We start from the raw sequence: 72089 nt of genomic DNA, 5'->3' as shown, positions 1-72089 counted from the left end.
ATGGCTGTGACAAAAAAATGTCCTTTGTTGTTCACCAATGAGGAGACCATTTGAACCAAAGGACCCTGCGGTACGGTCTCTATTACCTTAGGGTCTTCTAGTTTTCCGACTTGCGGTGGGATTTAGGTTTGACAGGACATTCACGTACAAAATGCCCTGCTTTACCGCAATATAAACATAGTCGATTGACTCTCCGCCTTTGTCTTTCTGTCTCACTTAAGGGACCTTTTAGACTCCCTATCTGCATGGGTTCTGGTTCTTCTACCTTAGTATCAGTTTCAATTTTCTTTTCCTTAGGACTATATCTAGTGTATTCGTATCTTCCTCTATCTCTCCTTCTTTCGCCCAATCTGTGATCTAATTTAACCACAAGATCTATTAACTCAGGACAAGTTGAGGGAGGATCAACTACATGAGCCAATTCATCTTTGAGGTCCTCTCGTAACCCTTTATAGAAAAGAGCACTTCTCTTATTCTCAGGCCAATCCGCCTCTACCACTAATCGATTGAAGGTGGTAATATAAGTGACTAAATCTTTAGACCCTTGTTTCAGATGTAAAAGCTCCGTATCGGCAGCATGAGTAAAGGTGTGTTTGTCGAACATTTTTCTCAATGCTTGTCTGAACGCTTCATAATTTAATAACATAGGGTCATCCTTTTCTATTAACGGGATAGTCCAATTAGCGGCTGACCCCCCAAGATATGACAGCACAAAAGCCACCTTGGCTTGGTCAGTGGGAAAACAGGCAGCCTTGCATAAAAAGTGTAACTGACATTGTGTCAGAAAAGCAGCGCATTTTGAAGGTTCCCCGTAGAACCTTTCAGGTGGAGCTAAAGGAATAGACTGGGGGGTGACAACCTGTACTACTGGGGTTGCATTGCTGGTCCCGGCTCTATCCCCTTCTTGAGTGCTCAAAGCAGCCAACCTGTCTGAGATGTTTTGGGTTTCTTTCTGGAGATTACCCACCATGCTAGCAACGTCCTGCAGTGTAAGTTCCATGACACCTAGGAGACACTGTACATAAAGGCTTCGCGTTCTGTCATGCACGCACCTGTTATGTCTCGGAAGTGCCCTGGATCCACGCTGCTAATCACCCTGCTTTCCCCTCGTCACCCTCCGGGTGCCAGGAAGTAACGCTAACACCCAAAAAGTAACTAAGAGGAACACAGGGGAACAAAACAAGGGTAGGAGGGGGAGAAAAAGACAGACACTCCACAGTCTTCGTCCACACTGGGGTATATGGGGTCTTCAGTATGACACTGCAGAAATATAAGAAACAATCATGAGAAGAAACCCCACCCTGTGTAGTCCCTGTAATGATATGTGCTGAGTGTCTTAATGTACCTTAGGGAAAGTGTAAGGCCCCACGAATCCAAAGGAACACAAATAAAACGACAGGAACTCTAGTGAAAACTGGAACGGACTGTGTACTGAATGTCTGTACCTTTAAATCACAACAACACTTATTATTATCTGTTTTCCCCACATTAACCAAATCAAAACACCTTGTGGACAGTGCGCAAACACTCACCCTGCACACCTTCACGGTGCGCCTCAATATATACGAAGTACCCACAGAGGGGTTGAACAACACTCAAGGCTATGTGCCTGAAACATAAACGTGAACCTCCAATCCTCGAGGCAAAAACTCAGAAACAACTTAAAGATTCCACCGCTACCGCGGTAAACAATATTCAAACGGAATAACGCACAACAAAGTAACTCTTCCCGAAGCAAGCCGCTAAACGGAAGAACGAAAGCACCTACGAGATCTTGCACGCCAACCTTCTCCTAGCTCCTCGGACGCCGATGTGAACCCGGAACGTAATAACACACACTAACTGAACGCGAAGCACTTCCTGTAGGTCGGGGCGGGCTTATCACTCGAATACTACTCAGTAGCGCATGCGTGGTGCTAACGCATGCGCACTTGTATCTCTGACACTTCTTGCCAATAATAACCTGTCTGAACAACGAAACGTACTCTAGTCAGTCTTGCCGATCGTACTGCAGGCATGACAGTGAGAGTATTCTGTTTAATTCAGAGCCTATGTCCCTCACCACCCCTTGTTGTAAATATTTTTGTCCACCCTAAGCGTGGAAGGGTATACTCAGATGTGAGTCCCTTGCTCATTGCACCATCAGGATTCAAGCAAGCCGGGCCGAAGACGGCTGAAATGCCAGAAACCGGTACCCGGTAGCTTGTTTCCTTCCCAGTGTAAGAATTGGCTTTTGTAGTTGGGTTTGCCCTGTTCCCATCATGCACTGGGACAGGAACAGACTAATTTGCATACAGCCAGGTTCTGAAACTGGGATGGTGCAGTGAGCTAAAAAACGGTGTTGGATCTAGCCCTGATCTCTTGACTGGGTGAGAGTATTCTGTTTAATTCAGAGACTCTGTACCTCACCACCCCTTGTTGTAAATATCAATGGTTAGAGCGGCAGACCCTGATGCAGTAGTCTGTCCGGGACCAGGGTTCAATTCCTGCCTCGGCTGGTCTCGGGCTCAATATCCTCGGCCCTGATAATTCTCGCCTCGGTGCCTATTCTGATCATGAGCCCCACTCTGCACCTCTGGGCAATAGCTTGCCTAATCTCTATAACGGCCCCAACAATGCTGAGGATGCCTGACTTCACCTTGGGGGTGCCCAGGAGTGGGCTCCATACAGGGAAAGACCAGGAAGGGTTCCTCTGCGGTATTCGTACAAGCACCGAGATGCCTCCGGGTAGTCGTGCGCTATAAAAGTGCGTAATCATCCTTATTTTTCATATACTGCATGGGGCACCACGTTATTCCGCGATGACCATCTCAAAAATAGCTGCAATAAATCCTATAATATTTGGTATTAAACATGTTGGAATAATACCCCAACAGTGTAAATAGTGTGGGAGGTATGATTCCAAGCACTGGAAGAGCGGTCTGTTAGGATCTCAGGGTTCCCGGTACTACCCTTCTAGTCCCGGACCGCACAAAATGGTTGCTGCCGACCAGAGACATGATTCTGCCCTCCTGCTGCTGAACCAAGCACGAGCAGGGGAAGGCACCAAGTAGCCCAACCTCAATCACCTCCAGTGACCAGAATCTTCAGCCACACAGCATCGTGTGCATCGTGGCCTGCATCTTTTGGTGAGCTGATTGAGGTCCTCTCGTGACTCCAGTGCCTCTGGCCTGTGGGTCCACTTGAGGGTCACAGATGTTTCTTTTGGGCTCCCCTCATTGATTGGGGCCTGCCCTGACTCCCCTGCTTTTGGTGGGTACCCTGGACCTTGCTGGTCCTGACGTTGCTCCTTCTTTGATTCCTGCATTGGTTGCATTTGCCAAGGCTTGTTGATGCACCCCTCAGCACTTGACACCCTTCTTGAGACAGATCCTGCACAGCTCCTTGATCTCCTCAGCGTCGCCTGGTCCCCACAGCTTCAGAGTCAAGGTCATCGTCACCCATCCTGCAACACCCAACATCGGAGGGCATTTGTCTTCCTAGTCTCCTGGTAACTCCTGAGTGGCATAGACTCTTTCCCCTCTGCTTGCAGGTAGCTCTTATTTAGAATCCCCCTTTGGATTTCACCAGACACTTTTTCCTTCTTCAGCAGTGGCACTTTCCTGAAGTCCTCCATTGGGTTTGATGGAGGTGTCCGACACCACATTACACGCATGCACCTGGCTTCCCTGGTGTAGGTAACATGGGTACTAGGGAATCCACGAGTGGGGTGGCTCTCCAATCTTCCATTTTCCACTGATTTTCTTCAGGGTCCACAGGGAAGGGTCCTTAATCTTTAAAAATCCATCCGTGACTTACACATAGAGTTGTACGGAGCACGCGGTCGTGTTCCACACTGTATACGCTCTCTGTGTGGTCCCTATCTACTCACCTTGGGTGGTTCCTTGGGGTCCCAGAACTTCTACGTCCTCTCAACCTTGTCTTGACCCTAGTGATGGTTCTTATATCACTTTCTTAGTATATGGTTTTGTCCTTCTGGGGCTACTATGTATTTTGTACTATTTACTGTGTTCCTTTGCTAAGGTTTTGCGTGCATTGTGCATATTTCCGGGTATGCACAATGCACATTATTATTTTCATTAAATACTTTGTGTGGTTCTTTTTCACTTACTCTATACTATAAGATTGCTTTCTGGTGAAACAAGCTGCTTTACACTCCTTCTGGACTAAGCCTGAAGGCTGCTCTCCACAGCTACCACTTAAAGAGCTTTCTAAGGTTGTCTAAGACCTCTTAAATCACCATAAAGGTTGTCTGGACTAGTGCAAGGTGCCCACTTACATAAGTGGACATCATATACCAGGCTAGCTTCTCACAGTCTGTTATCATGAATTTGGTGTGACTCACGTGCCTTAATCTTATTTATTTTTCCTGGACCACGAGCAGACAACCTTAGTAGGACAAGTGAATTCTTCAAGTAGTTAGGCTTTACTTGTCCGCTTGCTGCCTTGATAGGACACGGAGGACACAACTCAAGGAGTTGAGAACCAGCAAAAATTACTAGTATTCCTTCAGATAAGAGAGAGGGCACCATGGAATTTGGTAGTGCTTTTTTAGGAGGAGTACGGTGAGGACAGTTTGTATGTTAGTATGAAGAGGTGTCCTGTGTAGAAGGGGAAGGGGACGAGGCATGAGATAATCCTAACACACTCTCCCATGGGCTATGGCGTTCTCATCTTAGCATTTGTACTATGGACCTAGTAGCAAGACACTTCCCTATAATAATGCCTCCGTCGCTGTAGATTTGCAATGGTTTGCCCCGCCCATCTCCTACGACAATGTATTTGGAATAATCAGTTCTTGTATCTGATGGACAGGCTTGTGCCTGGTAGCAAGGGGGCAGTTGCCCCAGTCTCACTGTAAAATTCATAATGTTACTTAAAGGGGGGCGGGGCTTCTAATGGTTGTTTTATGTCTCATATACAGGGACCGCGCTGGAGAACTGCCCTCTCTCTTGGGGCCGCCCGAACTATCAACAAGTAGAAGGGTCTTTCCACACTGTGGCCAGTGAGCTAGTGGATGGGACACCCAGGTTCTCACCAAGGGTCATTCGGCCCGATATGTTTTTTGCCTGTTTTTGATACAGTCCAGCTCTTTCATGCCCTCTTTGGAAAGAGTTACTGACAGTGCCCGGGCATACTCTTTCTATTTCAGAATGTGTTTCCATACTGTATTCGGGGATGGTTACGTGTTTGCAACACATTTACGCAGCAGTCACTAATAGTATTGGATATATTGGATCACTCTTCCAACTTGCATTTGGAGGTTCAGTTTTGTTCTAAAAGAAACCTTTTAGTGTTGTGATAAGAGTAGAACACCTTGACCTAGCGGCGCAGCGGGCAGCTTGGCAGGGAGGAATACTAGGCTTGGTTATCTATACGCTGCGGGCGGTAGTGCGACCATTGGTGTTGGTTCCGCTCTCACAGGTTGAGAAGAATATGATGAAACTTGGACTTGGTCGGCGTCATGCTGATTATAGACTGGGTTGGCGTGCTCAGGATGAGGTGAAGCCGGCGCACGTCATTTCCCCCCCTTCAGCGCAAGGTGTGTCTTTACGCAAGGCATAGTTTGCATTTGCCCTTCTCCTGTATTACGGTGCCAGGCAGTTCAGACTGACTGTGTAAGTTGTGTTACCCTACTCCTTCTGAGCTACGCAGTCTCATACCTTTCCTGGCACTTTGACTCCCTAAGTAGCCTATATATGTTTTGTTCCACACAGGCAATCTTCTAGCTCGGGATTATCTGACAATAGCAGCCGTCTCCCTTGGCCTTAAAGAGTTTCTTGTCGGTCAATTGGGTGTCTCTACTGTTTTGGGTCTCACTCAGCTTCGTTGTTCGATGGCTGGCAAGAAAGTGTTATTCAGGTCTTTCATGTCACTCTTAGTGCTCTGATAGGATGGACATGTCACTCTTAGAAGTTGACACCTTGGTAGCTATGGTTGGGGGTGGCTATTTCTTCGTTGGCTATGCACGAAAACTGGCTTGGTTATTTTATGCACTAAGAAGCATTGACCAAACCAACAGATGGGCTTGTTGTATGGGAGCGCTCCTTTTGTAAGTGTAGATAGGGAGGCATTGGCACAGCGGCCAATTGCCAAGCATTTCTCAGCACCTTTGCCTGAGCAAGCAATGTAGCCCTGCAGATTAGTTGTGCCTGCATTGCCACACATATACTCATTCTTTCTGGCCCACGCTGAGACACCCGCATAGTTGTACCCAGCCTCGCTAGTTTTCTATACCCCGGCTATTTGGCACCATGGTGATGCATTGTCAATTTATACAGAATTTTGGGCTTGCTTTAGCACACTTTCCCCCTCCTGCCTGATCCCACCTAGAATCCTCAGCTCCGGCTCCACTGTGGTTCAGGCTGATACTTTATAGCCTCGACTTGTTTATATCGTGGGTCACATGTTGGCCCGTACGCGGCCATGTAGACGATTGCTTTAGCTGTACTTCATGTATACACAGCGGGATAGGATGCGTGTTTTAAGCTTCTTAGGGGCCAACGTAGGACAGGCAAAGGGGGACGTTTTGTACTTTTTACAAACTTGAGGAGATTCCTTACACAGTGTTGAAGGGATGTTGCCTATGCAAACCCAATACGGCCTTTTACGCATGAGGGAGAAGCTTGCGGCCACGAAGTGAGTTGTCGAACTTACGTTATTGGGCACCAGGCACCATATGAGGCACTTTGTTTTGATGTATTTTGTATTTTGACGATCCTGTAGGGCCCAGGAGGGGCAGGTTATATCAGTATTTATTCAATCTACAGGGAAAAAAACAATGCCACCCTTTGTGCACTGTACTTATGGATTTGTCACACATAGCAATTTTTCCCGAGTGCCCTTTTAAAGGGTGGCCAGTTCGTGGTTGGCTATGCATGATAGCCTTAAGTGTGGCATCTTTATTTGTGCAACTAAGCAACATTGACTATGTCAACAGATGGGCTGATGGAAGAGCTGGCATGCACCACGAGATGTTTCATCTAGATCATCCTAGACAGTCTAAAAATCCTGCCCTTTAGACAGGTTTTGGCAAACGCGACCAACTGTCTTGCTTAGTTGGGGTGCATCATGTTGAGGGCATCATGGGGGAAGAACTTATTTTGACACATTTTGCTGGAAGTAGGCTTGTGGGGCATCTCTCTGCTCTCTTATTTGGCATGTTTTCGGTCATTGACCATCCTGCAGATTACTGCAAGTTCACTTCCCCAGGGCTAGGTAGTCAACTAAGGGAAGGGGGGCTGGCCTCCGACAGGCCTTGCCAGGTCAGGGGTAGCCAATCTTTAGCTAGATCCTGTGGTGGTGATAGTGTGCGAAACTCAGTCTGGGGGTTCTGGGCCAGTTTTCCCTCGCCATGCGCTGCGGGGGGCAGCGGGCGCTAGGTGCCTTTTGAGGATCAGCCATGGGTTTTCCGGACTGAGGTGCGTGTCTCTGTAATTCACATTCACAGACGTGTTCCAGCGGAGGCTCCTTGTCCACCACATAGGGAACCTTGTCGACGCACTCTTTCCAGTCTACACCTTCTTGGTGTATACATCAGGGTCTCAAGTGGTTAGCAGGGTCCAGGCATCTGCGACCAGTCCCTGGTTAAGCAAGCAGTGTAGGTTGACACTTTTTAAAATTTTTCTCAGTGTTTCATGTTCGGACCCTATACTCTTATTCCCCAATCATGAACATGATACCTGGTGTGTGCACCAAGGATCTTTTTACGATTTTTGTGCTGGTCATATGCTCTCTGATAGAATGACCACATTTATCTCACGTTGGGGTTTCTGCCACCAGTGGGGGTCAGGTAAATTTCAGTGGTCAGACATGTCTCTACCTCTGTAGGCAAGGCGCTCGTCTAGGGAGGTGCTGGAGCCAATGCGCAGGAAGTCCTGTGCTGCGTATATTTCAAAGGGCAGAGGAGACAGGATGTCATTAGACCTGGGAGACCTTACGCCATGCGCAAGGGGCTTTGGGAGGATATTTAGGCAATCCGGCCCGATTTAAACTTGGACTGGTTTCAGGCTAGTTAGGGGAGAGGCCCTAGTAATATAGAGCTAGAAATAGTAGGAGGAATGCCGGCCTTGGTTGGGGGCTCTGGCTTCGACGGTCGCCACACCCAGGGCTGTGGCAGAGTTACAGGGCGATGCAGAGGCGGAAAGGTACCCGGGAGTACCCTCTTCAGGAGCACAAAGGATGCTGAGGCCTAATATCCCCAGGAAGTCTGTGCGGTGGATCCTGGGGGTGCGACGGTGCCCCGCTATCCTACGGGCGGTTGGAAACCTGTACAACCGGGGGTTGCTTGAACGCTCCGCCCCTCGTAGGGGGAGCCTGAGCAAGAGGGTGGACCAATGGTTCACGGAAATGCGAGGGGCTATCTCCTCACCACAACCGCTAAGCAACGATTGGCTAAGGCCACGTTGCAAATTGGCCCATCAGGTGGTAGGTCGCGAGGGGCGGCTTGCCCTTGGATCGTCTGTAAGATAACCCACCTTGTTGGCATGTGTATATGCTAATAAACCTGCAGCTACTTTTCTCCAACAAAAAGTTGTCTTGTCTGCTTATTTCTGCGACATGCATGTTACTGTGAGCAGGCTGGTGAGTGGGCCGATATTGGCACTATGCAGGCCGACCGACACGTCCCGCAGGGGACACTAGTAAGAGGGCGGCCCCCATAGTGCCACAAGATGGCACACGGGGCAGCCCAGCGCTACGAGATCCTAGAGGGTCCCGCGCATCACTTCCGGTCTGGTGTGGGCAGGGGAGAGTATATATTCCTCCCCCGCCCACCTAGCGGCCTATTTGTCCACCGTCCCCTCACCCTGATGCCGTTTCCCTCTCTACCGCATACCCGGCGTTTTCAGGGTGGGGTAGGAAATTCTTCTAATGTTTTCTCATTTGTGTTGCAGGCGGAGTTACAGGGCGATCCAGAGGCGTAAAGGTACCCGGGAGTACCCTCTTCAGGAGCACAAAGGATGCTTAGGCCTAATATCCCCAGGAAGTCTGTGCGGTGGACCCTGGGGGTGCGACGGCGCCCTGCTATCCTACGGGCGGTTGGAAACCTGTACAACGGGGGTCACTTGAATGCTCCGCCCCTCGTAGGGGGGGCGTGAGCAAGAGGGTGGACCAATGGTTCACCGGAAATGGGAGGGGCTATCTCCTCACCACAACCGCTAAGCAATGATTGGCTAAGGCCACGTTGCAAATTGGCCCATCAGGTGGTAGGTCGCGAGGGGTGGCTTGGCTTTGGATCGTCTGTAAGATAACCCACCTTGTTGGCATGTGTATATGCTAATAAACCTGCAGCTACTTTTCTCCAACAAAAAGTTGTCTTGTCTGCTTATTTCTGCGACATGCATGTTACTGTGAGCAGGCTGGTGAGTGGGCCGATATTGGCACTATGGAGTCGGAGGGGCTTCCTGATGGGATTCTAGGAGTAGTGTTCCTGAAAATCTTGGCATCCTTAAAGAAATAGTAGAACCATGAAGTTCCGATCCACCCAGGCAGTACCGAGCAAAATGGCCTCATTAGAAGACTTATTCGTCATGTTGGTTGAGTTGAAAGGGGAAATGGCTGTGGCTAGAGCAAAAATCACAGCATTAGCAAACCGGGTGAATCACTTAGAAAATAGGATGGAGTCGTAGTAGAGTTGCAGGGGACACTAACCAATCCCCTCCTTCGGTAGTATCAGTGACAGTTCCCCAGTTTGTACCTTTAGCTCTACCCAAGCGTTTCTATGCAGATCCTGATAAAGCTCAAACAGTTGAATGTCAATTGCAGCAGAAGTGGGCCTGCACGCAGGAAAGGCTCAGGAGACTAGTGTAGTTCCTTAGATTCAGATGGGTGTGTGCGTTCTCCTGAAAACTGCAGGTTGCAGCAGAGACTAGGCGTGAACCAGCCCAGTCACACCCCCCAAATGCCAGGGTTAAAGACAGTTGGAGAGTTCCAGAGCATCTCTGAAAGACCTAAGGCAGTGCACCCAACAGCTATGAGGTGCTAGAGACAACATTACTGCCAGTGGTGGGGGCCTAGGTCAGATCCAACCCCGTGCCCCCATCCATAGGTCAGTGCCGCAGTATAGTCCAGAGGAGGTGCTCAGTAAGGGTGGGCGTAGTTTGCATAGTGGGGCTTTGGGAAGCTACGCGAAGTGGGCAAAAAACTACGCCCACCCACGCACTTCGCGTAGCCCCACTATGCGCCACCCGCCTCCCTCCCGCCCTCCCTAAATGCTTAAATTAGCTTAAAAATTATTGATATAAAACCACTTACCTTGTCCGCAGCATCCCCGGGGCTGCCTCTCTTCATCGCGCCGCCGCCGTCTTTGATACTAATGCGCATGCGCGGGCGCTCGCGCATGCGCATTTCTCGCGAGAAATGCGCATGCGCGGGCGGCCGCGCATGCGCATTAGTATCCAAGACGGCTGCACCGGCGACGCGATGACGAGAGGGAGCCCCGGGGACGTAGCGGACAAGGTAAGTGGTTTTATAATTCATTTTTAAGCTACTTTAAGCATTTAGTGAGGGCGGGAGGGAGGCCGGTGGCGGGCAACTTCGCTATGCCCAAGGAGTGGGCGTAGTGTTGCCTGCTTCGCCTACTTTGCAAAGGGCGAAGTAGGCAACACTACGCCACTTCGTGGGCGTAGCGAAGTTGCCCTCCCAGGGTTAGTGCTCAGTCCCTCACAATTGTGAGACCCCAACTGAGAGCGTAGGGGTGGTAAAGGAAGCCAGGTCAAGATCAAAGGCACAATATCAAAGGTACAATATGCCCAAGGAGTGGGCGTAGTGTTGCCTGCTTCGCCTACTTTGCAAAGGGCGAAGTAGGCAACACTACGCCACTTCGTGGACGTAGCGAAGTTGCCCTCCCAGGGTTAGTGCTCAGTCCCTCACAATTGTGAGACCCCAACTGAGAGCGTAGGGGTGGTAAAGGAAGCCAGGTCAAGATCAAAGGCACAATATGCTGCTGTACACCTCAAACCCCATGGTTGAGCCTACGCCCAATTTGAACTTTGACCTCAGAGCAGCCACTGCACCCAGGGTAGAAGGAAGGCAGGAGGACAGCGGCACTGCAACACCTCGGCTCACCTGGTATAGGCGAGCCCAACAAGCGGCCGCTGATCTGCCTATGTACCTCTAAGACACTGTCCTCTCGCCCACCAGAGGGAGAAGCTCCAGCACCAGGTGCAATCCTATCAGCAATCCTATTGGTGCTCCATATTAGAACCTCCGGTCCCAGCGGCCACCAATGTAGATGTCCCGCCAGGCGTGCCTCCAGGCAGGTATTCAGCAGCAAGGGATGCCATCTAGAATGCTGCTGCATCCCTGGTAACTTTAAAACAGAAGCCGCTGTCATCCCACCTTCATGCGGACCTAGGCCTTCGCTTGCCCTCGCTGTAAGACCGGCTCCAAGTGGATAAGTCCAACAGCAGCAAGAACTACCAGCAGGGGCAAAAAAAGGAAGGATACGGGGCAGGTGAAGGTGGCAGATGGCTACATTTGCTCAGAACTATTGTAGGATAACAGGGTAGGTGTGCAGAGCCTCTTTAGAGCATGTTCACCATCGTGACCCTGCTCATTGGGAGACACCCTCATAATAGGTATCCAAGGTGCTGTGACTAAAGAACTGTAAAAAGAAGTGAAGGACCTTGCTCTTCTGGACTTCTGACACACTAGGTATCCAACAGGGCAAGAATATACATTCCTTTCCCTTGTACATTGGTCTTATTCCTGACTTCACTTTTTATGGCAGTCAAAGAGGACAGTAAATGCAACGACTGCTATCTCACATGGCTCAACTGTGATCACTGAACACACAATGATGATATGTGAAGTGGGGCTATCCTTCAATAGTCTAAGAGGAGATGCTGGACGTTTGGCAAATCTCTTCTTACAGATAGGTTTTAAGACAAAAACTGAAGGATGTTATTACTCATGATTTTTAATAAAATCATACAAGGGACCCGAGACCACACTCTGGTAACACCTTCAAGTCAGTTTCCTGGAGCTATTGCATAGCAGAAAGGGCTGCCCAGTGGAATATTGGCAAACTTCATAGTTGTTCCCTTGAAAAGGTGTTAAAAACTCTAAAGGATGAATATAGATCCTCAGCCTCTTTAAAGATTTTGAAAAAGATTGCATCTCATAGGGGGCATATTGGATTGTTAGCTATGGAGAAATCCGAAAAGGCACGTTTATACCTCAAGCAACGATTTTATGAATAGGTAAATAAGACAGGGTCACTCCTGACTAGACACCTATGACAACAGATGATGTTGAGATGAATCTCTACATTATTAGACATCAATGGCACCTCTCTTGATAAGACTGAGGGCAAACTTTGTAAATTCAAATTCAAAACCATTGGATGTAGGGGAACATTTTGCACCAGACTTTACACTTAAATATGTGACACTCTATATACCCTTTCTTCAAGTAACAAATAATCACACTAAGAATGGCATTCGTAAATATCTCACTAATCCATAAGCTGGGCAAACCTGATAACAAATGTGAGTTCTGTAAACCGATAGCTTTATTGAATTTGAATGCACAAATGTTCATGGTGGTTGTTGAGTCACTAGCAGGAATGATTAGACAACACCAAGAAGTGATGGGGATGCATTTTGGGAAAGATGACTGGGGGTGAGTGCCTGAAGAGTTTCAGTGCTCCGTCCATCATCTCCTCATGTTTGCTTTATTCGCCCTAAGTTGGCAGGGTATGCCCAGATGAGGGTCCCTTGCTCACTTTGCCACTGTATTCAAGCTAGCCTGGCTGATGAAGGGTGTTACCCAGAAACCAGTCCCAGGATGCTTGTTTCCGGTTCAGGGATGACCTGGCTTGGCAGTTCGGGCTGGACTGTTCCCTTGAGGCACAGGGTCAATACTGATTTTCATATGGCTGGGTCTGAACTGAGGTGGCGTAGTGAGCTAAAGAATGATGATGGATTCAACCGAGATCTGTGAATGGGGGTGAGTGTCTGAAAAGCTTCAGCACTCCGTCCATCATCTCCTTGTATTTGTTTTGTTCACCCTAAGTTGGCAGGGTATGCCCAAACATGGGTCCCTAGCTCACTTTGCCACTGGATTCAAGCTTGCCTGGCTGATGAAGGGTGTTACCAAGAAACAGGTCCCAGGATGCTTGTTTCCTGTTCAGGGATGACCTTGCTTGGCAGTTTAGGCTCGACTGTTCCCATGAGGCACAGAGTCAAAACTGATTTGCATATGGCTGGGTCTGAACTGCAGGCGAAGTGAGCTAAAGAATGATGATGGATTAAACCCAGATCTATGACCGGGGTGAGTGTCTGAAAATGTTCAGCTCTCTGTCCATCATCTCCTTGTGTTTGCATTTTGGGAAGATTCCCATAAAATGCATCCTATTTGCAGATGACATTCAGCTGCCCTTGACTGACCCTTTGTCTTCTGTAAAGAGTTATGGAAATACTGGAATGTTACAGTATTGCATCAAGGTTCAGGGTGAACCTGGCCAAATCTGTGATGTTACGTATTGGCTTTGGAGCAGCACTCATGCAGGCTCACTGTCCCAGCCCCTTTCTGTTGGGCTACCAACAAAATAAAATCTTTTGGAATATGTATATCAATGAAGTTTGGTGCGCTAAATGTTGCTAATTATCTCAGGTCAATACAGTCAATTGTGGGGGATCTACAAAGATGGCACCATTACATATCTTGTGGATGGAAGGACAGCAGTGATTAAATTAAATGTGCTGCCCCACCTGCATCATATCTTCCAAGCCCTTTCAGTGAAGATCCCAGACAAATAACTCCCAGAGTGGCACGCCCACAGTATGGTATATTTCTGAAATATTACGGGCTCTATTTCAGATATGGGAATCCATCCAGAGCTTTTCCAACCTTACACAATTTCCATCGTCCTTTACACCACTTTCTGTAATCCTGATTTCTCTCCGGGCCTGTTCAAGCTAATTTGAGGTGTGGGGATAATAGAGGTTGTTTAATGTTGTGTGATGTGTTTCAGGGAGATTACATTAAAACGTTCCAGCAGTGCAAACTGGATTTTCAATTGAGGAAAAAAGAGTGCATGCTTGACTTACAGCTACAACACTAGCCCCTTCATCTTGAAAGCAAGGAGGCAGCATTAGAGTACGAACCCTTTGAGAAAAACGCTTTCTGACAGACACCTCCCATAAAGGTTTCATCTCCAATATTTATGCTGCATTAAGTAATGTTGACTCACAGTCTAAGTAGCCCTATATGAAACAATTGCAACAGATTTCAGGAATCTCTGTATTGCCAAAACAATGACAGATATTATGGTCAGATATCCTTCGATTATGAAAAACTGTTCAGAATAGGGAGTCCTTGTAGAAACATATGACAAATGTGTATCTTACACCACAAAAATGAAAGCAAATGTTTAAAACTGCTGATGTTGGGGAGGTTGCGGGCAAGAAGGAGGGACTATACATATTTGGTGGTTATGTCCTAAACTGCGGGTTGACTGGAAGAAAATATTTAGTCATATAAGAGGAGTGGTGAGTTATCCGTTGGAACCCATTATAGCAATGATTCTCATGTACCTTTGTCCAATTGACATACTGAATCAACCCTAGAATGATAGTAGACTGATCTTCAACATAATTTTAGCAGCCAAGCAAGTCAATGTATTGTGATGGAAGTCTGCATTGATTTCAACAATACAGGATTGGGCTAGGAAATCGTGGACCCTGCTGGCTATGGAGAAGATGACATGGGTGTTAAATGATAGGGTGGATAGATCTGAAAAGCTTTGACAGCCACTGGTGGCCTACCTAACAAATCAGGGAATGTTCCTAGCATGCCTGACATCATTAAAATCACTGGGCCCAATTCACAAAGAGCCTCTGAGGTCATGGCAGAGGATCCACACTCATGGTGGAATCTCTGCAACAAGACACTGCAGCGCAGAGATTCTGCCATTAGTGGGGAGACTCCGCCATGACTGCGGAGCTTGGGCATCATTGAAGATGCTCTTTGTGAATCAGGTCCACTGTGTTTAATACCATCCCCTCTTATCTGATCAGGTCTTTTGTACATGATGTTTATTGAGTGGCAGATGAAAGTATTAGGGAGATTCTTTATGGTGTTTCAAGTTTAGACTATGTTTCTGATTTAGATCTTGGTGACAGGTTACTCTGTCACAATGATGACGGATATGCTGTCCGCTGAAATATGAATCGCATAGGGTTAATAGGATTTATATAATTCGGTAGACGGGATATGAAGAAACCCATTCTCCAAGATCTAAATCAGGCCCAATGCTCTTTTGGTGCTTTTGGATTCCTGTGGAGGTTCAGAGGGTTGGTGGGTGGCGGTACTTCAGGGTACTAGACATATAGGAATAAGACCTGCTCACATGGTGATTCTGTACTTCTGTTGAAGGTGTTCTAGGATGGTCTTTTTTTGAAATATGCTCAATAAAATTTCACTGTTTAAATGATTTAATATTTCTACAGATCACTCCTTTATCAATCAGCTAGGCTTAAAAGTGGGAGGGTAGAATTTGGATAGCAGTTGTGCTATTCGCCTATAGTGATTGTCATTTTAGGGCAAGGTGTAGTACCTCTTTGAACATATCTGTGGCAGTCCTTCTGGAAGAACTGGTGTTAGATTCCGTCTCATTCCAATTTTTCCATATGAACAATTCTTGTGCCATGGGGTGACTGCTGAGTTTGGGAATAGAAAATGTCCTAATTATTATGATGGCCTTTGGTTAGAACAGACCATTTAAGTTGAGGTTTATAAAGCCTTCCATGAGATTGCGGTCATTTAAGGTGAGTCATATCAAACAGCCACATTGATCAGCAGCAAAAATTATCCCCAGAATCAAGCTGATGCTATGTTGTCAGTAACAATAGATATGCAGCTCCTTTTGTACCTTCTCTAATGCACTCTTTCTTCCTCAGTGAATGATCCCTTTAAGTCTGAGAAGGGTGGAACCAGCAGAAGAAAACTAAACTCCAGTTTGAATTTCTTTTCTTTGGAGAACTACCATTTCTAGTGATTCCATTTGCCTAAATAAAAAATAGAGGAGGGCAAGAAGGGTAACCTTTATGACTAAAATGCACCTGGACCACTTGTAATGTGGAGTTAAAAGCCTCAAGATCAACAACCGATATGGAGTTACATCTTTAAGTACAAGTTGTCATTTGAAATGTTGATTTGCAGGGAATGGTTTCTGTGTTACAGCAGATACTAGTTTCATTACTTGCCTATGCAAAGAAAGTAGAACTGTTTATATGTCAGGGATCTCTTTTTCTGGTGATTGATTAGACATCCATAGTGCATTGATGTATCATCATTACCATTAATTAATTTATTTATTTATTTATTAATCTTATAGAGCGCGACAGCTACCCGTAAGGGTTTCCCGGCGCTAATTGACAGTAAACAACATGATTGATCCTGAAGGAAAAAAGGTTATCGGGCAAACAGCCAGGTCTTTAGGGCTTTTCGAAAACGGAGATGGCACTGCTCCATTCGCAAGTCCAAGGGAAGAGAGTTCCACAGTTTGGGTCCCAGTACAGCAAAGGAACGGCCTCCCACTCTGGAAAGCCTGAACCTAGGTACGCAGAACAGATGTTGGAAAGAAGAGCGAAGTAAGCGTGTAGGTAAATAAGGCTTGACGAGTGCTTGAAGGTAAATGGGAGCAACATCAATTTTAATCTTATGCATAAAGCATAGTGCCTTAAATTTTACTTGATTTTCAATATTAAGCCAATGAAGTTGCTTAATGCGTTTCGTGATTGGATCATATTTCCGGCATCCACACAGGAGCCGGGCAGCAGCATTCTGAACCAATTGGAGACGACGCAGGATCGCCTTGGTAACCCCCAGATAGAGCACATTACTGTAATCCAGTCTAGAGGTCACCAGGGCCGTCACAACAGATCTTTGGGTGTCAGATGGCAGAATCCAAAAGATCTTTCTCAGCCATCTAAGAATAGTAAAACAGGTGGCTGAGACTTTATTGACCTGGTCTTTCATCGACAGATCCCTGTCAATGAGAACCCCGAGGTTCCTAGCACGTTCAGATGGAGTGGGTATCATTAATAATGAGAAGATTAAGAGAGCCCCCAGAAGTGCTTCAATCTGGCAGAGATCTCATAGTTATGACTACATTGCATAGTAAAATTATTTCTTGCTACCTCTTTACTAGAATCAGTAGAGCGAGGAATAGAAGAGGTCATCTCTATGATTCATGATCCTTTCAAGAAAGGTCAGAAAGAATAGAAGACCTTCTTGCCCTCAGCCTCACAGAAAGTTAAATGTTTGTTTATATAAATTGATCAGAATGTGCAATGATTTATTTAGTCAGTATGCCAACCTATTTCAGTTGGTCAAAGAACAATTGAGGGACCAATTCTAGGCTGAGTGTTAGACTGAGTTCCTGCCCATCATTCAGTAGAAGCCCATCTTCAATTTTTAACCACTTGGCTGCTAGGCGTTTTCCCGTCCTGCGCTGAGTTTTATTCATTTGTATTGTTTTATGACGAGCTGGCCTTGTCATCCGCGCACGGCAGGTAAGCGCCATGACGAGGCCAGCTCGTCATTAGCCTCGAAGGGGTTAAATATGCTACCATGTTCTTTTTTTTACTTTTTGCATTTTACTTTTTAGGACTACTTTCAAGGTTAGTTGAAGATGTCACATTGTTAGTCCAATAATGACCAAAAGGTATCTGTAATTAGGAATGTGGTCACACAGCGATATTTTATATTGGCCCATAAAACGGCCCTGATAAACTGGAAATGATGGTCCAGATCATGTCCTGGATCAAAGTTACTGCATTTAATCTAGATATGGTATATTTCTTTAGGATTATTCCTGAAGCAATAGCAGCAACTCTAAACTGTGTCTTCTATCTTTTAGGATCAAAGGTAGTTATTGATAAGTATCAAATGAAACCCTAATGACTCCAAGCAGGTAGCTGTCATCTGGTGCTTCTCTTCCTAATTCACATTTTCCCCAGTGTTGACACTCCTGTGGACTATGGTGAGTCGTGACACCTGTAAATTGGTCTTATCTATCCTTTGAGTCAAAGACATTAAGAAGATGTCAAGAAGAACAGAATGGTAACGCCAAATATATCCAACTATAAATAGTTCAGTAAATGGTGTAGCGACCTGTGCAAACAAAACGGCGAGGCAGAGGTGAAAAGGTATGCAATACAATAAAAACAGTCCAAAATGCTAGTGGTAGGGCAACAGTTATGTACAAAGAAATGAAAAATCATGTTGTATAATCTGTTGAATGAAAAGAGCATTGACCTTTGGGCCTCCAAAGTCCAATTATGATGAGTGCATCAGGAGAATGGACTAACAAAGTATTAGCAAAAGACATGATTGTACAAGAAACATTATCAACTGGCCAATTCGTATATGATACTTACAGCTTCAAGAATAGCATTCAGAGAAAATGTGCATGTCAGTCAATGCCAATTACAGCAAGAGACATATGAGGGCCATACTGGACAGAAGTCATCAACTGCACACATAGATACTCTTCAACACAATTTTTTTTAACATGTTCAGTACCTCTACATACCTATGATGCATTAGAAACAGATCCATTTTGTAAAAACTTACACCCATCAACTGGACACAATATGTACAAAAGTAGGTAGAAAAGTAATATAGTAGTTACCCACCACTATGTAAACTATGTAAACTATAAAACAAACTTACACAATTAGTGGATAGTGTCATCAGTGATGTCATCAATGATGTAATTTAATATGTCATCAGTGATGTCATAAATTATGTTATAAAACGTCATAAGTAATGTCATAAGTGAGATTATAAGCAGTGCATGGTGGGGCGCAAGGTACAGTTACTGCTGCTGTTTATAACTGCTGGATTTCTGTGTTTTTTTTAGTTTAAACTTTTAACATTGGCACTTAGAAATTCACCTAAATGTGATGTTATTTAAACCTTTGTTTTTTTCAGTGAATTTTCACGTTTTTTTGGAGGGAAGTCAATTAATTATTCTGTGAGTGTATGTATGGTAAACTTTATAAAATATGTTGTGTTCAAACATTATTTTGGTAAAATAATGTTTCTTTTTTATTGTAACAAATCAGGATATGGTTTACAGTATGAAACAGATACATATTCAATAGAAATTGTTTATTTTCTAAGGTATTATAACTCTGATATCAAAACATTTCACCAGCAATTTTTTTTGAGGTGCCATTACTCTTCTGTGATGTTCGCTAGATTGTATAAGGAACCCACAGCAAGCTGCACCTGGATGATGGGTGTGTGTAGTAGAGTGTTAGGAGGGATTGGCCTCTCTGTTAAGACCTCTTTCTGTAATGATATGTGTGCGTATTAGGGTGTGGAGAGTGACTGGTCTTTATTTCAGACCCCTCTCTCAGATGATGGGTGTGGCTAGTATGGCATATGGAGACACTGACCTCTCAGCTGAGACCTTTCTTTGTAATGTAATGATAGGTTTGCATAGTAGAGTGTGGGGAGGGACTGGGCTCTCCTTTCAGACCTCTCTCTCAGATGATGGGTGTGCATAGTACAATGTTCGGATGAGCCTTAATTCTACCCACAAGGGATCGTAAAACAATAAGCTTAAATAGTAGAGTCTAGTAAACACCTGCAGTAAGACTCCTTCATAAAATAACAAATGGGCTTGGCAGACTGAATTCAAACATCACCTACACCTTCCCACTGTTCGAGATCCCGCAAGAGTTTTGCAAGATTGTAAATTTAGAAAAAAAGATTTAACCTTGTAATCATCACAGCACTTACCTCTTATACACATCCTCACAAAAATAAGGAGCACATTACGCATCCCTACTAATAGAGTGCATTGAGAACTCATCTACTCCTTTATACTATTCAGAAGACTCACGGGGAAAAAAATAAATGTCTTTATCATTCTGTGAGCTTTCTCATAGCATTTGTGGGGTAGTGCCAATTCTTTGCTTTCCTGTACAGCATTAGGGTGGATGGTCTGAGGTACTTTAACTGACGACCCAATTTCTGATGGGCAATTGATCAAAGCTTTCTGCTGGCAGAGCCATTGTGGGCTTCTTCACTTCAAATTTGGCAGTTCTCGTCATTCTAAAAAGATTGGGAGTACGACAAGTTTGGCAGATGTGACACAAGCAACATTTGTGATGACGTTTCTGAATCGCCAAACTATAAATGCGGATCACAGTATGTGAAAACACTTATGTAAATAAAGGGAGTGTGATATTTAGGATAGGTCGGGAGCTCTTGGATGGGGGAAGGTATGCTTCAAAAAGTGTTGAGGGTGGGGACTACTCAGGATAAGTTTCACATCTGAGTTTTTCTGTGCCGGGGACATGCTTACATTTAGATGTTGGGTAAGATTTCCTTTCCGCAACCCAACTCTATATGGTATTTGCTCACAGGCCACTTCTTATTCAGTATCTTGTGTTCTTACAAATCACATGGCAGTCTTTTTGTCCAGCAAAACCCTAATTTTAAATCTTAGGGTATTTCTTGATTCATACAAAAGGGCTCTTTCAGATAGGTTTCTTATTGCTTTAATCCTTTCTTCCAGACTTTTGACCATACTAATTTCCTCAATTGCAACTGCTATTTCTCAGGCCCTGTTTTAGCATGGCCATTCTTTATTATTTTTATTTAGTTATTTCAGAGGTTAGATACTGGATGTTAGTCTGTTTTGTTGCAGGTGGGTCTAAGGTTAAGCTTTGAGGGAATCTACAGTGCCTTGTGGGTACTGAAATTTGGAACTCAATCATGCTTTCCTTGTATTTGGGTTCTCAAACAGCCTAGAATACTTCATATTTACTGTAGTGAAACCTCACGAATGGACCAAGGAAACTTGACAGGGCTAACCATTGCTTCAGTTATTGGAAGGAACAGCAGGGTCTTCTTGTATATGGTTTATTTGGGGATTTACAGAATTAATTTTTGTATTGAAGAACCTCAGCTAATCATAGCCATACTTCTTTTGAATCTGTGACAATAATATCATCAAAAGTGATACAGCATGTATTGCTTATATAGCCCCAAAACTCTGGATCTTACTGTCAATTAATGTAGACAGTCTGCTGTCTGTTAAGAGGCTATGAGCCAGCAGGCCAAATTACTATCCCTTTGTTTGTTGTATATTTTAAGAAGTGCTTCTGGGATTTTTGGGACTCCCCAAAAAATACAAACTCCATCTTTTATGTAAAAAATATTAGGAGTAGCTTTCTGACATTCCCGAAATGGCATTTTAAATCATTAAATCATCCCATAACTAGTACTAGCCTTCCTATGAGATTCAAAAACAAATCAAGCACCACTCTACACTTTAGGATTGCAACACACTTTTTTACCGCCAAAGGCTAGACTTTTCGGTATACAGACATAATATCAACTCAAAAATATAGAATGGCACAAATATTGAAGTAAAAATATAGAATGGACAAAATGTCGAAAGGACAGAATATAGTGGTGAAAAATATCATTTTGAAGGTAAGTAATTTAATATCGATTTTTAAAATATAGGAAGTTAAAATATCGAAGTATATAATATAGTATTTAAGATATATCAAATTTTTAATAATATCGGAAAACATTTTAAGTGTATTTCTTTATGTTATTTAATTTTTGTGTAATTTAATTCTGTAGCGGGTTGTGGGTTTATAGGGGAATAGGGTGGGAAGTAATTTAATTGTAATTAATTAAATGTGGTAATTTAATTATTGGTATTTATTTTGAATTCATTGTTCATTAATTATTAATTTGTGATTAATTAATTATTAATGGGTAATTAATTTTTAATTGGTAATTAATTTATCTTAATTGATTAATTGCTAATCATGTTAATTTTATTATTTATTTTGCTTAGCGTGTTGTGGGTTTATTGGGGAACAGGGTGGGAAGTAATTTAAATGTAATTAATTAAACATGTTAATTTTTTAATTGGTATTCTTTTAGAATTAATTGTTAATTAATTTTGAATTGGTAATTAATTAATTTTGAATTGTAATTAATTTTTAATAATTCATTTATTGATAATTATGTTAATTTTAATTAAAAAAAATCTGTAGTGGGTTGTGTGTTTATTGGGGAATAGAGTGGGGAGTAATGTAATTGTTTTTTTTTTCTTATTTTTTTATCCTCATTTGCGTGCATGGCTCCAATCTATCAAAACTAAAAACCGCCACAGAGCAATAAAGCGTAAAGTCGTGTTCTGTGCTGTCTCAGCATATAGCTGGCGGGAGATTTCATTAGGGAGGGAGGAAGACCAATTCCCAGCAGCACAATTCACACAGGCCACACATGATCTTGCTTAGGGCTGTACTTTAGTAGATAGTGCCCGAGTTACCGAGACCCCCATAACGCCATGACACTTGGTCAAGGAAACAGGGGTAGGCAATACGCGCATTAATCATAGGACCTGGGGGGAAAAAAAAAAAAAAACCCAGGCTTGTCGCTACTATCCAAGCATAGTCCAGAAAGCTCTCCTACTGGGATTTCCTACCCTGGCGAGGTCGAGTTTGGAAATTTGAAGAAGTGATGCTCGCCATTCGTGCACTGTGGGTGGTTGGGCTTCTTTCCAGTGTCTGCATATCTCCCTACGTGCCGCCAGTATGGCATAAAATAGCAGATTAGTTGCGGCATTGCGGGCTTTGCTTCTAAGGCCAAAGATGACAAGAGCGAGGTCTATAGAGATATGTTCACCCAAAGACTGTGATAACTTATTACTAATAGCTTCCCAATAAGCGGATAGATTTGGACATTCGTTAAACATGTGGATGTCTGATGCTGCGATTAACCCGCATCTTGGGCATAAGACCGGGCCCGTTAGAGAAAACTTGGTCAACCTATGTGGGGAATAGTATGCCCTATGTATAGTAAAAAGGTGGTTCCTGCGAAGCCACGCAGGTTTAACTAAGTCCCAGAGTGTTGAGCAAGAGGCCGTCCAGAGCTCCTCCACATCTATACCTGGCATTAATGCAGCCCATAATGACGTCGGTAAGTGGAAGTTAGTATCTATTTCATCAATTATTTTATTATACCAACGTGAAATTTCTTTTTTGCCACAGGGCTATCTAATAGGCAAGTCACCAAATCACTATGACCACCTATAAGTAGCTTACTAATCCGTGCTGGCTGCTCTTTATATGACTGTGACCAGCTAGAGATCTGAATAAATTTAAATCTCGACAGACTTGGTCCTACTTTGTTAATTAAATAGTCCCATGGAAGCAAAGACCCATCCATAAACAGATCTTCCCAACTATTAATACCGGCTTCTATTAGCGGATTGGTAAGTGCATCCATTGTCCATGGAGGGGGAATGGGTAAGTTCCATATAGGAGCCTTCCCAGAATAGTAGCCCACTTTGGTCGCTTGCCTCACTTTATACCAAGTAGATGCTATCCCTTGTAAGACTTTCAATTTTATTTTCTTAAAGAATTTGGGGTCACCAAATTTAAACAAAAAACTGGATTGGTCTACTCTTTCACAGTCCAATAGTGTAGAGAACAAACGGCCCATCCCTGTAACTGTAAGAGTTTTAAGCAACATACGTGTGTGCGAGAGCTGGAACACCCATGCGTAGATTTGAAGGTCTGGTCCAGCCAGCCCTCCCTTCTCCCTACGACGTCTGATTTTTTTCCACGAGATTCTAGGGCTCTTGCTATTCCAAATGAATCTGGTAATCGCGCTCTGTAGCTTTGAGATTAACTTTGAATAAAAAAAAAGTGGAATTGAATTGAACAAAAAAGAAATCTTCGGTAAAATACTCATCTTCACCAGGTTAACCTTGCCCAAAACAGTGAGCGGGAGATGTGACCAGTCTCTCATAAGTTTCCGGCACTCTGCAGCTACTTTGGTAAAGTTTAGAGAAGCAATTAAGTTAATGTCTTTGACTATGTTTATCCCCAGGTAACGTATTTGAGTTTTGGATGTCCCGTTGTTATCTGTTGTATTAATATTCCAGGACATTGACTCTGTCTTTAAGGCGTTAATCTCATACCCTGACACTTTACCAAATTTGAGAGCCAGATCGATTATCTCTGGGTATGCTTCATCATAGCTTGTAGTGAAAATCATAATATCATCCACATAGAGTGCCACCTTTTTATCCCAGCCACCGAAAATAAAAGGTTTAATGAGTGTACTGTCTCTTAAGGTTTGGGCAAAGGGTTTGATGTATACATCAAAAAGGATGGGAGACAGGGGACACCCCTGTCTAGTTCCTCTCGTAACCCTGAATGGCTCCGTTAGACCACCGTTTATCAAAAGTGAAGCAGACGGGCAACGATATAACAGATTTATCGCTCAACGAAATCTATCACCAACATTGAACTTCCTCAAGACCTCCGACAGGTATAGCCAATTCACCCTGTCGAAGGCCTTGGCAGCATCCAACGTGAGGACAGACAAAGGGGTAGCCTCTTTTATAGCTATATCTATGGAGCCTAGAGTTCATAGGTGAGCTCGCATAGCTGTCTCCCTTTTATAAATCCTTTTTGGTTAGCACCTATGATATCAGGCGCTACCCGGCCCAACCGATTGGCCAATATTGTGGCAAAGATTTTGTAGTCAGCATTTAAAATGGAAATAGGCCGATATGAACCACAATCTGAGGAGGGTTTGCCAGGCTTCAAGATAAGGGTTATAGAGGCATTATCCCATGATTCAAGTGGCAATTCGCCGTCTCTTAGGATTTGATTAAATAAGGTTACTAGGACTGGAGACACCTCTGTGATCAATTTTTTTATATATTTCGCATGGTAAACCATCAGTGCCTGCAGCCTTTCCACCCTTTGCCCCCCTTATAGCCTCCTCTACCTCTGTAATACTTATTTCCTCTTCCAAGGAGCAGCTCTGTTCTGATGTTAAAGATGGTAGAGAGATACCTTCCAACCAACTCATGACGTCATTCTGAGTAACATCAAGGTCATCTTGGTATATAGATTGAAAGAAGGTTCTAAAAACTTCTCTGATTTCTTCGTCCCTGTAAAAGGTACCCCTCACTGATGTAACAGAGGGAATGTTGTTTCGGGCCCGGTCTGATTTTGTTTTCCAGGCAAGTAATTTCCCTGCCCCTTCCCCATATTGGAAATGAGAGAGCTTACTTGCCTCCCATCTCTGCAAGATACGTTTCTCTAGAATTTCCGATAAAGCATTCTTTAGTCTATCCAACTCTGCGTGTTTTACGGAAAGGTCCTGGTTATCTATTAACCCAATTCTGTCGATGTCAGTCTGAACTGTCAAAATTTTATCCTCGATAGAGGTTACTTCCTCTATATACTGTCTTCTTCTATAGGCTACTTTGTTCTTAATGAGGCCTCTTAATGTACATTTAAATGCGTCACATACAGTTCCTGCTGAGGCTGTGCCATTGTTAGTGTTGAAGAAGTAACGTGTTTCTAACTGTAAAAATTCTATATCCTCTATTGATGAGAGTAAAGACCTGTCAAAGGACCATATTCTTGTAGGAGGTGCCATACCCAGTTTTAATTCTAGCTCCATTGCTGAATGATCAGAGAGATGTATTGGGATGTAGTGTATTGAAGTGATGTCATCAACCAAAGCTCTACTGGTAAGAATGAAATCTATTCTAGATTTATGTCTAAACTTAAAGTTCCTGAATGAGAAGTCTTGTCTTTGGGCCTCTCTAACCTGCCAGATATCAATAAATCCATACTGGTTCATTAAACCTAAAAGACAGTTTCTAGATTTAGAGATAACTTTTTGTCTGCTGTTAGGGGATTTATCCAGAAGTGGGTTCAAAGTGATATTGAAATCCCCAGCTATGATCACCGGGTCTGGGAATCTTAACAAGTGATTGAATAGGGATTCCAATGCTGAGGGATCGTCAATATTTGGGCCATAATAGCCCACTAGTGTTAACTTCATTCCTCCTAACTCTATTGCTACAATGGCCCATCTTCCTCCAGAGTCCACTTTCTGTTGTATTATCTTAAACCTTATGGATTTCTTGAAAAGAATAGAGACCCCCCGCATATTAGATCCTTGTGATGTTGAAATCGAGGATTCTATCCATCTATTCCTTCCAACCAACTCAAGTATCTCGCTATCGATTAAATGCGTCTCCTGGAGGATAATGATCCCCGCATCGGCATCTCGAAGATATTGCATGATTTTATTAGCACGAGGCCTGGTACGGAGACCATTAACATTCCAGGATAATATTTTGAGTCTACTCATTATGTTGTGAGTCTGGGTTACTTGGTGAGACTGACAGTTTGTATGACAATTTATAAGAGTTCATTTTGTTTTGCTTACGAGGAGTAAAAAACCTTATATTCAAAAATGTATTTACATAGAAAGATTGGAGCTCATTCTTTGAAGTGTGATTGTGCCCCGCCACCCCCCTGTGCCCTCCCGACCCCCCCCTCCTCCCCTGGGAAAACCCTGTACTCACCAACCGGAAGTTTTCCGGAAGTAAGTGCCCCTAGCTCTTCCCCATCTCGACCTTGTGTGCCTCTTATATTTATAGTGTAACTCGCCTTTGGATATACTACTTGTTTTATGGGCGAGTATTTTTTTTTTTTCCTCTTTATCATATATATATTTTTTTTCCTCTTTTTTTCTTCCTTTTTTTTCTTCTTTTTTTCCTCCTACTCTCTTCCCTTTTTTTCCCCTTTCCCCATGACAGTTTCACTCCTTTGTTTTCTTATTCTATATTTTATCCTCCCTACTTGGTTAATAGAGGCGTTGGTAAGTTAAGGCAGTAGAACAGATGAAAGTGCTTTTACGGCTGTATTTCAACACAGCTCAGTTCTACTCCCTCTGTTTCCTGCTGCCAAAAGACAGTAAAAGTTCATCTTCAGCCTGCACTGATCTAATATTGTACATTTTGTTATCTAGCATTATCTTGAGAGATGCGGGGAAACCCATCTGTACTGTAGCACCTAATTTGCGAAAAGCATCCATCCTCTGGCCCAGCTCCCACTGTTTGTCTAGGGTGAACCGGGATAGATCTGAGTGAATCTGAAAATTAAAGCCTTTAAATGATTGTGACTTTAGCTTAAGTGCTAGATTTAGGATATGCTCCTTCAAGGCGTAGGTATGGAAATTTACAAGGATTTTCCTGGGTTTAGTCCGCTGTGGGTTGCGTCTAAAAGGATCTCTATGTATGCGTTGAATGTCTGTAGCTAGCTCTTCAATAGAGTGCGAAAGATTTAAAGTTTCTTTTAGTAAAGTGATTATATTGCTCTTGATATCCGTGCCTTCGCTACCTTCAGGAACAAGTAATGTAATTGTTATTAAATTAATCATTTTTATTTACTTATTGGTATTTATTTTTAATTTATTTTTAATTCATTGTTAATTGGTAAATAATTTTTATTTTTACCCCTAAGCTATCCAACACTTTCCCTACTGTTGCACTCTCTGGAGTGGGAATAGTCATTTTTACCCCTACCCTATCCAACGCTTTCCCTACTGTTGCAACCTCTGGAGTGGGAATTGTAATTTTTACCCCTACGCTATCCAACGCTTTCCCTACTGTTGCACCCTCTGGAGTGGGAATAGTAATTTTTACCCCTACGCTATCCAACGCTTTCCCTACTGTTGCACCCTCTGGAATGGGAATAGTAATTTTTACCCCTACGCTATCCAACGCTTTCCCTATTGTTGCACCCTCTGGAGTGGGAAAGTTTTTTTTAACCCTATGCTATCCAACGCTTTCCCTACTGTTGCACCCTCTGGAGTGGGAATAGTAATTTTTATCCCTACGCTATCCAACGCTTTCCCTACTGTTCCACCCTCTGGAGTGGGAATAGTAATTTTTACCCCTACGCTATCCAACGCTTTCCCTACTGTTGCACCCTCTGGAGTGGGAATAGTAATTTGTACCCCTACGCTATCCAACGCTTTCCCTACTGTTGCATCCTCTGGTGTGGGAATAGTCATTTTTACCCCTACGCTATCCAAAGCTTTCCCTACTGTTGCACCCTCTGAAGTGGGAATAGTAATTTTTACCCCTAGGCTATCCAATGCTTTCCCTACTGTTGCACCCTCTGGAGTGGGAATAGTAATCTTTACCCCTACGCTATCCAACGCTTTCCCTACTGTTGCACTCTCTGGAGTTGGAATAGTAATTTTTACCCCTACGCTATCCATCGCTTTCACTACTGTTGCACTCTCTGGAGTGAAAATAGTAATTTTTACCCCTACGCTATCCAATGTTTACCCTACTGTTGCAGTTGCTGGAGTGGTAATAGTACATTTTAAACTCTTGCTATGCTACAGTAAGAATATTGTATATTTTGAATTAATATTATGTTAATATATATATGTGTTAAAAAATTAAGTTGTATTTTTATTTTTTTAACTTAAAGTAATTATTAATAATTTTCAAGTTATTTAAGTATTTTTAAGTATGTTTTTAATTCGATATTTTTACTAAGTATATATATTTTTTCGATACTTTTGATTCAATATTTTTGTACTTACCTGTTTTTAGAAAGGATTTCGATATTTTGTCTTTCTATATTTCTACTTCGATATTTTTTTCGTCTATATTTTTGTATTCTATAATTTTATAGGGATCCAGAATTTTTCAAGGGAAACAACACGAGGAACAGTGACTTCAACAAACATACTAAAATGCATTTCCACCAGCACTATACTAATAGCAGGCTTGCTGTTAAGATTTTGAATAGCAAACACAGAAGAACTTGGCACAAAGAAACAGTAAGTTCTAGCTTCTCACAGCACTGTACTGGTGGCAGGTTTGTTGGTTGGAATTTCTGTTCAGAAAGAACAGTGTCCCAGATAGGATACACCTCTGCCAGTATTTTTGCTTTCAAGATTTCCCCCCAAAAATATAAGGAGCCACACTAGGGGCCTGATTTACAAAGGTTACTTTCACTTTTGAGTAAGTTTACTACTTTTTGCTTAATCACAAAATCTGAGTGTAGTTACTGCTAATTAAACATCTTTAGTAGGTCGAGTACCCCACAAGGCTACCCACTTGGGCTTTAACACCCTCCCATAGAAAAAAATGATGGTAGGGAATTACAATAAAACCACATAGGAAACATTGTTAAATTACATTAAATAGTTACAAATAAACATACATACAATTTCTTGTTAGCAAAATATATAAAATAGTACATATTTATTATTTAGTTATAAAATAATGTATTACCCTATGCAATATATTTTGAAATTAAAAATGATGGTAATTTTTTTTAATTTAAACTGAATGTACACATTTGCAATATTTATTATTGAGTAAAAGAACTTTATTTGATTGTTTTGCTGTACTTCATCATGTAGAGATGCATTTAACTTGAAAAGACATATTGCAAATGTTTCTATATTAAATAATAATGTAACTAAATGTTAAGGGGCCTATTAGGATGTCGGCAGACTTTGTCTGCCTGTCATCCGAGCGGGGATATGGACCGCCTGCCATAAGGGCGGGGGTCCCGTGGGGGGTATTAGGATGTGCCCGCCACAGTGGCGGGCACATCCTGCATTTTTAGCATTGTAGCGGGCGGTGATCTCAGCACCGCCCGCCACAATGCTAAAAATGCATTTCAGCATTTGCATAAACAAAGCGCCAGGCTCCTCGCGGCACCTGCCGCTTTGTTTATGCAAATGAATGGGGGGTACCACAGGTGCCCCCCGTGTGCAACCCCCACCCCTCCTTCACTGTGGGGGCCCGCAGGGGGCCCCCAGAGTGAAGAACGCATGACTTTCTGTGGCGGCATTGCCACCATGGAAAGGCATGTCTGAAAGCCCATGCTAATATGGCTGGCGGTGTCTAATAGACACCGCCACCATAATAAACATTTTCCACTGCAAGGCGACTGGGGCGGAAAAGCAGTGGACGGTCTTTCCGTCCCCCGTGGTCCCCCCGCCATTCTAATATGGCAGGGAGTAATTCTGGAGAGGATGTCGGGCGGATTGCCCCCACCAGGCCGGCGGTGGCTACTGCCAGCCTGGCGGGGGCAATCCGCCCGAAATCATAATGGAGCCCTATGTGTTAATTTTAAATATGGAATAAAAGAGAAAGAAATTCTACAGAACTGTAAACCTAAATTTGCAACAATTCGTTCAGTCAGTCAAACGCTTTGTTTATTAAGGCCGTAGTCTATAGAGACCATCATAAATACATCCTAAATATATATATACACATGTGCATATACCCTGTTCATCTCTCATTTCTGTTTTTATCTTCTTATCTGCACAATACAGAATGATCCCAACCCTACATTTTAAAACTGCATCTCTGAATTTGGGGTTGGGTAAGTCTTTAATATATGGGAAGCTGTCATCAACGCTCTAACCTCTTAACAAATATTGTGTAGAGGGGTTTCCCCTCAAATAACCAGATCCTCGTCTTTAGCACAATTAATGCTAGAGTGCGTAGTTGGGGTTTGGAGATCCAAAGCCCCTGTTTCCATTAGTCCTATTACTTGAATAGCCCATTTCAATTCACTTTTCTCCACCTCAGATTTATAGTGGTAGGATATTATAATAGTGTATCCCCTTGATAATCTCTGCCAGAACCTCAGTGTGTCCACAAACCCCAAGTAACTCCAAGTGGTGAGCTGGCATTCTACCCTCATGGCTTGAATCATAGCTGAAGAAGTTAGTGCGATTAATCTTTTCTTGCATTTACACTGTTCAAGGTTCCAATCCAGTTTGCCACTTAAGGTTAAAAATTCCACAACATACTGGAATTGGGGGTGGCCCGTTGTATTATAGGCAGACAATATAGGTTAGAGGGAGGGCCCACCTTATTCTTGTCAAGGGAAGGTGAGGCCCACCCTATTTCTTGCCAAGGGAGGGCCCACCCTATTTCTTGCCAAGGGTGGATTTCTTGCCAAGGGAGGGCCCACCCTATTTTGTTTTAAAATCCCATACTGAGGTCAATGTGGTTGATTTTAATGATTCAATGTGACCTCTCCAGTTTAACTTTGTATCAAACCGCATGCCTAAGAATTTATATTTTTCAACTACTTCCACTTTGTTCCCTCCCAGATACCAATTAAACCCTCCATTTCCTTTCCCTAACACAATTATCTTAGTCTATTCTAAAATAACATGTTGCTCAGATATGAATTTACCTTAAAAAATGAAAAACAAGAGTCGTTTGGGAAAACAGGAACAAGTTGGTTTAATTACACACAGTGGTTGGAAGAATATCGACAGAGTAGTATTTGAAGAAAGTCTCTCATTGTACAGAAGTTTTGGATGACCATTTATACTGTTCGTGAGGTACAATAAACTGATCTTGTTTCTTGACCTACTCATAAACACCAAGAACAGCCATCTGATTAAAGGGATTCAGGTGGCTCTCATGTATGTCTCTAGATGTCTGTGGTGAGGAGCTTGTGATCACTAGTTCATGGTGTGTAATGACATTGTATTCACAGCTATTAACATTCCTCACTCTAGTTGAATTTTCAGCTAATTCCTCCACCTCATATGTCATGCCAGTTACATTAATCAAGACTGTGGTGTTGCTGTATTACCTGTTAACCTTTTCCTCACTATTTGCATATTACCTAATTTGAGGACTGTGTTTTCACTGTAGGGAAACCTCCATTTGTAGGAAACCACACAACTGTTGTACGCCAACAAAAACTGGAAGTAGTGACATTAATAGTTTGGACACCGATAGGTGAATCCAGGAAAAAAAACTATGCAACCAGTCCTTCTCTGCGGCACCGCCCTTCTTCTTCATGTCAGCTTGTAGACAATGCAGTGCTTAGATGGCAAGATAGGGAGTTGCGTTCTCTAGATCGTTTCCAGGTGTAAAAGTACAACAGAATGCACCAAATCTTGGCACATACTCCACTCTGCATCGTGGTCATCAAGTCCAACACGTACAGATGTTGCATCACCATAAGGCGGTTGGCTCTCAATTCTTACTAGATAGCATTTAGGTATAGCTTAGTGTTATTAATCATTTTCAACATCTTCCACCTGGTTATTTGTATCCAGCAGGCGTTTGCCTTCATTTGCATGGTGAAGAATGGTATGGACCCTACTGCGTTTACTTGAGTTTCTGAAAACAGTGTAAATTGTTCTGGAATGTTCTTGTACAGAGCCCAAACAAAATAATCAGCAGTTCTTCTTCTTCAGGCCTGAAGCAACAGAGTTATTTTCTTCTGTAGCGGATGACAACTCATTGCCAGCAGAAATGTATCAACGTGGGCGTGCCCCATTGCCGTCCTGCAACATTCAGTTCTACTTGACAGTTCTAGGTATAACCATACAGTATGGCTCCTTTGCCTCTGAAACACAAGGAATACAGTGTAAGGTCCTGTATAATTAGGCATTGCCCCTTCCCCTGTAAGCATGTGTACATATTAATCTCGGTATTTCAAATATTCTGGCACAGGATGTCTATACTGGCATTTGGCCCCCTCCCATGAGACTCATTTCCTCTAGCATGATTGAGGTGAGTTGCCTTGCATTGCAAATCTAATTCTGGGGTCCACTTGTCATTAAAAAAGTTGTCCGCAAATCCAAATATACTCTTGAAAGAAATGGCGGTAGTGTTCCCCTAACAAATAGGAAAACGTCCGCACATAAAATAATATCTTCCACAGAAATAATATTAAACGTGTAGTACCAAAAATAGCAAATATTATGTAGCACAGAATGGGTGCTCTTGTGGCCTGATGCACACCCACCACCAGGAGTGTCAACAAGGCACAAAGTGCCTCACAAGCAAGAGAAAAAAAATGAGAGCATGTCACACAGCACTCCACCTAATATAAAATTAGAGTATATATTCTAGGAAATCCTAGATCTGTATTCAGATTCTGTCAAAACCAATAAATCTCCTATATGTTAGTCCACAATCATAAGTATATAATGTCCATAGATTTTCCAAACAGATCCAAGCTCATAGGTCTGTAATGTCTATTAAATGTCAAAACTACTCCAAGTTCAAAGATCCAAGCCACATCGTATTCTTCTAAATCTTTTTATTATCAATCCATATTCATATAGCAACTTCACAGCTCACACCGCCGACACGTGTTTCGTCTCACAGAGACTTTTTCAAGGCTGGAAGCAATTTAAACAAGAAACACAATAAATATAATATATAAAAAACCTATCAAATTCATCATATCATATTTACACTTTTTCTAAAAGAAAAATCAACACATTATATACACATTTTAAGGAAAAACCACCCACCAAAAGCAACAATTCTCCATATGAACATTTATGTATATATAAAAAAGAAAGCAGACATTGTTTGAGAGTTGATAATCCTATATATGCCTCTATTATTAAAGCTGTCCCCAGTGGAACTCTCCCACCAAGACTCCTATACCACTAATATCTGAATAATGTCTATACACAATGCATACAAAATTGTAGTATAGTTCAAGAACTGATGCTGGGAGAAATACCATCTAAAGTGTATAGACATAATAATAATAATAATAATAATACTGGATTTTATACAGCGCGAACAGCTACCTCACGAGGAGGTGTCCCGGCGCTAGTAGAACACAGATGTCCTGGGGCAAAGATAGGAGAACTAGCGTGGCTGGGTGAAGAGCCAGGTCTTTAGCATCTTCTTAAAGCAGGGTTCGGATGGGGCCTGCTGGATTGCTTGTGGTAAGGAGTTCCACAGAGCGGAGACGTTTGCTGAAAAGGTACGACCGCCAAGGCGGGCCTTTTTTGCTCGCGGGACGACCAATTGGACACGGTCTTTAGACCGTAGTGCGCGGCTTTGGGAGTATCTTGGAAGGCGTTTTTTTAGGTAAAGTGGGCAGGAGCCATGCAAAGATCTGAACGCAAGCGTCAGAGCTTTGAATTTTATACGGTTGGCCACTGGGAGCCAGTGCAGGGTTCGAAGATGCGGAGAGACTGACTGCTTGAAAGGGATTCGCAGTAGCAGTCTCGCAGCCGCATTTTGAACTACCTGCAGTTTGTGGGTCAGGTATTTTGGGAGGCCCAGGTATAGACCATTGGCATAGTCCTGCCGTGAGGTGACAGTTGCATGGACTACCATTTTCCTGCAGCTCTCCGGTAGAAGTCTAAGAATTTTTCGGAGGTTTCTTAGCTTGCTCAAGCAGCAACCGGCCACTTGTTGGATATGGGAAGTAAAGGACATTTTATCATCCCATCTCACTCCAAGGTTTTTTGCCGAGTGACTGGGCGAGGGGGGGGGCCCATCTCCAAAGGCCACCAGAGATCTGGGGGGGGGTGTGGGACCCTTGCCGAAGAAGATGACTTCGGTTTTATTGGCATTTAGTTTTAATTTATTAGTATTCATCCAGTGAGCAATGTCCTGGAGACAGCCTTTAAAGTTTGAGAAAGAGTCCTGCGTCATCTCAGACTATGGAAATACCAACTGGGTGTCGTCGGCATATGAGATTGCCTTGACACCCCAGTTGGCAATTAGCGTGAAGAGGGGGGCCAGGTAGATGTTGAACAAGAGAGGGCTGAGGGCCGAGCCCTGCGGGACTCCACAGCTGAGGGTTTTGGGTGTGGAAGTAATCATCCCAAGTGCCACCTTCTGCGTTCTCTGAGATAGGTAGGAGTTTATCCACCCCAACGCTCTGTCTTGAATGCCTATCTCTGCCAGCCGGCTGAGTAATCTGGCGTGGTCCACCGTATCGAAGACGGCCGACAGATCCAGGAGTACCAGCATAGCTGAATTTCCTGCATCCATCGACCACCTCACTGATTCGGCTACCTCTATGAGCGCTGTTTCTGTGCTAAAGCCGGGCCGAAAGCCAGATTGAGTTTCATGTAGAATGTTGCTGGTTTCCACAAATTTACTCAGTTGGCGTTGTATAACTTTTTCCAGCATTTTTCCCGGGGCGGCTAGGAGGGATATTGGGCGGAGATTCGTGAGGTTATCTGGGTCCCCATTTTGGTTTTTTCTTTAGGGGAAGGAGAGTAGCATGCTTCCAGACGTCTGGGAAAATTCCTGACGTGATGGAAGAGTTCCAAATACATTGAAGTGTGGGAGCTACCGAGTCCGCTATGGCACTCCATAGTTTAGCTGGACAGGGGTCGTCAGGTGAGCCGGATTTGCAGCGGCTGAGTTCCTGCCTCACCTCATTCAGGGGGATATGCATGAACTGGGTGAGGGTTTCTCCTGGCTCGCCATTGTTCGCTGTGTCCTGCTTCACAGTATTTATTACTGGGCCAAAAGAGTCGTACACTTTCTTAATTTTGTGATCAAAGTATTCCGAAATAGTATAGGTGTGGGAACAACCTCTCTTTCAATGCATTTAGGTTTGAAGAAGGACTGTACCACTTTGAAGACTTGTTTACTGGACTGTTCTGCCTGTAGAAACGAGTCCGCGTAGAAGCGCTTTTTATTATTTCTAATGGCTTTCCGGAATTTTTTGGACGCTTCCTTATATCTAGTTTTTTCTTCTAAACCGTAGTTTACTCTCCAGAGTCTCTCCAGTTTTTTACATGCCGCTTTCTCCTCCCTAAGTTCCTGCGAGAACCAGGGAGCAGAGGGGGATTCTCTTTTTGATAAAGCCCGAGAGGCTGGGGCAATGGAGGAAACCATCCTTCCTATCCATTCATTGAGTAGTATAGCATCCGTATTGGAATTATTTGTCAAGGAGGGGGTGGTTTGCGCCAGGACCGGGACCATGGTATCAGGGGTCAGTTTTTTCCATTGTCTTTTCATAAAGTAGCATTTACTTGACGCCGGGATGTCATTCAGTATGTTCAGAGTAAATGGGACGAGTGAATGATCTGACCATATCAGAGGGAGAGGTGTTTCAGACCGCACATTCTTGATATTAGCAAAGATAAGATCAATAGTATGGCCCCCAGTGTGTGTAGGGCCCTCATTGATCAGTCTGAGGCCGGCAGCATCTAACGTTGTTCGGAGCAGCTCTGCCATGGCGCAGTCTGCTTTATCCATGTGGATATTGAAATCACCTACCACTAAAAAAAGGGGGTGGAGGAGCGAGCTCTGTACAATCGTGTCTAATAGGGTACTTAGATAGGGGTCCGCGCCGACCGGGGGGCGATATATCACTAGTCCTGCTAGTGAGAGCTGAGGGCTCACTTGGAAGCAGAAGTGAAGACCCTCAATTCCTTGGATAGCAGTGGGGGCTGAGGATGTCAGTACTAGATGCTCTTTGAAAATAATAGCTACACCACCGCCTCTTTTTGTCCCAGGCCGGTTGGCGAGGCATATTTTAAATCCCAGAGGGATAGCAAGAGCGATGGAGGTCAGGTTATCCTCCTTGATCCACGTTTCAGTTAAGAACAGGATATCCCAATCCTGCTCTTCTAGTAGAAGCCAGACCTCATCTGTATGTTTGGCGAGGGATCTACAGTTAAGTAAGCCCGCCCTGAGGCTAGTTTGAGGTGGGGATTTGGGATTGGGGGGTATCGCGGATGCAGCGCTGCCAAACGCTATCCCGCAATTGCTACAAGTTTGAAGGGGGTCGAAGGTTATAGGGTCTATAGAGTGAGGGCAGCATTTGGATGGGGGATTAAATGCCTTTAGGTCCTCACCTGACCACGCTATCTGTCCACCTTGTGTTCCGCCACCGGCAGCATGTCTGGCCCCGGCCGCGGTCTGGTCGCGGACGGGCGCAGACGGGCTTGCCCTAGGCGCACCTTCGGCACGCAAACGGCGCTCCCGCTGCGCTCGTCCGCTGCGCTTCCGGTGGCAACACATAAGTAGAGGTGGAGGAAGGGGCGTGGCCTAACGGGTGGTGGGCGTGGCCTGCGTGTCCCAGGGGAAGGCGTCCACACCAGGAGTATCACGTGGCACAGGGGCTCGAGATACAGTTGTTTTGCTTCACAAGGTATACACTCAAACAAGGTAAAACTGTATTAAAATCACATCATTTTACACAGAATAATTTTAAAAAGTCGCTAGTGTGACTCTCCCGGCTTCCGCCTCAAGAGGTCTGTGCTATTATCTAATCAGGAGTGGGATATTATGTAGTAAGGGGGTAAACAAGGCCATATACATAGATGAGACCTACCAAGGAATAAGAGTATACACGAAGAGCTGTTATCCTCGGTCCGGTTGTAGTAATCCAAAATATGTACACCTATGAGGGTCCTCAATAGTGATATGGACAAGTAATAAACGTCCTCTCTTCCTGTATGAAAACAGAAAGAAACATACCAAAACTAAGTAACCTACTATTATATAAGAGCATGAAGATGGTCAAATTAGATCCCTGTTCTTATATCCATAAGAATCTATATCACTGATCACTTATTGGCCACAATGAGGTGTATTCCGTAGAGGCATAAGGGCCCAAATCCTATAATAGGCACTACACTCACCTCTCCTCACGAGTAGAGATGTGAAGAGAATCTTCTATTATTCTTTGCAGTTCACGATTGGCAGGTCAATAATGTCTAAAGATAAGACCACAATATGTAAACATAATGAGAAAACCCCCAAGTAAACGTGCAGCTCATAAAGATTAAAAATATATACAATTATACCCATACAGAGATACGTGGGCATATAAATTTAATTAAAAAACAACAGCAAACTCTTGGTGTCAATAAATGGGAACAAACATAGTGGCGAAAGAAAGTGAACAACAGCTCTGTTAATAAAACAACATGACGGTAATCTTGTTCGTAAGTACCACACTGATGTTCATAATATACGTTCACCAATTAGATCGTAAGCCCTATTATGGCTATATCTAAGCATACTGAAATAACTGGGTAAATAATATAGGTACACTACCAGGTGAGCATTAAGAATATGAGTGCATACACCTATTCCACTTACCAAGGCTAGATAAGCTTTTATCCGAGAATAGGGACACCTATACACAGCAAACAGTAAGCAAAAATACGCCCATTCTATAAGTGAAAAGGTAAGTGTTAAGAAATGTATACAAGTAATTCATCATAACGCAAAGTCCCTCTAGGAAAAACAGTCAAATCTAAGTCAACTCACTTAATGTATAAGTATCTGCTGGGTAAGGGTCCCTCTTAGTGTTAACGTGTACGAAAAGGAGACCTTAATAAGCCTGTAGAATAATGAAAATGAAATAACAAAAGAGCATAGGTATGAACAAGTCCGGGTGTAATCCTCTCCTACTAACTGCATGTCACTCATCACCCTGACTCGTAGTTTATTTACCAATACCTAGCAAGTTAAACATACACAAAAACCGCTATTATGCTTCCTGCTCACCTCCACGGAGTAGAACGTCGATCAACCTCCGGTCTCGTTGTCAAACAACCGGTTGAATCTCCCGCGACCTATTTAAAGTAGCAACGAGTACCAAATCCAAATATGTTAGGGACCCCTCTGGGACTGCAGACGGAGGCGGGAGCAGGCGCATTTGTCCACTGGCGTGGTGATCTTGCTACCTCCAAGACCCTCTTTTCTACAAAGTCCTGGGGCCAAATAGTGTCCTCCCCTATAATGCTCCTTCTGCGCATCCTGTCTACCTCTATTCAGATGTTGCTAGGTTCAGTAAAAAGGTACAGTGCTGTGGGGTTCGTCTCGCACCAGGGGATGTTTACTATTGCTCTACAGGATTCTACTCTATTGAACTGAATCTTGGCCCTTATCCTGCATAGGTACAGGTGGATAAGCAATTTGCTCTTTTGGGGTGGCTATCTCTTGGGATAAGTAAAGCCTGTCTGTGCCTACTGCATGAGGTATAAGTAAACATATGTAACATGACCTTTTTGTGGATTGGATACCCACAGTGGTCATATGTTGATAGTGGATGATGTGTAGAAGTGTGCTGCTTTGTGCTTGTGGAATGTTAGTGTTTGGTTCGGAATAGGTGGAAGTGAGGTGAAGAAGGTCCCTGTGCATGTGTAGCAAGAAATTTGAAGTATATTTTATGAGACTAAGCACATTTCTGGCTCCGGAAGGGCTCAAAAACACCCATGCTAAATAGAAAGTGAAGGAGAACAGATGAAGAAGGAGGAGGAAGGTCCCTTGATCTCACCACTCATCACCAGTCTGCAGGCCCCACAAACTGCCATGACAAACTGCGAAACCACCTAGAACACCCCAACCAAATTTAGCTGTAAACAAAATATATTCACTAAAGTCTCCTTCATAAAAGATGCCGGTCCGGCCCTGTGCCTGAGCAACAGTAAAGTAAACAATCTCCCCTCTCCTCTCCAACCAATCCTAGTACACCAGATAGTACAACAGCAATTGAAGTCAGATTCTGGAGAGCTGACAGTAGCTGGAAAAGGCCCTGGCGCATCAAAACTAGCAGACGCAAGGGAAGAAGAGAAGCCTAGAGAAAACGAGGAAAGGGAGCAAACAAGCCAAGATCCTCAGAGGCAACTAAAGCTGATTGTGCCCCAAAACATTGCCCTAAGAGCATGTACAACAAAACATAAATGAATAAATTAAAAATCCTTTGTAGGCTGTGGATGGTCTTCAGATGAGATGTCTGTCTTATATGCTTTGGGGAAGTCTTCAGGGGAGATGTCTGTCTTCGGGGTGCCCAGGTGTGTCTTGTCTTGGTGTAGTGCAAAAAGATTTTTTTTTAAAAAAAGAATGTTATTGCAAAGTCAATTTGGAGTTTGTGTTCTTGAGCAATTGGCCCTGTTGAAGTCTTTTGATAGAAGGGTAGGCAGAACGCAACAATGTTGGTGCATGTATGGCTCGATCGCCGACCTGTAGGATAAGAGCTGCAGGTTGTAGGTTAGCTTGAAAAAAAGACACTGTTAGCAAGTGTTATGTAAAGTTCCTGCATTTACTTTTTACTGATACACTCTATGGCTACACTGTGAGCAATGTTTTCTAGTGGAGTACTGTAGGAGGTGCTAGTATTTTTTGGGGAATGGGGAGTCTAAGCTAGTTTAGTGCTTTTCCCCACTCCGTGCTACAGTGAGGAGACTGATGTTCCTCTGTGGGCTGCTTCATTCAAAGGTGTGCTGTTTAACCAGTGCTGGGTGTACTTTTGACCTGCATGGGCTACAATCAACTGCAAAGGTAAGTGGATGTTTAATTTATAGGTTGAGGTTTCAGTTGACATCTCGGGTCATGGCAGGTAATCAGATTTTCCCTAATGGGTTGGGTTGTTGGGTTGCGCCTTCCTTCTGGAAGGTTTGGGGATTTTTGCCTACTTTTGGGTTAGTTTGTTTGGGTCCTTTTGGCTGTTTGCCTTTGGTTTGGGCGATACTGCTTCTAACGCAGACTATCGGAGGTAGTCGTGGGCCGCTCTTGGTGCCTGTATGCTCCTACATGGGAATGGCTGGAATCATGTTTGTTTGCTGTGTTTTTGCTGAGAGTCTGTTGTGCCATTGGGGCGTATATGCTCTGCCAAGTGTGGGTAACGCTAATGGACTCAATAGATTTTTCCCTATAGACTGGGGCCAAGTGGTCGCTGAGAAGCTGTTCACTGGACCCCGTGATTCGGATGTGGCCATGACCGGGATCGGGTCTGTTGCTTTCTTGTATGATGTTTCATGAGGCATTGTGTATCCTATTTGACAAGTTGGGTGCAATGGTGAGCCTATCCATGCACCTTATGTGGGGGCTGCTAAGGGCATCTATGGAAATCCTTTCCCTCTTGACACTCTTCTTTCCCTTGGGTCTGGGATGCTTTTAGGTCTGCCACAATTGGCGGGAATCAGGGGATTTTTACCCAATGACATGCTACGCCCACTGTTTTGGAGGGGCATGATCCGATGAGCAGACTTTGGTTGTGTTTGGAAGCATTAGGGCAGAGGAGGACACAGAATGTCCTGCTTACGATGGGAGTCAGGTGCGCAGCTGGGACTTATGCTGTGAATAATGAACAGAGACAGCTGATTGCCCCTGTGAATTTCTCTAATGGCTTGGTGCCACATTTGTGCATGGACTACAGAGTTCTATGGGTCAGCTTCTCACCCCAAGTTCATAGATAACCTGGATTCAGCACTGTAGATTTCTCTTGTTTTGGAAGCAAGAACGGGCCTCCATGTGCTGGAGGCATGAAAAGTGTTGAAGAATGGGGACCTTTTGATCTGGGGTGCCCCCTATTGACTTGGGTGAAGGGGCCGGGGTGCCTGCTTTAATACAACTGCTGGGGCTGCCCTGTTCCATCATCAGTCTGTCTTCTCCGCAGGGGTGTGGTCAGCCAACCCTGCCCTGGGGGCTTAACAGTAGGGGGAGCTTAGACCCCTGTGGGCACAAGGATGGTAAACTATAGCGTGGATTCCCAGTCAACATAGAATGGCAGCCTTGAGATTTTCCTGAGCGCAAGTAAAGGCTTGAGTTTTACCCTAATGCTGTGTCAATAATCTTTATAGTTGTAGTGACTTTTGTGAAGTGGGTACGAAATGGGTGTCCTACTGGGGAGTAGGATTTTCTGCATGTTTTTACTCTGGGATTGCGCTAGGTCATTGCCACCCCAGACAGTCACCCCTCCTTGCTGTGGCTGTGGCCCCAGTCCCTACTGTGGTGGGGCACTGTTTGCCTGATTTTCCTGGGGTTGATTGTACAATGCAATGTTGTTGCTCTGGGCTTGATTTTGTTGATGGGAATTTTGTGGTGGCTGCCCTGATACTATTCCTTTCTGCTCATGAGATGCTCTTAGGCAACAATAGTCAGTTCTGTGGTTTTTTACTAACAATAGTTGCATTCTCTGGGAACTGGGGGTTGCAGGCCTTGTTGCCCTCTGGTGCAGAGACTCTGTTGGATTCCTATGAGGTTCCGTGGCTGAGTCCTCTTCTAGCCAGGGGCTATTTGTACACTTCCTGTCGTTGTGGTCCTTTTGAGGCTGACCTCACCTGTTCCTTGGTCACTCCAAGGGGACCACTGAGTGGGAGATGGGGGGACTGTAGCCAGCCCTTTTAGGCCCCAGGACTTTTCCCTCCTGGCAGGTGGTAATACCTCCTTGGCCCGGTTGGGCATGCTGAATTTCCTGTAGAGGTCATTCGCCTGGGTGTCCCATTAGATAACGGGGTGGGGGGGCTTCCAGTGTGGGGAATACATCACTCAGCATGGGCCGCTTCCTCCCTCTGGGAAGTGAAGGGGTGATGACAAATGCTGAACTGAGTAACCCCAGGACTAAGCGTGGACTGGTGGATACCGCCATTGTTCCTATACACCTTAGGCGACTCCCCATCTAACCTCGGGGAATTCAGTGGGCATGTGTATGTTGTGGTCCTGAGTCTTCTGCTCCATGCGCACCTTATATGCTAGCCTTTTTGGTGGCTTCCACCAAAAGGTGGTGTGCGTGGCCTGCCCACTGCTGAGCTAACAAGTATACCTCTACGAGGATTCTCATATAATCCAGGGCCGCCCTCTTAAAGGTGGGTCGATGGACTGAGATCACCCTGGCTGGCATCCGTGTGACATAGGAGTAGTTTGCTGGCTTGTGTGCTGGGGGAGTTTCCAGGGGAGGCGCAGTCCATAGTCCCGTTCTCAGTGAACTGGAAGGAAAATTTTAACTTGGAGAATAGGAACCGTTCTAGTATATCGATCGGGGAGGAAGGGTAATACAACAATTGTTCCTTCATCTTATGCACCCATACTTCCAAATCAAGGCGTTCTGTGAGCGGCACCGCGGCCACGGAACCCGAGAGTCCATGTATTTTGGCAGTAGTCTTAGATATGTAAATGTAATTGTAAATGTAGTGCTTTTATATAGCGCACGTATCACCCCCGAAGGGGTCTCAAGGCGCTGTGCACATACCGCTGTGGAACCCTTCCTGGCCTTTCCCTGTGAAGTGTCCACTCCTGGGCACCCCCAGGGTGAAGCCAGGCATCCGAGCTCTGTTGGGGCCGTTGTGGAGATTAAGCAAGCTATTGCCCAGAGTTGCAGAGTGGGACCTATGATTAGAATAGAGCCTGACAAACTTCCTCACTTCCGCTAGTGTATCAGGTAGCGGTCTAGCCTCCCACAAGGAGGGGCTATTTAGGCAGCGAGGAGCTGCGCGCTGTCCGTGGATAGGGTTGACAGTGGCAGTGTCTACCCGTTCTACTTGAGGACAGTCAGCCTGTACCAGGTCAGGTACATAGGAACGAGGTATTAACCTACAACCAGGAAATTTGAGGTTTTTAATATTTTTTTTAACTGCGTCGTTTGGTTGATCTTAAAAGCCATTCGTTTGACCTGCACATTGACTAATAATCTGTGCGCATGCTTTTTAGCGCATTGGGGGTGATTTTAAAAACTTTCCTGCACTCTGCAGTCAGTGCTCGATGTTGTAGCCTGCCCGCCCCGGTCCGACTCTGCAATTATTGCCGTAGAGCGGAGGGCGGACAGGTAAGAGCCTGACAAACTTCCTCACTTCCGCTAGTGTATCAGGTAGCGGTCTAGCCTCCCACAAGGAGGGGCTATTTAGGCAGCGAGGAGCTGCGCGCTGTCCGTGGATAGGGTTGACAGTGGCAGTGTCTACCCGTTCTACTTGAGGACAGTCAGCCTGTACCAGGTCAGGTACATAGGAACGAGGTATTAACCTACAACCAGGAAATTTGAGGTTTTTAATATTTTTTTTAACTGCGTCGTTTGGTTGATCTTAAAAGCCATTCGTTTGACCTGCACATTGACTAATAATCTGTGCACATGCTTTTTAGCGCATTGGGGGTGATTTTAAAAACTTTCCTGCACTCTGCAGTCAGTGCTCGATGTTGTAGCCTGCCCGCCCCGGTCCGACTCTGCAATTATTGCCGTAGAGCGGAGGGCGGACAGGTAAGAGCCTGACAAACTTCCTCACTTCCGCTAGTGTATCAGGTAGCGGTCTAGCCTCCCACAAGGAGGGGCTATTTGGCCCTCTCGTCGCCCTGAGCGCGCAGCGGTCGCGCGCAGGGGAGTGCCTGAGGACGCGCCTGAGACAAGCCAGAGAGAAGCCCGTCTGTGCCCGTCCGTGCCTGGACGGGGCTAGGGGCGGGGTACCATGGCTGTTTCATCAATTTCCATGAGGATTCCTGATGTCGCCCGCATTACATATCCATCAAAGGTACTACGGGATTTATGTCCCAGTATGTCCTATTCATGTGCCGTCACCTTCTGTTCGAATCTAGAAGGCCCTTTCATCTGCCCTAACTGTTCTATACATTTCAGCTTTGAGTTAGTGGCTAAGAGCTCCCTGCGAGTGTCACCCGCAAGGCCTTGTCCAATATCCAATACCGGCCCAGTAAAGATTATCAAGGATCCCAATCCTATAGGAAGCAAACATTTGTTATGTAATGTGCGCTCACTATCAAAGCACGCTTCACAGGTGTGGGACCTGATATCTACAGAGAAGCCTGATCTCTGTTTTTTAACGGAGACTTGGCTCAAGCCTCATTCTGCCCCAGCCATTACTTTAGGCATCCCGACGGGCTATAAGATCTCTAGACTGGACCGCCCACATAAAATAGGTGGAGGAATAGCAATTGTATATAGGGAGGAGCTAATTGTTACTACACTGGAGGAAATTAGTACTCCCCTGATGGAATTAATGATTTTTAAACTTAGCTCTACCTCCGGGGAGAACAGAAGGGGTGCGGTTCTATATCGACCCCCTGGCTCGAGTGTGGATTTTTCGATCGCACTTATGGAGGTTCTGGCTCCATTCATCTTAAACAATCAGATTTTCCTATTAGTTGGGGATTTCAACTTCCATAGTGAACTGGAGACATGCATGGAGGCCAGAACACTTCTTACTGATATGGAACATTTAGGTCTGAAAAAAATGAATCAGGGACCCACACATGAGGCAGGCCATACGTTGGATTTGGTGTTCTCCAACTCATTTTTAAATATGTGCCCATCCCCCATTCAAGCAGAATGGACTGATCATTTTATTTTAAAATTTTACACTAAGCCCATGTGCAAATCAAGTGTACCGACTGCTTTGGCGACCAAAAGAAGACCATGGCACAAACTGACACAGGACACCTTTCGAGAAGCCTATCAAGCCCCTATAATTAACGAGCATGAGGGAATAATGCCAATTGAGCTCAATCGCTTTGCAAATGCTGTAAATGAAGCAATTGATGGTACTATACCACTTAAAACGTATAAACCCCGCCAAGCAGCCAGACAAGAAGTCTGGTACTCCGAAGACCTGAGACACATGAAACAAAAGACCAGGAAGCTTGAAAAGGTGTGGAGACATTCTCGGAAGCCGGAGGATAAACAATGCTACCTAACATCCCTCAGATCCTATCATAAGGCAATAAGGATGGCTCGGAAAAGCCATATTGCGATGCAACTTGCAGAGGCTGGGAAGGACTCTAAAGTTCTTTTTCAAATCCTGCAAACTTTTACCAAGCCTGTAGCATGCGAGACGGCGGAGATTGCTTCCCAAGAATTATGTGACAGGATCTCATCCTTCTTTATGAAGAAAATCGACACGATCTATGCTAAGATATTGGCCACTAAATCAATGGAAGTGGTCGATCCTAACAACCTCCCTTACATTAGTATTCAACAGAACACACTGGCCAATCGTTTAAAAAACTTTCCCCTTATTTCTTTGGAAGAAGTCATTTCCCTTATAAAAGTAATTAAGAGCGGTAGTCCGCAGGATACTGTTCCCGCCCGGATCATGCCTATGCTGGCTGATATTCTTGGTCCAGACATACAGAAACTAATTAATCTGTCGTTAAGCACGGGAGAAGTCCCGAGAGATTGGAAACGGGCATTGGTAAGACCGCTAAGGAAAAATACCACCATTCCTTGGACGGATCTTGCCAACCTGCGACCCATCTCTCTCCTCCCCTTTATGGGCAAGATGATGGAGAAGTTTGTTAATGGACATCTGTCCAGATTTGTTGAGGAGACACATGGACTGGATCCCTCTCAGTCGGGCTTCAGGCCGAGACACAGCACCGAGACCACCTTGCTGTCAGTCGCAGACGATCTACGTATGTACCAGGATGGGGGTTATTCCGTCATCCTGGTTCTGCTGGATCTGTCTGCGGCGTTCGACACCGTGTCTCATGACATCATGACCACCAGACTTGTTAACATCGGTCTGGAAGGTGTAGCTCTGGCATGGCTGAGGAGTTTCCTGACCGACCGCACCCAGACCGTCACCTTGGGTGCCTACCGGTCAGAGGAGTTGGGGATCTCAAAGGGGGTGCCACAGGGGTCTTGCTTAAGCCCGACCCTGTTTAATATCTATGTGGCCCCCCTGGCAAACATCATGAGATCCCATGGGTTCATCCCCATGTCATACGCGGATGACACCCAACTCCTCTTCCCGTTTAAACATCTTACGGATACGGTCAGGAACTCTTTCTCCTTGGGGATGAAGGCAGTAGCTCACTGGATGGCATCAAACTTCCTGCAATGCAATGTGGCAAAAACGGAGGTGATGCTGTTCGGTGAGGCAAAGCTCCTATGGTCCCCAGACTGGTGGCCGCAAGACCTTGGCCCAGTCCCAGAGCCAAAGCAGGTGGTAAAAAATCTCGGTGTGCGTCTGGACCAGGAGCTCTCTTTAAAACAAAACAGCAATCAAGTAGTGGGCTCATGTTTCCATGTGATCGCTATGCTGAGGAAAGTCTTCCCCTTGCTCCCTGATACAACTAGGAGAACGTTAGTGCAGGCCCTTATATTGAGTCGACTGGACTACTGCAACGGGATGCTCCTATCAGTAAATGAGGGAGTTATTGCGAGATTGCAGGTAGTCCAGAACACGGCGGCCCGTCTTGTCCTAAATCAGCCTCCCCGCACACCATCGAAGCCTCTTCTGAACACCCTACATTGGCTACCTATCAAACAAAGGGTGAAATACAAGATAGGGTGCACTATACATAGAAGTCTCCAGAACAAAGGCCCAGAGTATCTAAACAATAGATTCTCTCTCTATAGGCCCGCTCGATCCTTGAGATCCAGTGAACAAGGTCTTTTACAAGTTCCAAGAGCCAGAAAGACCAGACAAGGTGGAAGAGCTCTGTCCATTGCCGGACCAAGATTGTGGAACAGCCTTCCTCTCTCTTTGAGACTTTGTCAGGAGTATCTCCTATTTAGGAAACAGTTAAAAACCTTCTTATTTCCTAATTAATCAATGCCATCTGCCTACCTATTGTTACAAGCTGAAAAGGTTCTCAAAGGCGCGGAGATACTCCTCCGGGAGATGATCCTAGCGCGATAGAAACCCGCAAATAAATAAATAAATAAATAGGCACCGAGGCGAGAATATCAGGTCCAGGAAAATTGAGCCCAAGACCCGCCGAGGCGGGAATTGAACCCTGGTCCGGGCCAGAACTCTGCATCAGGGTCTGCCGCTCTAACCATTGAGCCACACTTCCCCACCCCCAGATATGTGGCTGCTTCTTCCTGGAAGCATGACATTGCTGCCCCTGTATCCACCAGAAAGTGGTATGGTGTCTCTTATTAACTTTGTGACCATGTGGCCCTCCTCGGGGCTGTCTGGGGCTGTCAGTGGGCTGAGCACATTTTTAAGTACCTTGGTGGTCTCAGGCATGCGTTCCTGTCTTCCCCCTGGGGTGGCGGGCCCCGCCCTATGCTTCCACTCAGCGCTGTTGGATACCGAGAAGATGGAGCTTCCTCCCCTGACGTTGCTAGCTCTGTAGTCATGTATGTTGCGTATAGGCGCTCCTCTGCAGTCAGCCTATAGTCTTAACGGAGCCATTCTCATGACCTTCTCTTGGGCCATATGCCTGGTCTGAATGTAAGTTCTTGTGTATTCTAAGATGTTGGCAATAAATATTTCCCCCTCAGGCCACGGGAATGCGTATGCCTTGATATGGGCATGGCACTTGTGACAGTGTTTCTCTGGTTTCTGAGCCTGTGTGGGTAACCTAACTTGCATGTGGTCTAGTGGGGTATCCATGATGTATTAGGGAACCTGTTTAAGAATTGTACAAATTTTTGATGGTCTCGAGATTTTTTAATAATTACAAATTACAATCAGATTATGGCAAAACTACGTGCACAGGATTGTACCATAAGCAATCTACTGGTTATGAGCTCTATAGAAATTGATGCTTCAAAAACTTTTATCAATTTGTTAAAGACAAATGCAATAAAATTATAACAACTGTAATGAAGTGAAATGGTTGATTCAGAACAGTGCAATATGATTTTTAGCAGTTAAATAGCAAATATAGAATTCTGATTTATGGAGTAATGGTAATTATTCCTGGCTCAAAAACTAGAACTATCGAGGGGGGCAGACCTCCAAGAAGTCCTAATTGTCTATTACTGAAACCCCAGACCTTTCGCAAAAAGAAAACAAGACTCCGAGCCTTCTCTGGCTCGGCACCCAAGATCTGGAACTCGCTTCCTCCGGAAATCCTCAGAATTTCTTACACAGCTATTTCAAACATGAAGTAAAAACACTCCTAATGAACAGGTTCCTGCCATAAATAGCCATTTGTTGTCTGTTTTCATCAGCAACGGTATTTCCCAGAATTGTCTGCCTTACTGTACCAAGTAATGCTTGTGTGCATCCTTGTACATTTGTATTACTTTATTATTGTTATCCTCTTTTACTTCCTTTACAATTTTCCCTTTTTGCCTTGCTGTCCTCTTCCATTACTGTGAAGTGCTCTGATACCCTTCGGGGTCTTGTTCACAATATACAAAACGTTTTAAATAAATGCATAAACTCACTAGCATGACATAACATTTAAACATGGAGCATAACTGCAAAATGTTAACAGCATCAATAATGAATACATTGAAAATCTAAAAGAAAGTAGAAAAAAAAGGTTGACAGACAAAAATAATATTTTGTCCAAAAAACCTTGGCCCCTTTCTAGTACCTACGGTTCGAGAAGAGGGGATGCTCTGGGTAATAAATGGAGCTAAGTGAGCCCAAATGTCTGTCAATATTGGCTCAGTAGGTAAAAATAGTAACAATTTGTGTGGAGAAAAATGAATAACCTGACAATTATGGGCCCTCTGTGGTCAGACACGAGCTACACCTTATTCATCAAGTCTGACTTTTTTCCTAACTTCCGAATACACCCTATATCCCACTCAGGTGTTGTGAGTACCATCTGCCTGACGTCCAGAGATTCAAGCAAAGAAATCCACCTCCTCACTTCTTTCAGACACTGTCAGTGTTAGGAAACCGACAGTCCCAAAGAAAACTCTTTTAACTAAAAAACTAGGGGAAAAAGTCTTCTAAGTGCTTGTTCTGCTTTGCCACATGCCCAATGCTGGGTCTAAGGATCAGCTGTAGTCTCTTACCCTCTGATAGTGTCCTCCTGATGGACCTCTGCCCTAAGGATTCAGCAGAACTTCTAATCAAATATGGCATCTGCTCACCGATCTTGTTGTGCAGATGTGACTCTGTTCGGGCAGGGGTCCTTGTCCTACAGCAGCAGTCGGGCTTGATAAATCAATCTCTCCTGGCTGTCTCTACAAAATGCTGATCGGATGTGAATTTACCTTTAAAAAGGCAAGAAGCATTGGCAAAACAGGCACAAGTTGGTTTAATTAAACGCAGCGGCCGGTAGAGTATAAACAGAGTAGCATCTAAAGAAAGTCTTTCATGGTACAGAAGTTTTGGCTGACCATTTATACTGTTCATGAGGTACAATAAAGCGACCTGGCATTCTTGTCATAGTTTTTATTTATTTTATTTTATTTATTTATTTAAAAAGTTTTATATAGCGCTGGCTAGATCCGGAGGTATCAGAGTGCTTTACATAAAGTTCCACAGAAATTACTTCAGTGACACGTTATATCAGTTACTAGAAAAACATTTTAAGAGTGTAGAAGATGAAATAAATGAAGTTTAGGAGGGTAAAGGGGTGGGGTAAAGGGGTAGGAGTTAGATAGAATGAAAAGACGAAGGAGGGTCTGCCCAAAGTCCGGCTGGGTAACTGACGACCGAGGGGGAAGTCCACAGTCCATCTCCTCTTTAGCTATCCAGTAGCTCCACAGGGCATCAGCCAAACAGCTAGGTCTCAAGGGGAAAACAATTAAAGAGCAAAAGCAGCGGCGGGGAAGAAACAAGACAAATGTCAGAAATCCGGCTGGGCAGGTGATGGCCATGGCGGTGTGCCGGAGGCAATCTCCCCTATAGCTGTCAGTGCAGCTCCACCGGGAATCGGCCATGTATGCGTTTTGGGTTCCACCAGAGTAGAGAGAGGAACAGGAGGTGATCCAAAGTCAAGACCATAGAGGGGTAGGGGGTAGGGAGGAGGGGAGGAGGGGAGGAGGGGAGGAGGGAAGTAAGATCAGGAGAGACATAGGTCCTGGTGTTAATGGGGAGAGCCTTCCGAAACTTCTTCATCTGGCCACTGGGACAAAGATGGTGAGAGGTGAGGAAGGGACAGACTCCAGGTTCAGAGCTCCTCGTGGTGAAAAGTCTCCCCTAGTGGCCATCTTCAGGTCAGGCAAGGAGTGAAAACCCCTGTGGGTCCCCACATTCGGGTCCTTTTCAAGGATTGCTAAGACCCTTCCTGGGGCCCTGCTATTACTGCTTTCCCCCCTCAGGGTGCCTCTTGTGTGTCCCCGTGCCATACCTGAAAATGGGAGAGACGACCGCCATTTTGTCTCCTTCCCTCTTGCCTACAGTGCTCACACGCTGCACCTTTAGCTATGGCAGCTTGAATAAAATGCTGCCGTCGCAGGTAGTGCCTGCGACCTGGCTTCTGCATTGCACACCAGCAAAGATGGCAAAGCATTATGCCGTCTGGTTTATAATATTACCCACAGCGCTCATATGCTGCAACTTTAGCTATGATAGAGCGCACAGGTCACCCGACTATAAATTTACCAATACTCACCTGGGCCCATAATTCAATTTTTCCACATTTACTTAATCAGGTAACCCACGTTCTACTACCAGTCTATTTTATTTCCACTAATTCCTATACCATTGACTTACGAATCCTGTCACTGGTACCTATGACCACATGGATCAGGGAGTTAGTTGTAAAGAAGGCAGTCAATAATACAATACCATTTGCACTCATATAATAACCACAGACTCGGGGAAGGTTTAAACTCTTTATCTAATCATCATCATAAGTCATAATCCATAGATTGAAAGCGATTAGACTGTCAATAACCAAGATTAGAAACAGCGTATAACTATGCAAAAGATATATTATGCCAAACATTTACCAAATTTGAAATAAAGGGAAGGAAAACAAGGAATATGCTATTTTTGAAAACAAACTGTCCCCACTTGACTAAAGGAGGGTAAAGAAAAAGAACATACTAAACCAACAGTTTTCGCAATTACCAACGGTTGGACAAAGGATCACAATATGCAATATCGAATCTCAATTTTAGCACATAACTATAGGGAAGGTAAAAAAGGAACACACTATAATTTCAGATAATCAAGCTTAACTCCTTAAAGGGAGGGTAAAGAAAGGAACACTTAATACAATCATGGAAAACATTTAGCATTCGACTAAAAGGTGGGTATGAAAGTGGACCATGCTAATAAACAGCAAAACATGAATTTATCACTTACTAAGGGAAGGGTAAGAAAAGGAACATGTGCAATCAAAGCATTAGCAATTTAGGGAGGGTAGAGAAAAGGACACAAATCATAATGACAATTACCCACACAGATTTATATTTACCTAGAATGGTGTGAAGACCAACCCTGGCCATGGGGCAGTGGAAAAGGACAGAAGAACCCCAAAGATTGCAGTGCCAGTAGGCCAGCAGGTGCAGATTGGAAAATCAGGACAGGATAAACCCAGATTTGGATCGGGACCGGACCACCAAAAGTTAAGACCAGCACCTGCAGTTCGGTTGCAACGTCTTCGCTACTCACTCTCTGCAAGGAATCAGCCAAAACCCTGATTGGGTTACAGCATTCGCCCGCAAAGTGCTTCGCCAACACTTCAGCTTCCCAGAACCCCAATCGGGTCAGCAAACCTCCCGACAGAGTGCTCCGCCGCCCCCTGCTCTTTAGTCACCTACTGAGTGCGTTGGGTCAGTGACAGGTTAGCTATTCTGACAAGTCGGGCAAATTAACTAGCTAAGCCTACCCTAGTTACACTGTTTTTCAGGTCAGTGCACCACCTCCCAATGTTGCAAGTGTAAGGATCCCCAATTTTGATTGGACAAAGGAAGAGGACAGGTCATCACACCACCTAAAATTTAGACTTCAGTGTTGAATATTAATTTCTCCCATTCTCCCCCTCATCAATTTCTTTCACATGACATCTGCATTTTCATCTAACAATGGTTGTTCTATTGACAAATACATTGTATGCAATTTGGCTTCTTCTAGTGGGGTCAGACGTGAGTTTCCCAGGCACATGTTGGCTGTGACTGCCTCCTGGCTCGGTTACAATGGCAAAGGGTTCATCTTCTCATTACAGACTGTCATGCGTGGAAAGGACTTCCAAGATGGAATAAAAAGCACTGCCCAGGCCCAAAGATTACGATACATGAAAATTAAAGGAAACAATTTTAGAACACAGAATAAAATGAATACACTGTATACTATGAAGCCCTACACTATACCTATTACTTTATAATAAACTATAGCATTAGGATTAGGCAATACGAACCGCTTAGCAAAAGCAGCAGTGCAAGCCTCTCGCATGTGAGAACACAGAGCAGCCATATTAGCTCTAGCGTGCAGAAGCAACAGTTTCCCTCCAAAGCTGCGAGTACGTCATGTCACATGGGTATGACAGACACCTGCGCAGTAGAAATTCCCGCGTAGCAGCAGCCATTTTTAATGCAAGTGTATTAGGATTAGTAAACACATAAACAAGCTTCACTCGGATACCCAATAATGATGGAAAAATGGGCAAATTAGTAAGACAAACATGTTAATAACATAGTTAGCATTATTCGAGTTTCATGAATGCAAGCAAGCCGCTTCTCGTGCGAATCCTTGCTCCATTAAATAATAAAATAATAATAATACTAATAATGAATTTTTTTGCAACTTTAGCTATACCAGCATGACTTCAATGCTACCGCCACTGGTAGAGGCTATTGCTGCTACCATATTCCCTACCACCTGCCATTTCGGTCGAGTCAAGCCAAGCCAACCCAGACCTGCCTCAATATCTGAGGCTTCTGGAGGTCATCATTCCTAGTGGTTCTCATTGTGTGTAGTACCTCTCCAACTGCCCCACGCTGGTTCAGCCCCAAACCTCTAGATATCCCACCCCATAATCTCCCTACTACACCGCCTACCTTTATAACACAACCCACTGGCTCCAACACCTTACTACCCAACACTGGTACAAAATCAACTGACCCTAACTACCCTGTCCAGAATAATTGCTTCTCCAGTGTCTGCCCATGGATTAGAAGTTAGCCAAAGAGGCTGATCTCATGATCCCCATTAAAAATACCTTAATCTTACCCCACCCACCGACAAGAACCTATTTTAGACCATTCCTTCATGGACCAGTACCTAGTACAAACATGTGATAAGGGAGACACAGGTGGCTCCTGACCCTGGAGAGAGCTAGTGTGGACCAGTGTGTATGTGTCCAGATGTCTGGCATGGGGAGCGCATGATCACTATGTGTGGTGTATATGCCAGTCAGTATATGCTGTGTCCTGATTGGCTGAGTGTTCCTAACTGTAAGTGCCATCTATCTTTGTGGTATTTTGGAAATGTTTACCTTTGCCCAAATGTGCTTTATTGGTGCCAATTTCTTAGGAACTGTTTGTGGTGTAGTTGCCTATCTGTGTGATCGATCAGGGTTTGCCCTGCGTGCGTGCTTGTCTTTGGGCTAAGTGTAACCCCACCTGCCTCCTGTCAATCCGTAGGCTCGGGTTTGGGTCACAGGGCCTGTCTGACCACGTATCTCTGATTTAGGATTGATGGGGAGGTCACCTTGGGTGAAATCAACAGCAATGATATGAGTTCACTAGATTGTGTACAATTTACATAGTGGTAATTGATATCATTTTTACCGACATCCTCAGTATTGTGTGTACAGTTGTTATAGCGTACATCAATATTGTTTTTACTGATATGAACATTGGTATGCCTGCATAGATTTTTGCATAAATTGACATTGTTTCTGCTGGTATCAACATCAGGTTGTGAAATTATATTGTAATCACAGATATTAACAAACAGTAAATCTTTTACTTGAACAATAGTCCTGGAAGACTTCCAATTTCTTTTGTAACCCCACCTCCGTCATGTCAAGTATCACCAAATCATCTGCATATAGTAGGAATTGGATGTGGATGCCATTCATCATAGTGCAAAGGCCACTTACTTTCTTCAATGTATTTAGTAAGTCAGCCAAAAAGAAGGAGAATAGAAGGGGTGCCAGGACACAAACCTGTTGAAGACCGTTCTTAATCTTATTTTCTTCTAATAAGTCCCCACTGTATCTAATATTACCCAGGTCGAATTCTGACTATGTAGCTCATGAAGAAGTAAGAGGAGATCCTTGTGAATTCTGAGCCTCCTCAACATTTCCTGCAAAAATTTTCAGTCCCCTTAGTCGAAGGCAACACTGAAGACAACAAAACAGCAAATCAATCGCCCCCATAGGTCTAATGACTTTCTTGCCATCACCCATAGACTAAAGCCGTGACTGATGAGTGAGTAGCCTTCTTTGAACCACCTTGCACGATAGGGATTATGTTATTTTCTTCCACCCCAGGTCGTCAATAGGCCTAACAACACTTTGGAGAAGACTTTCTCCCCCACATGTAATAGGCTAATTAAGAGGTAATTCGTAAGCTATGTGGCTTCATCCTTCTTAAAGATTGGCCTGATTATCACACCTTTTCAGCTTTCAGGGATAGACCCAAGGCCAAAACCTTTTGGAAGATGACATATTAAAAGCTAGCCCACCAGCCTATATTTTTGAAATAATTCTTTATTTAATGGAATATATTAAATAATAATATTTTTTTCGTTTGTATTTGAAGTAATGTATCATGTACAGAATTAATGAAAATGAATGTAGTCATATTTGAATATTTTTTGCTAAATTATTATACATTCATTTTAATATTCAAAAGAGGGAATCTTAAAATAATTTATAATTACATAATAAAGATGTACTATTTTCATATATTATTTACCATTAAATGATATTCATTTATATTTTTAACTACTTCAAATCATTTAATGTAATTTAATTTACTATTATTACCCTTGGGGGGGGTTTACCTTAATTGTTTTCTATGGGAGGGCACTGCAGTGGCAGTGGTTGGCCATGAGTGATGCTGGACTTCCAATGGTTTTAATTTTTTAGTAGTCACACTCGTATTTTGTGAATAAACAAGTAGTAAACATACATAAACATGTAAATTGTCCAAAAGTTTAAGGGGCATATTATCAAGGGGGTTTATCTCCGCTTTTTTGGCTTTAAAAGCCAAGAAAGCGGAGATAAAATTATCTCCCTATTACCAAGCTGTCGCTAACACCAGTTAGCGACAGCTAGTAGGAGATAGCGACCATCTTGGGCCCCACTTTGCATGTCAGTGATATTTATCACTAATGACATGCAAAGTGGGCGTGCCAAGATGTTAGAGACTGAAAACAGTCGCTAACATCGCTATCTCCTATTACCAACTTTTGGAGATATTCGCGCTAAGCGGGAATATCTCCAAAAGCTAACACCTGCCCTGAGCAGTTCTTAGCCATGTTATCTAATGGGAGGTGGATAACATGGCTAAGAGCATTTGCTCGATAATGCATGAATATCGCTGACTTTTCAGCGATATTCATGCATTTCGGCCGTTTTTTATCGCATTTGCGATAAACCTTGTTAATAGCAAGGTTTATCTGCGATAAAAATCGCCGATGTGCGGCGATAATTTTTGTCTCTAAACAAGTTAGAGACAAAAATTATCGCTAGTTGTTGGTAATATGCCCCTAAGTTCCCTCTGTAAATGAGGCTAGTGTGCCAGCTTCATCAGATGACAAAGGAGAATCTCCCTTGGAGTGGTTACACCAAGCATGTTGTCTCAGCAAAGCTGTGCCATTGAGTTGGCAACTCTGCCAGATAGAAGAAAGAGCCTCTTCTCTAAATTTACATTGCCCTTTGAGCTTTAATATTAAACATCCTAATTCAGGATGTCAGCTGCATCAATTTTATTCAAATAATTATTTCTAAAAGGCACTTACACTCACTGGTTTCATGGCGCTTAGTTGCCATTACATGAGTTAAAAGGAGACTTCTTCACAGGTCATGCCTCTGCTCTTCATACTCAACAGTGTACATGCTACTAACTTCTAAAGGCAATTAAATTATTCTTTTACAGAAGTTCTTGCAATCCAGCCATACTATTGCGATAGCCTGACCAACAGAGTTCCTGCTTTTCTTGGTGCAGGCTGAATGTATTCCTGACAGTGACTGGCATCTCTCCACAGACTCCTCAGGGCATTGTTGCCCTTCATTATTGCTTGGCCGCTCGCACATGAAGCTCTGACAAAGAGCATAATCACGGCAAGCCGCATTGTAAGGATTCTCAATGAGCCATGCGGTGGTTGTGGGGCCTGCTGCGAATCCTCCTCCTTGTGCCATTAATGCCCCAGAGACTGCTTTAGCATTCACTGTGCTTTGGTTCAAAGTCTGCATCTGAGATGGCGAGGAACCATAGACCGTTCTGTGGAGTGGTTCAGGAAACAGTGACCTTTGCCCTTCTCTCAGAGAGGGAACTGTTTCACACCCAGCCAACTGTAGCAGCCCGAGCTCGCCTCCCACTGATCACATTAATGCCCAGCTCCTTTGTACTGAAATAGCACAGTTATTTCCAGTTATAATTGAAAAGACAAATGATATCAAGATATTTATTTCATCCTCTGTTTAAATGTGAGAGAAAACAAATCAAGTTGGTTATTAATTGTTAAGTGTGTGGTTAAAATAATAAAAGATCTGTAGTCCATAGATGTATCCAGACAAGCTACATTACAAGATGTGTCTGTCTAATAGTTTTCCACCTTTGGAAATCATTGTTCGATATGTGATTCGGGCTATATGAAATTTTTGCCATGATGTTTGCATACTATAATCCGTATTTCTACTTCCGAATGCTGTGTATTTTCATAGCATTGCGGGCAAACCTACATTCGTGGCTAACCTATTATGTAGGCTTCAGGATACCTAACATTTCAGCATTTATTTGTTGAAGCTATTTATTGACTTTTACTCAACAAGGCTGCGAATTCTCAAGAAAATAAGCACTTACACACCAACCTTCTGAGAGTGTAAATGGATGCAACGCTACAAGGTAAGATTTCATATCAGATTTAATATCTCTGAGGACTGCTGTGATTAGGAATGAACCACAGACCAAATTACATTTTTGAGTTTTCGGAACTTGCAGAGTGAGATACATTTTTAGGTCTCGCCTTTACCATTCCGCAGGAATGGGAAATGGGGAGAATTCAAGTCGGCTATTTTCTCTTCAAACCAAAGGGCTTTCAGCCCCGCGGTTTTCATGAAGTTCACGTGAACATGCACGCGCATCGCATGCAAGCCCAGCCTCTCCCGCCCCCATCCGGCATCAGGTTTCTCCTCCCCTAGCAGCACTCCTCCCACACCAGCAACTCCCCCCTCCCACACCAGCACCTCCCCTCTCTCTCCCCGCAAACACAGCCTTGCCCTTTCCCACACCAGCACCTCCCCCCTCCAACACCAGCACCTCCCCTCTCTCTCCACGCAATCACAGCCTTTCCCTAGCAGCACTCCTCCCACACCAGCACCTCCCCCCTCCCACACCAGCACCTCCCCTCTCTCTCCACGCAATCACAGCCTTTCCCTAGCAGCACTCCTCCCCCCTCCCACACCAGCACCTCCCCTCTCTCTCCACGCAATCACAGCCTTGCCGTCTGGTTCTTTTATTCCTCTTCTTTCATTCAGCCATGATCTCACTCCTCCTACAACACCCCGCCTATCCATGCTGCTCTCCTCCACCCCCACTTATTTTACTTCTCACCCCAGGAGCCTTGCTCTTCTTCCTCTTCTTCTTCTTGCCAGGCTCTTCTGACGTATCTGCCTCATCCTTGTCCTCTAGTTCCAACTCTCCATTGAGGTGCGGAGGTTCTTCAAGCAGCGATTGATGCTGTTTCACTGCCGCCATGTTCAAGAGAGAGAGCCTAGGTCTGACCGGAACACTGTGGATCCTAAAACAACTCTGATTCAGGGGACCCGGATTTCCGCTCTAACATCACTCTATGATTCAGCCATCACCAGTCAAAGGGGATGCCGGGACAGCTGCACACAACATTACGGAGCGCTCATCTGTAAACATAGAAAACGGACTTCACCACTTTTTTTCCACCGAGGGCTCCTTATAGAAACACGTTAAAAATACCCAATTAAAAACAAATGACATCATATTTTTAACTGCAGCTCGTGAGAACCCATTTCAAAATGAGCTTTAAGTTTTCACGAGCAGCTGAGCTATACTATTTTTGATATGACAATCACATTGGAATATAGAGGCAAAATAGCTCAGATCGTAATAACCATGCACGTATTGTGACGCTTTTAGCTAGTTAGGAATACATTTTCACAAACACTTGTTTTAAGGGGCGTTTAGAGCCAACGAAATAGTTACAGTATATTGTTGTTGTTCTTTCTAGCTACGCCTCCACACTCACCAACCGACCCCCACTGCGCCTTGGATCCCAGCTGCGAAACTTTTTATGGCGTTCAGCCGCTGGCTGCATGATTTCTTCAGTCTGAAGTGGAGTCACTTCAGATTGCAGTACAGTTTATCAAACCATGTACTCATTTATTTTAATTATATATTTACTTAGACACTTAAGGTAAACAAATATGCCTGGGCGTCAGGAGCTTCGAAAACGGCAAACTGAAATCGAATTTTAGAACCAAAAGCTCAATTTAGCACTCTAATCTTACTTTTACAAGCAAAATGTTTCCACTTCAACACTTTATCTAAAGTCCTGGTCATCAGATTCATTGCCCGCTCCCATCACTAGATATTTTAAGCCACTTGGGCTCTATGCCATACTAATTGTTTGCAAGACATGAACACACTCGTATAGCGAGTTCACCATTCCTCCACGCTCACTCCCAGCCCCCCTTTGCGTATTCACCCCGACCGGCTGTGCATGCCTACTGGCTTTGTCACCATTCCTCCACGCTCACTCCCGCAACCCCCCCTCGCGCGTTTACCCCGACCGGCCGTGCATGCCTACTGGCTTGGTCACCATTCCTCCACGCTCACTCCCGCCACCCCTTGCACGTTCACCCCGACCGGCCGTGCATGCCTACTGGCTTTGTCACCATTCCTCCACGCTCCCCCCATTTCCGCGATGACAAAGGCCGGTGTGGGCTGTGCCTGTCCAGAACATTCTTGTGTTGCACCCCTTGCCGTTAAAAATTTAAACCGGGTTCGCATTACAAAGCCAAAGAACTCGCCTCACAACTTTTAAAGGTCAAGAATAAACTATCTAGCTTTCAGCCTACCTTCAGGGCCAATGTTAACTTCGAGATAATAAGAAGGCAAATAGTATTTTAAACGCATAAGCTAAACAAATGCATATTTTTGTCCGATGTTTACATACGAAACTGTTTTCAAAGTGGATTTTTTGTGTCGCTTGCTTTAAACGTGTCACAAAAAATTGCCAGACCTGTAGCAACAAGTTGGCTTTAGGAGAACTACTACTTATATATAATATGTCGACACCATGTTGTTTTAGTGAATCAAGAGATTCTAGTCGCCGCACCTCTTATGACATTTTTGCCAACTTTGTCTGTACCAGCAAGTTGGCTAGCAATAGGCCCTTAATGCATTTGAGCTTTGTGATACTTTGTGAAAGGTTGATATTGCTATATGTTCTTTTGTATTCCCTTGTTTTCTAATCACGGGGTCGCCTCAGGTTGCAGAGAGTGCTTAAGCCTAATCACACATCTTCATACAAAGGGGTTCCAAGTTCTGAATGAATAATTTTTTTGTTTGAACTCCCATGTCAGTGAAATGCTCCCTTGCGAAAGCATACTATTATAGCCTTGCAGCCTCACGCTCACTCCCGCAACCCCCCCTTAAGTGTTTACCCCGACCGGCCATGCATGCCTACTGGCTTTGTCACCATTCCTCCTCCCCCTCCCCAGCCAGCTTCCCCCAGGCCGTAGCAGCACTCCTCCTTAGAACAGTCCTAGCATATCACCGGCATGTGAGGCAGGCTTGGCTCCAGCCGGTTAAACTGAGCATCGGATAATGAGGTGCCCTTTGCAGCCATTCTGCTGCTATCAAGCACCCATCCTGCCCTTGTTTGTCGCCATTTCCGCGATGACAAAGGCCGGTGTGGGCTGTGCCTGTCCAGAACATTCTTGTGTTGCACCCCTTGCCGTTAAAAATTTAAACCGGGTTCGCATTACAAAGCCAAAGAACTCGCCTCACAACTTTTAAAGGTCAAGAATAAACTAACTAGCTTTCAGCCTACCTTCAGGGCCAATGTTAACTTCGAGATAATAAGAAGGCAAATAGTATTTTAAACACATAAGCTAAACAAATGCATATTTTTGTCCGATGTTTACATACGAAACTGTTTTCAAAGTGGATTTTTTGTGTCGCTTGGTTTAAACGTGTCACAAAAAATTGCCAGACCTGTAGCAACAAGTTGGCTTTAGGAGAACTACTACTTATATATAATATGTCGACGCCATGTTGTTTTAGTGAATCAAGAGATTCTAGTCGCCGCACCTCTTATGAATTTTTTGCCAACTTTGTATGTACCAGCAAGTTGGCTAGCAATAGGCCCTTAATGCATTTGAGCTTTGTGATAGTTTGTGAAAAGTTGATATCGCTATATGTTCTTTTGTATTCCCTTGTTTTCTAATCACGGGGTCGCCTCAAGTTGCAGAGAGTGCTTAAGCCTAATCACACATCTTCATACAAAGGGGTTCCAAGTTCTGAATGAATAATTTTTTTGTTTGAACTCCCATGTCAGTGAAATGCTCCCTTGCGAAAGCATACTATTATAGCCTTGCAGCCTGCTGCCAAGTGTATCGGTTATTAAAGGGCCTTCTGAATTCGCCTTTCTTCAGTTTGCATGCTTTCTAGAAAATCACACAGATCACACAGCCGCACCTACACTCACACTCACATACACTCACCCTCACACACCCTCAGCCACATAACACCTCACACACACACACCGTCACCATAACACCCTTTACATCATACAAAGGCACACGCACACACCTTCATCCTCACAACACCACACACCATCGGAATACACACACCCTCCCCCTCGCACCACCTCACACACACTCACCCTCACACACAATTACACTCAAAGACCCTTACACACCCTCAATAACATTCTCAAAAATGACACAACTAACACACTCACACACCCTATCAGCATCACACATCATATCACAATCAATCACCCTTTTCAAACTTACTCACACTCTCTTACATTACACAAATGTCACAAAAAGACGTTAATATTTCACTTCTGTTCTTTTATTTTCCTCACAATAAAATACACTGAACATAATCTTCACAAAAGGTATTTACAACACTTTAAGCTATTGCCATTATAAATTACAATAACTTTTAAGTATTAATTATTTAAAAAATTTCATAACCATTGTTATTTGTAATATCAATACATCTAAGTCAAGTAAATACAAAACATTTGCATTACAAATACTATGAGTGTCACATTTGCAAAAGTTAAAAGTATTGGCATTGTAAATGACAAAACTATTAATTTCGCGATTTTCAAAACCATCACATTAATATAAAATGTGTCATTTACAAAACCAATAGCTCCAACTTTCCTACTGCGAGACCTATTGGCAACGCCAGTGCTTGTTTTATTTAGCAGGTCTGGCTTTTCAAGGTCGTCAGTTAAAGTTAACCATGTGCAGCAGGTGCTACCTCCCCACTTAGCTTCTGTACCAGCATTCTATGTAGGGGCCAATGTCCCAGTTTCCCCCACAGTGCACCTTTAAGCAGAAGTGCAAGGTGCAAACAGGGGCAGGGCGCTCTGTTTTAATGAACGACCTTCCCCCCGGGCAGTCACGAACTCACACTGCTCTGGGGGCAGTGCATTCAGTGAAATATGGAGCTACTGTTTCAAAGCCGCGTCAAGGGCCTCATTTATGAAATGTGACACATCGCTGCGTGAAAACAGTGATGTGTCACTTTTCATTTAGCCCTCCTTGGGACACCAATGATGCGTCATATTTACAGTATGACGCATCATGTCCCAAGGAGTTACAGATACGTCAGTATTTCTGACGTATCTGCAGGCGCAAAAGTGACGCATTGCTGGAGTGTGTCACAAAAGTGACGCAACTCCAGGAATGTGTCCTTTCACATGGGGCAAGCCTCATGTGAAAGGGCTTGCGTCAGTCTTACGCCTGCTGTGAGGCAGGCGTAAGATTTTGAGTCCTAGAAGTGGCGCAGTGAAATCTCATAGATTTCACTGCATCACTTCCATGCCCCTTTCTTGCGTCAATATGCCCCCCTTGCATATATTATACCTGGCGCAGGTATAATGTGGCACAGGGGTTTACAAAGTGACGCATCTACCTAGACGCATCGCTTTGTAAATATGGCGCAAGAAGGCGCATTTTTTACGCCACTGATGCGTCACAAAAAGTGATGCACCGGCGGGGTAAAGTGACGCACAGCCTCATAAATGAGGCACCAAGTCTCTCTGAGCAGGCAATAACCCGCAAGCACTTTAAAGAAGGGGCAGAGATTCCACTGAAGGCAGATGGAATGAATGGCTCACATGCCTGCAGTGGGATGTCCAGGAGGTGAAAGGGACCTCTTGTTATCATTCAAGAGGGCAGCCCTGAAGGGCTGCAACGACTGTGCAACACCATTTTGTGGCGCACTCTCGGTGTGCCTCCTGAGGGCATGTTTGCCTAGGCTTCGTCGTCGGTAATACGGCATGAACTCAGAGGTAAAGTAATTTCCTCATTTAGATAGGGCAACTCTCCAATGCAAATGAGGGACCACCCTATCAGGATACCGCTGGTGCTACATGAGTGCCAGCTCTGTAAGTATTACAGAAGGGGATACACAAGCATCTACGGCCCCTTCTGTAATATCATAGTGCCCCAGGGGAGTAACAAGAAAGTAGACATGCCCTTGCATCTCCGGGGCACTATCTCTAATATTGCTCCAGGTACTCCTGGAGGGATCATCAGTGGGACAAGGGGTCAAACCTGCAATGCTCTGGGAGGTCAAACGGTGTGTGATATCACTTCTGCTGCAGCTGGCATATTGATTACATCTTGTCCAAGGGGCCACTCAATTAAACTTAAAGAAAGCCTACTGTTCCAGTGGAAGAAAACATAAACTAACTATAGGAACAAGTTACTTAACAATATTGTGCCTACTATCAAATGTTAATGATTACCCTTCATATATTACACCTATGTTACTAAGCTTTCCTTTTTTGTTTTGCGATTCTAATTGAAAAATTGACTTGATAAAGAATTGCTTGAGAAATGTAATCTGACATTCTAATATATTTTGAGAAATATTGTAAGGATCTCTAATTGCTATCATCACGAAATGATTGTCATCTGAAAATAAATCTATAGTTTTATTAAAAAGGGGTGTTTGTTTCTTATTTTAGAATATTAACATAGGTTATTTAGAACAAATCGTCAAATATGTCCATAAATCTACAGGTTAAGTGACTTCATGGCTGCAGTGCCAAAGGCAGTGCACAGTTCCCCAGTGTCTACTCCAAACTACATGTGTACTGGTTTAAAGTCATGGCACCTGGTCTCCACTTCACACAGCCAAAGGACAAATCCAAGTGCAGTGCTTGTGTGAAAGTTTGAGTTAAGGTTTTTTTTGTTTTAGAAAAAATAGGACAGCTTAACTTGACTGAAGGCTGTGTGCAGCTGCCACAGACTTTATATCTTCAAAATCAGATTCAAATGAGGGGAGGCATTGGAGCTGAGTACCGATTGTGACCAGAAGTGGCCAGTGCAGTGCAAAGTAAGTGGTTTTCCTTTCTGTTTTTTATTTTACCTCGTAGTCGTCTATCGACTCCCATCAAACCCACCGCCCCACCTCTCTTACCTGCATGGGCCACTCCTAATTGTGACTGTTAGAAACAACTTGCATCCAGTCCTCGCTGCAGACATCCAAAGGCCATTTACTATGTGCTCTGTGGTCTCACAACGTGGGTGTGTCATATATGAGGCTTCATTGCTTCCCCTATCATAACCTGCAAACGTTTTGAATCATGTTAATTTTCTTCAGTTGGGATTTTCAACTATTTTCTTACTCTCTTTTCATGCATCTCACTTTCTACATGATCCTTTTACCTATAGTAATGTCAGCAATGTGCCATTTGAGATGCCATCAATATTGTTGTTTGAGATCATGAGCAGAGCATGTTAAAAGAGCAGATTTTGTTCAGATAAATCCAATTTCTTTCCTGAAGTACAATATTGCGACTGGCAGGACAGAGACTCCTGGGTCATCTGCTCCACCTGACTGCCAGGTTCTAAATAACACACACATTACATTCTGACAGCAGGTTCTAGATTCCTCATGACAGATCAGTAAAACCTCAAAGTCTCCAGGTTCCAAATGAATACACACATTCTGATATAAAGCTCTAAACTCCTTATCACAAAATATATACCCATGTCCCAAAATATCTCCCCCTTATACTGATAGCCAAACATCTACATAACTAAAAGCAACACAAAAACATACACACAAAGAAACGATACACACAGGAAATGGAAAGGAGTTAAGTGAACAGAGTATATCACCAGATCCCAGCACAAAGTCTTGAAATATTTTGGGAGTGTTTTTTCCTTCACTGAAACCTCCACACTTGAAGTGCCAATTCATCTGAGAGTGAATATTTAATAATACCAGAAGAGCTATGTGACTCTTATTTCTTCCCAGCAACGCACAATGTCTGTTTTCTAGGCATAATACACAATATCTCATTGTTCCACCACTTGCCATCCTCCAGCTTACCCATGCACTCCTCCACTTTCCCTACAACTCTGTCTCAGAAAACCTGGACAGGTCCTAAGGAATGAAACCAGGCATCAAACTCCCATTAAATTCCCCCCATGCAAGAAGGAAATAGTGATTCTGATTCTCTTTGGGCAATTTTCCTTTTTGAAAGTACATAGTGAAAATTTCCAAAGAGACAGAATTTACTCACTCGCGGCCTGATCGTTTTAGATTAGGGCACCTTGCCTTTCAAGCGTACCACAGGTGAGACATCTTTATGAGCATTAGCTGTGGTGCAAATTGTTCACAACAATTTCCTCAATTCATGAACACAACCCAAACCATTGGCAAAAGAGAATGGCAGATTGACATTGATCACCCTCTTGCACCTCCCAACAAGTGTATTAATTATGGAATGATACAACAAAGTTCTGTTGTGTTTGACCAGCGGACGTTCCGGAATCCTGCTAAAGTAAAGTGAACCTTGTTATATGTGTCAATCTCATCAGGTATTCCCTTTTCTTGCAAACAATCTCAAAGAATTCTATCACTTTTACACTATTGACACACATAACAAACTTTACCTCTGGTCATCATGAATGGTAATCCACAACCATAATTCTGTGCTTACTTACTCCTCTCAACCCATTATGTGGACCAATACCTCCAAGACCAGGTTTGCCCTATCCTTGTTGAGAACTGGCACCGAATCTACTGGACTGGGAACAGTGACCTGAGATTTATCACTAACAGCACATGACCTGCACTGCCTTATGTAATGTTTGACTGACCAAGATGTGTAGATCATTAGCCTTTTGGTTGATTTCTCTAGGGGACAAGCAAAGCTATACCCAAGAGTTCCAAGTGAAAAATATAGGTTACTGGTTGGTATACATGCCAGGTGTGAAAAATATATTGGCTGATTGTTTGCTTGTTTACCATTGTATCAAATGAAAAGGTTGGCCTTAGATGAATGGGAAGTTCAGATGGTTGTGTGTTCTCTTAATGGGAAGAGCATTGGGGGATGAAGGAGTTTAAGTGCAAAGTGTGGCCTGATTCTAAGAACTCAGAGAAGAGTGTCACTACCGTCAATGGATTTTTGAGGTGTGCTGAATTGTTGGTTGTTCCTTTGTGGAACCGGGGAAAAAAATGTTATCTGGTACATGAAGGACACATTGGCATGAGAGGGATGAAGCAGAGAATCAGGGAGACCTTCTGTTGCCCTGGTCTTGACAGGTACACTGAGTGTTACATAAGTCATGCATGTCTTGTGATATTAGGGATAAACCTTAAGTCAGGTTCTTGAGAAAGTCCATCCTGTACAGCTTCACCATATCGAGGGATGATCAATTTCCCTTCCCACCCAGAAAAAGGTATTTATAACAGCACTTGGCTGAAGTAAATATCAAACCCTCTTCAGGCTGGGAAGGAGAATCTCAGTAGTCTTTTGACTTGAAACTTCCTAGCCTAAGTACAATTTGGTACATTGAGGAACGTCCTTAATGTCATCTCTTGAATGGAATTTATAGGGGCAGAGAGCTCTACACTCGTCGCAGAGATATCTGTACCCGTAAAATAACTTATTGTGCCAAAGGGCTTGTTCCCAGACCCTCGGACATATTAACAGAGCTGGTTAGAAACTTGAAATGTAGTCTAGATGTAGCAGTCTATACCAATCATATATATAAAGAAGGGGAAGAGAGGTTGGTTGGGCCATCATGCCTTGCCAGGAATCATGAAATATATAACACAAGTATGACGTCCTGGAAATGTGTTATTGTTCAATAATTGGTGCTGCCAGACAATGACATTGAATTTTCCCTAATTAGGTGGCATCCCTTTTAATGATACAGGGTCCCTCAACAACAAGATGGCGCCCATTACCTGACCATCTCTGGCGGTTCGAGCAATTTGTGATGATGCATCATGTTAATGACAGTTAGCCACGCTTCTTTGTAGGATCCAGAAAATTGCTGCACGTGTACGGGTAATTCTTTAAAAGGGAGAAAAGAACCTTTTTCTTCACTGTTCGGAGATGGATCAGCACATACATAGGTGAAATCACTGGTCAGGCGAAATGAGAGAAGTATGTTGCTGATGGCTATATATGGCATCCTTGAGGTAAGAGATAAGCTATAGCGCTACAACACTGCATTTTAATTTCTACTCCTTCGAGAAAGCTCTCAACAGGATGCGACCAGGCTTTCGCTATCCGTGAATCCCTGATTACTCTTAGACAGGATTTTGCATTTTATTGAACCCCTCACTATGGATGCACATGTTTGCAATGTGCTGTGTATATCATGTTGTTCAGTGGCACTATATTGACTCCTTATGGTGACATGGATCCAGAGAAACAGGTATGCTGCAAAGTTGTCTGTTTAAATTTGTGTTTATTAGATGTATAAAATCTGTATTTACTACAGATCTTCTTGGGAGTTTCTTTTGGGTTTTTTGTGTTTTTGACAATGCTGTACGGCATGTCAACAGCTAACACTCAGATATGATATTTGATGATTAGATTAGGGCTTTTTAGGTCCTAATGAAAGTCCCTGACCCTACAGCCATTAGAGGCAATAAACATGTTGATGGTTTAGGATTCTATGGATAATAGTTCCCATGGAATCCTTTACTGTTTTTAATCTTACAATGGAATTCAGCTATGATTAATTAATTAATTATTTGCGGGTTTCTAACACGCTAGAATCGACTCCCGAAGGAGTATCTCCGCGCAATAGACCGCTGAGGAACCCGTCCTGGCTTTCCCTGTGAGATGGTCCCTACTGGGTATCTCCAAGGTGAAACCAGGCCTCCCCGCGTATGTGGGGGGCCGTTGTGGAGATGAGGCAAGCTAATGCCCAGAGTTGCCGAGTGTGATCCCTGGTTAGAGTAGGCACCGAGGTGAGAATTATCGAGTCCGCTGACCCTGGTCGACAAACCTGCTGCGTGGGGAATTGAACCCTGGTCCCAGGCTGTCCTCTGCTCCCGGGTCTGCCGCCTCTAACCAGTGAGCCACACCACTCCATAAACTTCACATTATGGGTTCCCATAGGTAAATTTAACCACCTGATTTATTTGGGCTAAATCTATTTACCATCAACCCTTTGGATGTAAAGAAACAATTCTCATAACTGGGGCAGTTATTTAGGCCTTGCTGGCTTTTTGAACATGAAATATAAGATCTCCTAAAAAGAGCTCCAAAAGATTGCTTGTACCCTTCACACCATGAGGAGCACATCCCAATGATGCAGCATACTGTCTGCACCAACACATCATGCCCACAGACCTCTTGAAACTCTCATGCATCAGATGTATCTTCCCTACTGACTACTTATTACTCACAAGTTGCCAAATTGATGAAATATAGGACTATATCAGGTGTGGTAGAACATTATGGAGGTTTGAATATTGAGTTGCAACACTACTGACTGCAGAGTATCAATTATTACTATAAGTTAAGGTAACTGTACATACATTAAATGTAGATCTAGTATTCTTTAGTCCACATCACAGTACCTTGTTTTCTTGTTAGGAGTGGAGTAACAAATATTAAATCTACACCTATTGCACTTAAAGACAGAACTACAATAGGATATTGTGATCACTAACACTGCGATTCACAATCCCACGGGATTGTAACAGAAAACTGGTATTGCCTAACATATCAATCACTTTCAATATTCAAAAAAGCCTTTCTGATTCCCTAAAGGTTTTTTCTACACATTCTGAATCACAAAATTCCCTCATATGTACTATTCACAATTAATCGTATCAATGATTTGTGGCCTCAAAAGAGGTGGTAACTAATTTGTAAAGGGTCAGCTTTGAGAATTATATTGATTGGCCACGGAGGAGTGCATTTCCCCCCAAATCTATTCCTATTTTGTAAACATTTGTAAAAGCCGCATGTGTTCTGTTAAGGAGCACAGGTTGCTTTAAAACATATTTTCCATGTCGGAATGCAAATACAGGGATGGTAGTTTGCTGTTCCTTGAACACCACCATCCAACATTGATCTTATACATTTTCTTGTGCTTTTGCATCCAAAAATATATTTTGGTTATTGTGGTGTAATGACAACATATACAGTGTAACAGTTATAGAAGCCTTTTAGGTCTACCAATTTAAACTTCCCTGTTGGATTGATGGATTTACAAAGTTGAAGAAATGCATGTCTTTTTGAGAAATAAATAATGGGATTAAAATCATTTATACCAGTTGGTGTCTATGGGTATTGATGAATGATTGCAAACAAAAACATTCATTGTAATTCTATTTTAGCATGAGAAACACCATAGCATGGTTGATATGTACATATTTTTAAGCTGATAATTTATCTTAATATTACTGTTATTACATTTGGTTTGAACCTGGGTTTAAGTAATCATTTTTTCTGTGAATAAATCTATAACAAACAAGTAATAGTCACTTAAGATCATTTGGATTTCACTAATTTCAAATTTCTTTCCTACAAGCTTAACATAATAATAGGTGATTCCATTATGTTTGACAACATTTGTTTTATAATAGTAATATTTAGAATGGAAGACATTTGCTGCAATAGTTGCCTTACCATAGAGCACTGTCATAGCTGTCATAGAGATGTTGTATACAGACATTTTACTCTAAAATAGCTGCTTAATTGTCAGATTGCATCATAGAGATGCAGAATGCATGTAATTTTGGAGCAAGATGATCACCAATATAAATTTCAGCTATTTTCGAACACTCAGTTTATCTATAACGATTGGACAAATCTAAGGACCACTTAATGTTGTTTATGCTCACAGCAAGTTACACTGGCAAGTTACAAAATTAAAAGGAAAATGTTTTAATAGGCATTAAATGATGATAACTGTAAGTAAAACTGGTGATGTTTCATTTGTTATAACCTTTTGGTAGAAAATATATAAAGGATGTTAGGACATGGTGAAAACTCCATTACACCGATAAAGTTTGTAGGACAGGTTGTTTACTTATATTTCTTAATAAACTTAATATAAAAGCTTCAGAGCTGATATTAAATTGAAGTTTACTATCAAATTTAAGAAGCCCAACTTTTTGACAAAATAAAAATTATAAAGCTCTTACTTTGGATCTCTTAGTGCAAATCAATGAATCTATAGATAAATCAAGACTTTTAAATATTGGGGAGAGGATGTGGTGTTACCAAGTTTGGAACTGGGGAACCAGGTTGGAGTCTCAGCGTTGGTTCAAAATCTTGTAATTCTGGGAAAATCAATTAATCCCCCCAGGGCTAAACAAAATGAATGTGACCTTGTGTAATGTAACTGGTGCTCATGTAAAGTGCTTTAATACCTTAAGGTTGAGTTTGCACTATATAAAACTCCCAAAAAAATGAAAAATTGAATAAACACGATTAATTAATGTAGTACAAAATGTGATTCTAAAGAAATCAGCAAAAGTGGGTTTGATACAATCAAATGAAGAAATCAACAAGGAATTAACAACTGATGGAAACTCAATAAAACATTTTCTGGTACAAAGAATGATAAATAAATAATTGATAAAACTGCCATAGTCGCACAAATGTATACATTACAAAAACATTTGTTGAAATTGCTTATTTGTAATTAAATGTTTCTATGAAATGTCAATCTTCTTTTACTCTGCTTCAGTTCAGTCTTGAAACTATATGACAGTTAATATTTAAAAATATATATGTTTAACTGTGGAGCATAAATCATATAAATCCATCCTGATACATACATCCATATGGCTGCCAGCAGCAATTATTAACTATTAATATTAGCATATTTTCATAATACAGTACGTATTAACATATTTAAGTAAAATTCTGAAAAAGACAAGATAGAAGGTTCTTAAACTTGCACACAATTGTCCAAAGTGTGTGAAAAATTCTCAAAGCTGCTACGAGGGACAATAGTGACGTCTATCTAGCGTCATAAACAATGTAGTAAACTACATATAAAGCATTTATACACAATATATCCCGAGCAGTTGCGATACGTGTACAGAAAAGCAATAAAACAAAAGGAAATAATCCAATTTCAGTGTCAATCTTCTTCTTTAATGTTCTTGTCAGATCATAGGCATTTCTTCAGATCTCTTAGCCAACACGTGTTTCGTCTAAAGCAGTCTATGCAATTAGACTTCATCAGGGCAGTCTGTCTGATAGGGACATGTCGCTATCACTGGTTCAATACTCACACCGACAATGTCAATATTTTTTAAAATCATAAAAGGTTAATCCAGTCAGACGCCGCGCTCGCACATCACTCGTGGATTTTCACTTTCTGCAACACACGGATGTGAAATTGGACCAGCCCAGACGTGGGTTCGTTTTCAAGAACATTACTCATTGACTGTCATTATATCTGACTGGATTAACCTTTTATGATTTTAAAAAATATTGACATTGTCGGTGTGAGTATTGAACCAGTGATAGCGACATATCCCTATCAGACAGACTGCCCTGATGAAGTCTACTTTGCATAGACTGCTTTAGACGAAACACGTGTTGGCTAAGAGATCTGAAGAAATGCCTATGATCCGGGCATGACAGTCAGTGGAGATATGTAGTGTACTACCTCCAATCTTCAACATAACATTGTTATCTAACAGTATTATTCAGGCTGAATACAAAGTCCAGTCCACAACTCCAAATGTGTTCTCGACCTATTGGTGTCCAGATCGGGACTCTACATTTCCTCGCCCTCCTCCCTTTAGAGTATATAGGGTTTTTCTAAATTTTACATACCCAGCAGTGGTGAGAACCACTGCTGAACTGTTGGGAGCTAGGGCCCAGTCGGGCTGCCACCATGTTTAGATGCACCACTGCCATGGCTATGAATATAAAATGAATCATACCATTGTTATCCCGAAAGATCCAATCAATTCCAAATAACATCAAAGGAGGAGTAATCTCCACTTTCACTTTAAGTACCCCCTCTGAGAAAGCCTTGAGCCTCCTAGCACCTGTAGATTTGTACATGAACAAAACATATATGCTATATCTGCAGTGCCCTACCCACAGCGAAGACACTTGCCATCGGGTCTCTTTTTCCAACTAAACATCTTAGTGGGAGTATAATATAAGTTGAGTACTGTCATATAATCTTGGCTCCTCTTACCTGCAATGGGCAGCACTTTCATGCTCACCTTAAGTGACTTCAGCTGATCTATATCCTTAAGCTCAGTCTTGTCTCCCATTTGTCTGTTTGGTATTCTATATAATCAACCAATAAATCAATCATTACTTTGTAGATTGTCCCAATTCTGATGACTTACAGCCTGAATCATCAAGGTGAGTATTTGCTATTCCTTAATAGCGATTATTAAGGAATCGCTATTAAGGAATAGCAAAATGCTATTCACCAAGAAATCGCTAAATAAATT

This window comes from Lissotriton vulgaris, chromosome 3_1 (genome assembly GCF_964263255.1).
Source record: "Lissotriton vulgaris chromosome 3_1, aLisVul1.2, whole genome shotgun sequence".
In the NCBI taxonomy this organism is placed as follows: Eukaryota; Metazoa; Chordata; class Amphibia; order Caudata; family Salamandridae; genus Lissotriton; species Lissotriton vulgaris.
Note: the sequence above shows the minus strand (reverse complement) of the source record.